Raw genomic sequence first — 72,089 nt, 5'->3', positions numbered from 1 at the left:
GGTACTTTCAGAAAAACATCTTATAAGCTCCCTAACAGCTTATTTTTTGAAAAAAAAATGATCTTTTATAATTTTATTACCAAACACCTTTTAACAGCTTATAAGTTCTTAAACATCCTTGTAAGATATTTTTAGAAGCTTATAAGTTAGCAAAACATGCTCTAATATTTGAACTTGGGCATTGACTCGTTGACTTTATTCTCTTGACTCAATGCCCCATGTTGACCGTAAATGGGCTCAATTAGCTTCTATGGATATATATATATATATGGGGAAATATGCAATACCCCCCTCAAATGGAAAATATTTTGAACTAAACCCAATTGACTATTAGAGACTTTTGCCTACACCCAAGTTTCATTCTTAATTAGTGAGACCCCCCTAATCAAATATGATAAGACTAAAGTGCCCTTATGTGATTAGGTTTTTAACGTGATTTAATTTATTTCAGTCTTTCATTCTTCACTCTCTCTTTCTCTCTCTCTCTCCCTCTCGTTCTCAATCTATCGTCTTTTTTTTTTTTTTTCTTTTCCCGTCTTTTCTGCAGATCTGTATGCCACCGCCACCGTAGCCACGTCTCCACTCTCTCTGTCATTCACCGTCGTTGTCGTCGCCTCCCCCTCCCTCATCTTCGTTATTTTTGATTTTTTCTTTTTTTTTTTTTCTCTCAAAATCTGAAACAGCAGCATCAACGTGACTACTCTGGTTTGAATATGACTATTGTTGATTCACTCGATTAGTGATTTATTATTTTCTCGTGTTCGTTGTTTCTCTCGATTTCTCTCTATTTACATCGCCATCGTCTCCACATAGATTTATACACAACCGTTACCGTCATCGCTCGTTGCCGCTGTCTCCTCCTTCGTTTCCACTTAAGACTCGCTTTCTCTTCTTTTCGTTATCTATCTCATTTTTTTATTTTTTTTCCAGATTTGTCCATCACCACCACCACCGTCGCCGCCTCTCTCACTCTCTTTCCTTCACCGCCGCCAGCATCGCAGTTGTCGTCGACTCCCCATGAATCTCCTTCATTATTTTTATATTTATGTATTTTTCGATTTTTTTTCCAGGTCTGAACAACAGCAGTAACAGGACTATAGTCATGTTCGAATATGACTATAGTCATATTTATGTATTTTTGCGTTACCTAATATGTTTCGATGTGTTTGTTGTAGTTTCAATGTGTTTAATGTGTTTGTTGTGGTTGAATTGAATTCACATAATATTATGTGATTTGTATTTACAGAGTAGTGCAGATTTATTCATCAGAAGTAGTCACATAGTAGTCACATTCTCATTTTTTGTGTGTAGTGTTGCACATCATGTCGTCAACCTTGATGATTGTGTTGAAGTATGGAGGCTCGTGTGGAGTGAAGATATGTCAGGGTGATTTTGTGTATGAAGACCTCGTTGGCTTTGTCGCTGATAGGTGGTGCAGCTTGACTTCGAATATGACTATAGCCATATTTATGTATTTTTTCGAATATGACTGTACTCATATTCGAATATGACTATTGTTGAATATAATCTATATTCTCGTTTTCAAGTTGACTTCTAGTAAGTAGATTCAAATTGATTTTTTTGTGTGGATATTGATTGAATTGTTTTCGTAAACAATAGGTAATCTTCGTTATTTTATATGATTCGGTAAACATGACTATGCCATAAAATCGGAATTTTTAAGTTCAAAATATAAAAAACAACATAAAGAAAAAATATGACTACAATTAATATAGTTACATATAGTCATATTCAAGTATAGTCATATTCGGCGTTGCAAACCTGTGGAGAGAAATTTTTCAATTTTTTGTTTAAAAAAAATAAAAAATAAAAAAATAAATTATTTTTATTAAAAAATATTAAAATAAAAATACATAAAAAATGGCTAAATAAAGTCCGAAAATAATATAAACAAAAAAAAGTCCGAAAATACTTTTGTTTTTTATTTGACAGCAATTTTTTAGGAATTTGGAAGCCGATTTTTAGGAATTAAATTGTTATTATGGAAAGAGAGAAAAAAGAAATAATTGAGATAAATTATACTAATTAATCCTAATTATCGGGATTTAGGTCCTCATTAATAGGAATTTTGTAAATAGTAGATAATTATTAAAAAAACGTGGGATTTAGTTGCCTTATTAATAGGAATTTTGTTAATACTAGATAATTATTAAAAAAAAATGTGAGGTAGTATAAGGGTAAGATTGGAAATAAATATTTTAGGGGGTTTTCACAAAGGAAGAATTATGGCATGGACATATCACTATTTTTTATCTATAGGAGGAGTGTATTGCTAATGACCCATATATATATATATATATATATATATATATATATATATATATATATATATATATATATATATATATATATATATATATATATATATATATATATATATATATATATATATATATATATATATGCAGTCTACTAAAATCAACAAATCTAAACTTAAAGAACCAATATGTTTTATTTTATTTTATTTTATTTTACGAATAAGAAACAAGAGCTTAGAAAAGAAAAAAAAAAAAAAAAAAAAAAACAAAAAAAAACAAACAAAGAAATCAAGAGCTTATATTACATTACAACATTCATCTCGTAATTAAGCACAAAGCCCAAAGATCAACGGACGCAATTCATTTTGTTCGTACTAAACATTTATATGGGCTATGATGTTCGTTAGGCCCGATATTAATGAATATTTCCTTCGGGCCCATGTTTGAGTTATGTCACTGAAACATGGTCGATTATATTTATTTTGATGATTGATATATCTCTTAAATTATATTTATTGATACTTTTTTTTTTTTCAATTATGTGTTATGCGCAGTGGTGGGTTTGGTAGGACAACCGTACCAAGCCCCTCAAATCACTACCATTATCGAAATTTCGGTATTATAAAATTCATTATCATTGCCCTACCAAAAACTTCGGTATACCAAATGTTCGGTACGGTAGAGCATGGTATTGGTAATTACCAATTTATGTTATCTACTATTTAAGTCCAAATTGAATATCGTTTTTTTCAAAGTAATTCAAGGTACATACATATTTAAAATGTTGAAACTAGTATTTAAAATATAAGTATTCTAAATATATGTTCTTAATTTACCTAATATAAAATATGTTTTAAATAAAACTATAATATAAAAACTTTCAACATCAATTATATCATCATTAATGAAAGCAATTTAAAAGATTTTTACATACCTAAGGTGTATAATTAATTAATTTTAACTAATAGTAGTTAGTTAGGATATTATGTTCACTTTTTTATATAATAAGTTAATTATAAAATTTTTATTTTATTTATTATTATTTATTAATAATATTTCGGTAGGGTAGGGTAATACCATTTTTATAATATTGAGTGTTGTTGCCCTACCAAAACATTTCGGTACAGTACGGTAATAATTCGGTAGAAAATCGGGAGGATTCGGTAGGGGACGGGTTGGTAGGACAATGTGATAAAAAAAAAAAAAAAAAAAAAAAACCACCCCCAGTTATGCATACGACAATTTAGTCTTAAAGGGTTCCCGTGCATTGCACGGGTGGAAAACTAGTTGAATGAAAAAGCAATTCCATAAAAGAAAGAGAAACTAATAGAACCTAGTTACATGAGCAATAAGGACATTTATTTTTAGCAACAAGGACATACTTATTCCAGGTTTCAATTAAGGGAAAAATTAGTGAAAGTCCCGGGATTTTGAAATTGCACTGAAATAGATCTAATCTTTTGAGGGAATTATTGATAACTCTCCGTATTGTTTTCGCGAACTTCTAGGTTAAACTGTACGTAAATCAAATATGTTGTTGCGTTAATCGACTATCAGAATAGTATAGTTCACTAAAATATTAAACCTATTATTGGACCTTAGACGAAACAGTAAACCGAATATTAATTTATTAGTCGACTATCTGGATCATGTAGTTGACTATGTAAAATCATCATATAACAATACTTAAATCAATGGAGGGAAAATGGTGGTGATTCTGGAGAAGACGACTTCAGCAGAGGCGCGTGGGGGCCTCTATTTATTCTAAAAAAATCCGAGGCCCGAGGCAATCGTCAGACTTGAGCAATTTTGTATTGGGTAAGGTAGGCTGATAACTATAGGCATATAGGGTGAAGGGAAGTGTAGTATTAGAACAACTCAAATAGTATATAGTAGAATTTTTGTCTAATGAAAAAAATGTAATTGGAGTTTTTGGTGTTATTAAAATGTTTCGAGGGGCTATATCTAAGAGTCCGTTCGATTAAAGCCGCTCCCACCGCCCAAATTTGTATTGCAGGTTAATTGTGTGAGGTAATTTTGGCACCACCGTACCACCACGACAAAAGAATCTGTGAACCCCATTCCCCAAAATCTCGAGGCTTTGATTTCTTTTGTTGGGATTCATTCATTCATTCATCACCAAATGATAACAATAGTCGCATTCGCGAATCATTTAAAAGCGTGCTTGTCTCCATGCATATACAAAAAACCCCGTCTCTCTCTCTCTCTTGATTTATATACATACATACATACATGTTTAATTTAAAATAATTTGTTTTATTTTGTTTGTCCTGCTATATATATTAATAGTATACATCATGAATATTTTAATGGAGTGAAAAAAGATTTTATATATAATGCAAATTTTTGGAGCGTATGTAAAAGCGCTTTTGCAGAAGGAACGGATGGTGAAAAAAGCGTGGTATCGAAATGCGGGGACAGACATTCTTGTTTTCATTCATGTGAATTAATGATAAGTTGTCAAATCTGCTTTTGTTCTTTTCTGTTTTCACGACAAAAAATTAATTGGACACTGCATTTTCTTTTTTACCATCTAAAAAATTGTCGAAATTGTGACAAGACCATGGTAGTTAATCTCGCGATATACCGCGATATATATCGCGATACGGTATGGTTCCAATCAAAACGATACAACTCGGGTTATGTATCGTCGATTGATAAATACCGTTAAATATCGCGAGATATCGTATCGTATCGCTGTATCACGATACGATACGATATTGACGATATTAGTCAACCTTTAAAAAAATGAAAAAAACGAAGAAAAAAAGAAGAAGAAATGCAGTCAACTACTCTGAAAAACGTTTTAGAACAGATTTCTTCAATATCCCAACCCTAATTCACATTTTTCTCTTCAATTTCTTCACCAACCCTCACAATATTACAACCATAATTCCATTTCTATAGATTCTTGCGATTCAAGACCAATTCGAGGCGTTTTTTTGCTGGATTTTGCGATTGATGATGATGAATGCAATCGTTTAAAATTGGTAGATGATGACGAATTAAGTGACATTGATCTTCAAAATTATGAGATATCGAATATTTTAGAAATTAGGTATTCGGATTTGAACTAAGAGACAATTTGGTTAAGCTTATTTTACACAGTTGATAAACTCTTACATCTGATAAGTTGTTTTAAGAGCTGATAAGTTGTTACGTCTTACTTTTAAAATTATTTTTTTCAAGTGTTTGGATAGTGATCTTACAAGCTATTTTACTCATTATGTGACCTTAAATAAATAGGTGGGTAAAAGTATTTTAAAAAAAAAATCTTATTTGCTCTCCAGTAGCCTATAATACTTTGACTTTTTAAGATCTTTTAAAAAAATTACCTAATACACTAGAATAACTCTTAAACATCTTATAAGCTCGATTTAACGTCTTATATTCCTAGCCAAACACCCTCTTAGATGATGTTATTTGATGAACATATATGATTTTTGTCATATTTTATAATATGATGTTGAAACTTGAATTTATACCTATTTTGAAATAAGTAGTTATATTAAATTTTACAGATTTATATAATATTTTTATAATTTAGATATATATTTTTTACTAATTTAATAGTTGGTTAAATATCTTACGATACGGTACGATAACGATACGATACGAGACATGGAGAAAAACGATACGAGATATTTTTACGATCCGATAACCATCACAAGACCACCATTTTGACCGTAGCACTTCTCTCTTTCATTACTCCCATATTTTTTTTCTTTCATCGTATGCATTAATTAATGGGTAAATCAATTATTGGCTTACCTGTTACTTCTCTCATTGCATTGGCTTGTATTTTTTATCCTTTTTTATTTATTTTTTTTAATGATTTATTTGTATTTAATATACTTTTTACATTTCGTTTGAATTTTTTTAAGTGAACTAGGTTGCGGGTACAAGCCATCAACCGACCCAATCTGGAATGAAATATTCGGTTGTCAACTATCAAATGACCCACAAAGGTTGGCTCGTGGCATAAATATGCTATGGTGCTACGTGGCATAAATATGTCCCGTGAATAGTGCAAACATTATGTGGCAAATAATTTGGGTGATTATGCCCAACTTTAAGGGCAATTATGTCCTTCAGCTAGCTTTGAAGGCTGAAGCAACATATATGTGATTAACTTGCCACCGAGTTTATAGGTGTATTGGGTATATTTTCATGGTGAAGCCATAATTTTAAATCACACAAGAAATGCAAGCTCGATCTAGAAAATATTGGCAAGAAATTTTGAAATTTGGGTGATTGCCTCTGTACTTTTTTATTCTACCGACTAAATCATATTTGCAGAAGAAAAAAAAATTGAGGTATTTGTGAGATATCATACGACAACAAGGTTAACTCAATATACTTAAAAGTTAGCGGTATTCATCGGTTCGATAAACCAACTGACCCGTGCCGAGTCAAAAAATTGACATGTACCCAATACCAAACCGGTTATTTAATTTGGGGATATTCGGTTTTGTGATTTATATTTTTTGGTAATTTGGTTTTACCAAATATGGAAATATTATTTTTTATATATTTTATTTATTTATTTATTTACTTATTATTATTTTATATATATTTATATTTTATATATTATTATCATCATAATATATATTATGTATATGTAAATTACTATTTATATATATTTTACACTAAAAAATAAATATTATAAAAATAAATAAAAATTAGAAGTTTAATTATCTTTTAAATTAATGTTCTAATAAAGTTTTCGGTAATTCGGTAAATCGGTAAACTATCGAACCGAATCGTATACTTAGATCCAGTAAACATTACAAAATTTTGGCTTCACGAATTTTCAGTTTACCAAAATTTCTTCTCGCTACTGTTTTACCGAATGAACTCCCCTACTTCGAATGACTCTAGATTGAGAAAAAGAAAGAAAAAACACACACACACACACACATAAATGAAAGTATACAAAAATATTTTATAAAATAAAAAAAAAAAATGCACAAGTCGATGGTATCCTATGTTGTATGTAGTCTTGTAAATGCACACACACTAGGGTCCGAAAATGAAGGCAGACAAAAATCCGACCAATTCACCAGCACGTGCGGAATAGACCATCGATCCATCGCCCATGCATGCATAACCCCCATATATATACCATGACGGTGCACTATATTTGCATGAGTCATGACTATGACATATTTACTAATTTACATTTAACTTTTGTCCTTTGATAATTAATTAATTAATTAATTATCATTTTTGTCTTCAATTGAAAAATATTTATGAAGAGATGCATATAAATTAGGGTAAATTACATCCACACCCTTGAAGTATGCTTAAATCTCTTTGTTGTCTCCACTACTTTCTGAAACTAATAATCCGTTAGAATTCTATCGGAATAACGTATACAATGTATTGTCCTATTAAAGTTTCTAACTATGTTTCAGGGGGTGAGTGTAATTATAGATAGCACAGGGACCTTAAAGTTATTTTAGCATACATCAGGGGTGTGGGTGTAATTTACCCTATAATTATAATTGTCTTAGAGCAACTCCAATGCTAGGCAAAAAAATTGAGTCATCAAATTCTTATTTGATATTTGAGATATTATTTTAATATTAATTTAATATTCATCTACTCCAACCATGGTTATCAAATTAATTATCAATTGAAAGTTTATGAGTGGTTTTATAGTAATTGGCACATGACAACTTCTGATTGGATGTTTAGGAGGTTATAACTCAATTTCCAGCAATTATATTTACGTCTCATGAGGTGAATTATCAAAATAGAATCCTCCATTGGAGTTAAAAATTTCTATTTTTTAATATGTGAATAGTGGTTAAATGTTTAAATACTCTATTTAATAACTCCATTAAAGTTGCTTATAGGTTGTTCTTATCGGAGGCCGCCAACATGGCCATATATGGTACACAGTGAAATGTGGGGTTTGTTAATGTTTTTTATTTTCATAATTATCCCGCAATTTCAGTACCTAAAAGTAGGGGGTACGAGCCGAGATCGGTTGTCTTGGCAGGCTCGAGTTCATTTTGTCGAGCTCATCCAATATATATTTTTTTTTTGCTCTAGCACTAAAAAATAAATAGGTGTTATATATAGTTTTGTCTGCTCTACACTACCCTTGTGATTATTCCATTTAACAAGTGTGGAAGCTACGAATTTTTGGGGTCAATGCAATTATATTATATATTATTGCAAATTGATGAAGAGCCGTGTCCATACCGTTGAAAAAATAAATTTAATTTGTATAGTTTTGTCACAAAATTTGTCTGTTTCATTGAGAAGAAAAAAACAAATGAAATGTTGTCTGAATATTCATATGTTAGTTGTTTTTATTACACATTTCGGCAAATAGTATGAGCTCATAATGTTCGATTGACAAGATTTATTGGGACTCGGATATGGAAGAAAAATGGAGTCTAAAATAAAATATATTGCTCAATAGAATTACTACAAGAGAACTAAAAAAAATTATCGATTTCATTATTGTTAATCTAATATCATTTGGCTCGGATTCAAACAACTTATTAATACTTCTGAACGGAGCTCGTCGTATATAATTAGCGCAGTGCCTACATAATATAATAATTAATACTCGTAACATTTATACAAAAATAAAAAACATATTACCCAAAAAATATTTTCTTTTATATGAAATAATTATATAACGGTTGTACATTTTTTCTAGATAGGGTCCCATAAAGGTTTGGGCAGGCCCCGAATTAAAGCGGTTTAAATTTTTCATATGGTTTGCGAACTATTGCATCAAGACAAAGTTTGTCCATTGATTATACTTGTAGTGGTTGGGGTTCTCGTATCAATAAAAAGAATGTAATATGCATGTTATCAGCAAGGGTACGTGGTTCATTTGGTGGAGTAAGAAAAGTGCAAGAACGTAGGGCATTTCAAATAGTCAAAGGGTATAGATGATTTAAATCTAATCTAAATCAATATCGAAAATATGGTTTTCGGAAGATTTAAGCAATATATAGATGCGATATTGATGAAGATAGGTAATTGTAGAGATTCTCGAGTTGAAGACTTGACCATGTATGTCGTTGTATTGATAATTCGCATCTTACATATTATTAAGGAGTAATTAAGAACCAAATTTAGGGTGTTTGACTAAGCTTATAAGATAAAAGAGTTTATAAGATGCTTAAGAGTTTATAAGCTCTTCCAAAGTGTTTGGTAATTTAAAAAAAAAATTATTTTTTTTTAAAAATAAGTTGTTTGAGAGCAAATTTTTTTTTTTTAATAAGTACATCTACCCGAACTTTTTATTTAAGATCTTTTAATGAATAAAAATAGCAAATAAACTCACTATCCAAACACTTTAACATTAATTCAAAAAATAAGATGTAACAATTTATCAGCTCTTAAAACATCTTATCTGACGTAAGAGTTTATCAGTTGTTTAAAATAAATTTAGCTAGACGGGTCAGTAATTATTTCTTTATCTTAAAGTACTATAATTAAGGAGTAATTCGTTAATTAGCAAAGCATCCAGAAAATGTATTTTATTGATGATTAGCACCCAATTACTCGAAGTGTAATTAAACTTTTGTTTTTACTTGGGGAAAAAGCAAAATTTCGGACAATTGTTCATTTGTTTGATTCATCAAAACAGAAATGTATTAATTGTTGTACTGTTCGAAATCTGTGAACAACAATAAATTAAAAGGGGACCTTGTCCTTCAGCATTGGATCCTCTGAGAGAGAGAGAGAGAGAGAGAGAGAGAGAGAGAGAGAGAGAGAGAGAGAGAGATTTATGGTTGACTGTTTGTACAATTATTATAATAGTATATTAAATATGTGACTGAAATATTTGTGTATTGATTAATAGACCTTAGATTAAGTATCTAATTAAACATTGATGAAATTTCCTAGAAGACTATTAGCTGCAAACAAACGTTGTCAGAGAAAATAAATAAATAATTAATAGGGTCAAAATTCTGTATTCTTTTTTTCTTAATTAGTAAAGGATTCCATCCTTTAAAGTTTAAATAGTTGTTTCCACTCTTTTTTAACCAAACTCTAGCGATGTTTGCAATTGATTTTTTTATAGCACCTAGACGGAAACGGCGATATGGGAAATGAAAAAATGGATACTGGAAAATGGCATGTCTCAAAAATGAGAATACGGGAACTTGAGGAAAACATGTAATATTTAAAATATAGGGATGTATATTTATACATAGGGTAAATTACAACCACCTCCTCAGGTATGGTCAATTTACGAAAAAAAACCCATCTTATTTGGATAATTACATCTACCCCTTAATTATAATTTTTTCTTACACCTCCACCCTTATGGTTTCAAATTCAACATAATCATATAGATTTCGTGGAATGTGCTCTAGTTTGTACTCGTTTTGTGTAAAAATACAGTTTATGATGCACCACAATCTGATATATACAAGCCAAAAAAACACATATTATGATCATCTTGCTTCAAAATGTGGAGTTCGAATGGGATAAAGCGGGTACAAAAGTGATAATATTCCATATAATCTCGAAGATTCCACTAAATTTGAAATCGCAAGGGTGAACGTGTAAAAAGATTTATAGTTGAGGGGGTAATTGCAAAAACATTAAAAAGTCGAAGTTTTCATACTACATAGGTTGGTATGCTTGCAAATATCATGAAGAATCAACTTGTAACTTTAATTTTCAACTTAATTTTGTATGGGTAATAATATACGCAGGCCAAATTAAACATTCATGCACTTTTTTACCATGATTTTTTACTTTTTTACCATAACTATTTACCTTTTGTACTATTCCTACCCAATTAAAAAAAAAATTAAATTGTTGTGCTCGTGCAAAAACATACGAGCATTTCAACAGTGCTCGTCTGATTTCACACGAGCACTGTTGAAATGCTCGCATGTTTTTGCACGAGCATCTTATAATTCAAAAAATAAATTATAAAAAAAAAAAAAAATTAAAAATGCTCGTGTAAAAACACGCGAGCGGTTGAAACGCGTTCGTGTGAAATCACACTAGCCCTTTGCAACCGCTCGTGTGTTTTTACACAAGCAATTAAAAAAAATAAAAAATTAACAAGGCCTGCTCGTGTGGATTTACACGAGCGCAGTGGATGCGCTCGTGTAAAATCACACGAGCAGGCCAAAGTCCGATTTTTTTCGTTTTTTTTTTCGGATTCGTAATCTACATAACAAGAAGATCGTAAAAACGTAAAAATTACCTCCGATCTGTTGACGATTTGCACGGGCTTTGCGAAAGAAAATCGAAAGGTTGAGAGAGTTTTTGAGTTTTTTCACTTTTTGTTTTTTGAAAAATGGTAAAAAATGTGTCTGACTGTTTAATATGTGCCTGCACAAATCATTTCAGATTTTGTATACATCTTTGCTAAAATTGGCAAACATCACTTTATTTTAACACTGAAAATAATTTTATAATAACCTAATCACTAGTTAATCATTGACCACATATAAATTATAGTCCAATAAATTTTGTGAGAAGTACTAAAAAAACTCTGAGCATTCAAACTTGAAATTCTGTTATACAAGCTGTCTTTGAGCTCATTCTATCTGTAGTGTCTGTCATTTAACTAATTCTGGTAATATTTTGTCTGTTGTTTTAGCAGATCTTCTAAGGACAGTGGTACATGCAAAATATAGTCTTAATTCTATATGCCCAATTGATTAATTTAAATACCAAAATTAACGCCACAATAAAGTTATGGGATAATTAATGTAAATTAAATAATGTGTGTGTATGGATGTAAATATATAAATTATAATCAAACCAAAAATGGATTCAGCATAATATGATTATTTATTGATATGGTCATTTCTTTCTAGGGCGAGACTGACTGTGTTCTAAACTTATATGAGATATGTATTAATCACCATTAATTTTCTAAGATTAAATCTGGACCCTAGAAAAAAAACATGGCCTATGTTCTAAAAATTAAGTACTTTACCAAATTATCCTTCGATTATTTTTTTATTAAATTAATATAAAATTGATTAACATTGAATTGTCTAGTTTACCCCCTACTATATTTTAATTAAATAATTAATTTAAATTCATTGTGACCGAGTTTTATTTGATAAATAGTCGAAAAAATGCATTAATTAGGGATAGAACTCGTGACATCTTAATACATTCAAAACTCCTAACCATCCAAGCACATTAACTTATTATGATATTTTTAACCATAATTGTATAAATACTGTTAATTAGAATATTAATTGCAACATTCATTATTATTAAATGATATTAAATAAATTATTAACAAGTTTAATATAATAAAGTTTGAAAAATATAAAGAATTGCAGTTCAATAGGCCAAACATCTATCATTAATTATATAATATTAGAATAATTAATAAACTCCACCATTTAAAAATGTAAAGAATGTTCAATTAAATATAAAAAAATGCATAACTTAATTCAAACTCACTTATGATATTAAATCGATAGTGTGACAAATCCAAATAAAAAATAAAATAATATGTTTATTTAGAAGAATAAAAACTTATAACTCATTCCAATTAGTATTTTTCTCACTTTAAAATAAAATTATATACTACAAATACTATATTGTGAATTTTCTTTTAATATTTAATTTAATCAAATAGTAAAATTTGAATCCATTAAGTTCAAATCCTTTAAATTAGTAAACATTATTCAAATATTTGAATCGGTTGCTTAACTATTGACATAACGTGCTACATAATTGATTTAACTATTTATAAGTAATGTCTAATATCTTTTTAATTTAATTTTGTCATAAAAATAATAAATTTAATTCCTAACACATGTACTAACCTAATCGTAAATCGTAATATTTTATCAAAGCGTAATATTTGAACCAATTAAGCTCAAGTCCTTTCAATTTGTAAACATTACTCAAATATTTGAATCGATTAATTAGCGCGCTCAACTATTGACAAGAACGTCTTAATCAAATTAACTATTATCAATTAAAGTGTAATACATTTTTAATTCAATTTTATAATAAAAAAATAATTCCTGAGTTACGTAAGAATCAAATCATAAGATTAATTAAAGCGTATGATTTGATCAATTAAGCGCAAATCCTTTTAATTTGTAAATATTATTCAAAAATTTGAAACGATTAAGTTCAACCACTGACAAGAACGTATTAATCGAGTTAACTATTTATAATTAAAGTCTACTATCCTTTTAATTCAATTTAACAAAAAAAATAATAATTTAATTCGTAAAATCGTAAGAATCAAATCATAAATCGTAAGATTTAATCTAACCATGAACCAATTAAATCTTACGATTTTTACGAATTAAATTTTATTATTTTTATGATAAAATTCAATAAAAAAAGATACTAAACTTTAACTATGCATAGTTTGATTAATACGCCATTGTAAATTATTGAGTTTAACCGATTCAAATATTTGAATATTCATGTCTACGAATTGAAATGAGTTGAGCTTAATCGATCAAATCTTTGAATATTGTTTTTGAATTGAAAACACATGAGTTTAATTGATTCAAATATTACGATTTAATTAAATCTTACAATTTACGATTCAATTCAAACTTCAAATTCTTTTGAAATTCATTTTTAAATTACACGAGTTGATCAGCATTTCCTTAGATTTTTAAAATATATTATATAAAGATTTGTTAGTATGGGATAATAATAATAATTATATGAGAATTAATAATTTATTTAACATTATTTGTATAAGTTTTATAACCATTATAAATTGTAGCTTTGTGATATATATCCGTAATGTTATTTTGTTGTCAATTATGTGTTGTGTCTTAATGGTAAGTAATTCTTGTATGTTTTAAGATGGTCACAAGTTCGAATTCAGGTTGATGCAATTTTGAATGAGTGGTTTAATGATTTTTATGAATAATGATATAATTGACTTTATAAATTTTAATTCAGCAATAAATATATATTTAAAATTGCATTAAAATAGAAAGGGTTAAATTGACATTTCATTAATAACTTATAATTGCTGATTTTTTTTAAAATAATTATTGTACAAAGGGTATTTGCGACAATACATACATGAGGAAAAAATAGGTTTTTTTGTTGGGACACGTGTCGCAATTTGAAGGGGTATCTCATATAAGTTTAGAACACAGAATCTCATGGTAGAAACACCCCATTCAATTAATGACCATTGCTAAGAATATGGGTGAAAATCGAAAGGATGTGATTGAAATTATACTGGTACTTTTGATGATGATAATAATAATAATAATAATAATAATAATAATAATAATAATAATAATAATAATAATAATAATAATAATAATAATAATAATAATAATAATAATAATAATAATAATAATAATAATAATAATAATAATAATAATAATAATAATATGTTTTAAATTTGGAATTTCAAATATTGGAATGAAAAAGCTTGTTCCACAACTAAAAGACAAATTAGATCGAAATCAGCGGACATCAAAATTCCATTCTTTTATTTGTCTATAATATTGTAAAACATATAATAATACTAATTTATAAGTAATTGTTTTGAAACAAAAATATGGATTATTTTGAAATTAAAATCAAATAAAAAAAAAATCGGAAATTTTTGGATTGGAAGAGGCAAAAGTCTGTAAATTTCATTCCAATTTGCACTTTGTAATTAAAAGAAAAAAAGACATATACTAACAAATAACAATAACAAATTCACGGGACAAAGAAAATGCTAGTCAAGCTCAGCATGCAGTTTGCCTCATTTGATCATAAACAATTAAGTTTTCAAAATTCTAATATATATATATATATATATATTGATGATGCTAAAATGTAGATCATCTGGGGTAGTGTAGAAAACAAACTGGGAGAGCAAAGCAGATCAGTAGCTTGACAACTTGATGATCCTGAGGTACCTGCGATCATAGAACACACGTGAACTACGCCGGGGGTTGATCCGGCGGAAACCCCTCCGACGCTCAAGTCAGACGTGCTGATAGTAGAAATTAGTCCAGAGAATACAATTGTAGTATTGCTCAGTTAATAGGACGTACCTTAATAAAATGAGTAAAACCTCTATTTATATGTCGTTTATTGGGTTGAGTTTGCTTTGTTGGGCCCAAGCCTTACTTGAAGGTGTTTGGGCCTCGGCGATATTGGTCTTCGATATTGGGCTCGTAGCCCAGTAGGTAAAGAAATTGTAGGTCCATTGGGCTGGCCCAATTAGGCATATCATTAAGCCCCCCACTCTCGAGTCGATGTGGGGGCCATGTTGTGATGGGTCTCGGATCGTGTCGAGAGTAAAAATTGTAGAAGTCGATCGTTGGCGTATGGCCTAATGGTATGCGAAAACGCGTTGGAGCGTGTCCCGGAGGGGTGTGAATGCGCGTTGGCGCATAGCGCGACAAAGTTACCGCGATATAAGTTAATTGAGTCGTCGGTTTTGTCCCGCGACGATGTAGTAGCGAATTATCTCCTCGTGGGAGTTCTCTTGTCGCGGGGTAATAGTGTTGATCGAGTTATCTCCTCGTGGGAGTTGTCTCGCGATAATGTAGTAGCACGGATCAAGTAATCTCCTCGTGGGAGTTGTCTCTGGGGTAATCGAGTTACGTCCTCGTGGAAGTTGTCTCACGATAATGTAGTAGCACGGAGCTAGTATTCTCCTCATGGGAGTTGTTATTTTTCGACATTTTCAATGTTTTGACGCGTTGCTTGTATGTGTTTACATATAGCCTTCTGCGTGATGTACTTGAGGAGGGGATCAGACTCTCAAGATTTTTATATGGGGATCGTGCCCTTTGTTAGACCTCGTGGGTCGTAAGTATGTTTGGACCGTGGCCACGTTTTAATGAAGGACCCATCGAAAACAAGTAGATAAATTTGAGTAATCAAGCTGGCCAGGCTATATAGATTCCCATAATATTTCCAAGTGTTTCTAGGGTCGTAATCGTGCTATCTTGAGCTTGCGATTATATATTGAATTTCGGGCGAGTTGTCTCCTCATGGGAGTTGTCTCGCAACGAAGTTGTAGAAGCATTGAATAACGCGCGACTGAGGAGCGTGCGTATCGAGGTCGCTCTGAGCGAGTTGTCTCCTCGTGGGAGTTATCTCGTTGTGGTTTCGTAGACCCGAGGGAGTTGGCTTCTCATGGGAGTTGCCTCGCAACGGGTTATAGGACGGAGCGAGTGGTCTCCTCGTGGGAGTTGTCTCGCTGTGGTGTTGAGATCCGAGGGAGTTGGCTCCTCGTGGGAGTTGCCTCGCAACGGGTTGTAGGATTGAGCGAGTGGACTCCTCGTGGGAGTTATCTCGCTGTAGTTTTGAAACTAGAGGGGTTAACTCCTCGTGGGAGTTGTCCCAACGGGCTATAGGACGGAGCGAATGGTCTCCTCGTGGGAGTTATCTCGCTGTGGTTTTGTGACCCGAGGGGGTTGGCTCCTCGTGGGAGTTTCCTTGTAAGAAGTTGTAGGACCGAGCGAGCTGTCTCCTCGTGGGAGTTGTCTCGCTGCGGGTTGTATTACTGCGCGAGTTGGCTCCTCGTGGGAGTTGTCTCGCAAGCCCCCCACTCTCGAGAGGATGTGGGAGCCACGTTGAAAAGGGTACCGGATCTTGTCGAGAGTAGATCGGTGTTGTAGTCTTGCGTTAATCGTTGGCATGGTGTGGAGAATTTTTTTTTTTTTATTTTTTTATTTGATAGCGAACGCAATTTGGTAGGTGCGTTAAAGAGCTCGCGCAATTTGGTGGAACGCGTTGAAATTCTCGCGCGATTTAGTAAAGTGCGTCAAAATCTTCACGTGATTTGAGGTAGAATTTTGGGAGTTGCGCACGACCTCAGATATGCGCGCACTACGAGGTAGGAGAGGCGGCACGCGTTGTAGGACGCTGATGTGCCTTAGTTCGCGCGCACTTGGAGTCCGTGCGCGCATAAGCCCACATGGGGGGAGGCACGCGCGCATCTAGTGCACGGAGAGAGGGAGTGTGGAGCTGTTAAGAATTTTATGAGGAGCTGATAGGGACTTCCTCGAGAGTGACGCAGCATGTTGCTTTATTCACTTTTTCCCTCTTTTTTTTTTGTCTTAGGAAGTGTGCCGGATGCGCGCCTCGGGAATCGTGCCCAAGTTTTTTTTTTTTTTTTTTTTTTTTTTTTTGGCTCGGGAAGCGTGAAGTGCGCGCGCCTCAGGAGTCGTAATCGTGCCTTTTTTTTTTATTTGCCTCGGGAATCGTGGTCGTTTTTTTTTTTTTTTTTTTGGAATCGTGCCCGTTTTTTTTTTTGCCTCGGGAAGCGTGTCGGATGCAAGCCTCTAGAAGCGTGTCGTGCGCGCCTCGGGAATCGTGCCCGTTTGCTTTTTTTTTTTTTTTGCATCGAGAAGCGTGTCGGATGCGCGCCTCGGGAATCGTGCCCGAGAGTTTTTTTTTTTTTTTTTTTTTTTTTTTGGTGGAGAGCGAACTCTATTGGGTTGGACGCGTTAAGAATCCTTGCGCAATTTGGTAGAGCGCGTTGAAATTCTCGCACAATTTGATGAAGCGAGGTGAAATCGGCAGGCTATTTGGTGGAGAGGAGTAAAATTTGCACGCGATTAGATGAGTAGAGGGGAGGCGCGATTTGAGATGTAGGAGAGCGCGATTTGATGGGTGGCATTGGGAGCCGCGCGCGTATAGAGCCGCACGGCTTAAGCCGCGCATTCTGCTGTGACTGGGGCAGCCGGCACGGAGCCCGAGAGGGTGAGAGAGGGGAGAAATTGACTGCGCGATGTGATGTTGAAGAGAGGTGATGGGAGGTGGGTTGGTGACCTCCACGTGCTATGCTGCTGCCTCTTTCTTCTTTTTTTATTTTTATTTTTTATTTTTTTATTTTTGGCAGCCAACTAATGTTGGAGAAGAGAATTCGTGGGGAAGCGCGCGCAGTCACGAGGAGAGAGAAGTGCCTCTTCTCTTCACTTTTGTATTTTTATATATATATTTTTTATTTTTTATTTTTTTTTGTGAAGCGCGCGCCCGACCAGGCGGTAGCGCGACTGGCGCGTGTAGGCCACGCGTTTTTCACCTGTTTTTTTTTTTTTTTTTTCTGATGCGCGCGCTATCCGAATACACGGTTGCCCTCTCGCATGCAGTGCACGCGCTAGCCGCTTTTGTACTTTTTTTTTTTTTCTTTTTTTTTTTGTTTTCTTTCTTTCCCAGCGCGCGCGATTGGCGGGTGCTGTGCACGCGCGCGTGCTCTCTCCGAGCATTTTTTTTTCTTCATCTTTTTCTTGTTTCTTCATTTTCTTCCTATGTTTTTTCATCTTCTTCTTTTTTCTTCTTCTTCTTGTTTTTTCTTTCTTTCTTCTTCTCTTTTTTCATTATCTTCTTTTTTCTTCTATTTTTTCATCTTCATCTTTTTTCTTTTCATTTTTTATTTGGTTGATATTCATCTCCTTGTGGATGTTCTATTTTTTGAATAGGGAGATTATCCTCGTTCCTTGAGATGAGATGTGCACCCTCTTGGGGATGTTCTATTTGTTGAGTAGGGAGATTATCCTCGTTCCTTGAGATGGGATGTGCGCCCCCTTGGGGATGTTCTATTTTTTGAGTAGGGAGATTATCCTCGTTCCTTGAGATGGGATGTGCACCCCCTTGGGATGTTCTATTTTTTGAGTAGGGAGATTATCCTCGTTCCTTGAGATGGGATGTGCACCCCCTTGGGGATGTTCTATTTTTTGAGTATGGAGTATACTCGTCTCTTGAGATGTGTTGTGAACCCACTTAGGGTTGAAAGGTAAGAGTGATGCCCAACCTTAGGATGGGGATAACTGCCCACTGTAGGATGAGGCGCTCGAGACCTATGGTTTGAGGTGGATGCGCACGGTTGTGCCATTGGTTCGCGCGTGCGCGTCAGACCCTTTTTTTTCTGTTTTTGAAGTAGGGACGTGAAACACTTGATGGGATGTGAAACCCCTTGGGGTTGAAAGGTAAGTGGATGTACCACCCTTGAGATGAGATGCCCAACTTTAGGATGGGATAGCCCCCCATTTAGGATGAGGCGATCACGAACCACCGGGGTGAGATTCCCAACCTTGGCAATATATGGTGCCACTGATTCAGTGGCAGCACGAGTTGAATCTTCCGTGATCATACGCTGAAGGTCTTCTTCGGTTATCTGAACCGTTCGAGAAGTAAGTAGAAATTGATCATGTTGAGGACCCAGTGGGGCCTCAACGAGGAGGAGCGTTGGCTCCTGCTATGACGAACGAAATATTTTGGGGGCAGATGTAAGCCCCCAGGGAGTCGATAACCCTTGGCGAACGAAATATTTTGAGGGCGATGTAAGCCCCCAGGGAGTCGATAACCCTTGGCGAGCGAAATATTTTGGGGGCATATGTAAGCCCCCAGGAAGTCGATAACCCTTGGCGAGCGAAATATTTTGGGGGCGATGTAAGCCCCCAGGGAGTCGATGGCGGTGGTGCCATAGGTGGCTCCACATGTGGAGCAGGTGCTGGAATCGCGTTGGGAGCATCTGTACCCATCGTGGCGATATATGGTGCCACTGATTCAGTGGCAGCCCGAGTTGAAGCTTCTGTTATCATGCGTTGAAGCGCATCCTCGGTTATTTGAACCATTCGAGGAGCAGTGAGTTGTGGATCGGCGAGTGGTGGGTCCCGATGGGGGATCACCTGAACCTCGCGAGGCGGATCCATGGGATGTGGAGGAGGTGGCAAGCCAGAGCCTCCACGAGGTGGGAGATCGTTAGCTGTGTTTTCTCTCCGAGCAGACGCCTCATGAGGATCTTGTTGGCTACGTGATCTGGTTTGCACCGTTCCCACAGACGGCGCCAAAATGATGATGCTAAAATGTAGATCATCTGGGGTAGTGTAGAAAACAAACTGGGAGAGCAAAGCAGATCAGTAGCTTGACAACTTGATGATCCTGAGGTACCTGCGATCATAGAACACACGTGAACTACGCCGGGGGTTGATCCGGCGGAAACCCCTCCGACGCTCAAGTCAGACGTGCTGATAGTAGAAATTAGTCCAGAGAATACAATTGTAGTATTGCTCAGTTAATAGGACGTACCTTAATAAAATGAGTAAAACCTCTATTTATATGTCGTTTATTGGGTTGAGTTTGCTTTGTTGGGCCCAAGCCTTACTTGAAGGTGTTTGGGCCTCGGTGATATTGGTCTTCGATATTGGGCTCGTAGCCCAGTAGGTAAAGAAATTGTAGGTCCATTGGGCTGGCCCAATTAGGCATATCATATATATATATATATATATATATATATATATATATATATATATATATATATATATATATATGAAAATTGAAATTGTAGGTGACTCCAAAAACTTGAGGGCCCTAGGCATGCTCCTAAAATGCGTATCTGTAATGTCGGGCCTGAACCGCGAGTTCATCGACAATTCCGACTCAATTTCTAATCAGTTAATTTTGAATATGTGGAATTATAAAACTTTGGAGAAATTAAAATTTTTCTATGTAAAGATGAATAAAAAGTGATCTCGAATCAAATCAACGTATTTCAAATTCATCCCTAGTTTAGATATGTGGACCCATCATTTGGTCACTAAGGGTTTAATTGACCACGATTCGGTAATGGTTGATTTGTAGCGAGCAATATTTGTTTTGATTGTGTATTATTCGCATCAATGATGCAAGTGCGTACTTTAAGTCGGATAGAACGCTAAAGGTTGTTTGTGTTCGTATAACTTCATCACTGAATCATGGCCAATTATTCAACGTCTAAAATTGTTTTATCCCCATTGTGTTAGATTATGTGTCACAATATGACAATTTAATCTCGACAATATTCACCGTGCATCGCCCGGGTGTCGTACTAATTATTTCGAGAGAACTTATGCTTTTTTAATGATATATATATATATATATATATGCACTAGTTGTATTCTTTTTATTTATATATATATATATATATATATATATATATATATAATTGTGTAATAAAATATGAAAATTAAATTACCACTGTATTTCACTGTATGCAGTATTTGAAAAAACTCAGAATTGATGTAAATGAATTGAATAATATAATAATAATGAATGAATTAAAGAATGAGAAGAGCGGGTGTTTTGAACGCAAATGGTGGGTCAGCTCACCACTTATTTCAAGTGATACGACTCAAATTACGATTTGTTCGATGCTACACTCGGTGAAAAACACCGGGTGGGTCTTCTGCTGCCACGTGTCTCTTTTTTGTATTTTATAATAGATTCCCCGCTAGGGTTTACCATTAGGGGTTTTAGAAAAATAAAAAAAAGAACACGTGGCAGCAGAAGACCCACCCGGTGTTTTTCACCGGGTGTAGCATCGAAGGAACCCTCAAATTACAAAGATTTTGTCACCTCATCAATAAATATATACATATTTTTAGATTAAATAAAAAAAAATATAAAAGTAGGAAAAAATATTTGAATTAAAGTGAAGAAAATGAAGTGGACTGGACAGAAGAAAGGTACGACCCATATGCGATTACAGAGATACCCCTTTTCACGCATGCATGCATTTTTTTCCCCTACTGCTCGTCAATCTGCAAATAAGAGACAAATTCAATTCTCTATTTATTACCCAATTTCTACTCCCTCTTTTTTCTTTTTTTTTTTTTTAATAAAATAGTTGTTTTCTAATATTTATTTACAATTTTTTTTTGGGAATTTTTATAATTAATATATAATTCAAAATGGTTGATAACTGAATGAATGATAATCAAATCTGTTTATAGCTGAATCGAACCCAGGGTCAAACCAACCATGGGCCACATGTCTGACACACACAAAAGAAATCAAATCAATTTTATTTATTTATTATGATATTAATTAAATTAATTAGGACAAGAGAAAAATAAATCAAATTAAATTAAAATTGCAAAACAAAGGGGGCGAAGGCAAGAGAGTAATGCATGGGGCGCGTGTCATCATTGACATTCTCAAAAGTTCGTTACTTTTTACAGGAAACATGGAAACATTATTAATATAATTAAATTAAAATCAATCAATAATTATTTGAGAAATATTAAATAAATAAATATATATATACATATTGTTTTTCACGATTTGAAACAGTGACTAAGTTTTCGTACCCAGAATCTAAGAGTTATTCAAGTGAGAGATTCTCTGAGACCAACTTAGCTAGAAACAGTTTGTATCTACTATCTACACTACCCTATGCCCTATTATATATTAACCAGTCTACATTAATTTTTCTTATTTACTTTTATTTTTAGGAATTCCATATATCTTCCAATGTATAAGGGCATCTCCAATAGAGTCTTCAAATTGGGTCTCCAAATTTTGTTTTGGAGACCCAAATAGAGACCCGGTAAAATTTTGGGGTCTCTAAAAAACAAAATTCCACAATGGGAGGGCTCTATAATTTCGAGTCTCTAAATCATGTTACGGATTATTTTATGTAGTAATTTGTTTATGGCTCAAATTTTATTCATATACGAGATTGTAGACAGTTAAATTTTATTTGAACAATCTTAAATATTTTTAATACACATTTTGATCCAAAAAATGAAAATTTCTGAAAAGATATGAAATATTGAACTAGAACCGTTGAATATTATTTCAATTGATCACGTCCATTAAATTATTATCTAATTATCTTATTCACATCTCCTCCATGAAAAATTCTGAAATTATCTGAAATATTGAACTACAACCATTGAATATGATTTCAATTGATCTCGACCGTTAAATTTTTATCTAATCATCTTATTCACATCTTCATAATTAAATAGTAAGTGATTAAACTAAATATAAAAGAATTAAATTTATTAAACCTAAATACAAAATAAACTAATTACTAAAAAAAGACTAATTAAATAGTTTTGAATAACTAATTAAATACTAATTAAATACTAATTAAATGCTTAACAATTAAGAGATTTATAAATCTCCACTATGTAAACCGCCTTTGACCTCCAATACGCGTATTTTCCTTTTTTTTTTCTTTTTTTTTTCTTTTTTTTTTCTTTTCTCTTTTCTAAACCTAACCCCTCGCCTCTTCTTCCCCAATTTTCACTCTGTTCACGCACCGTAACAGAGAGAAAGAAAAAAAAAATTTGCTCCTAATTATTTCAAGAATTCAAGTAAAACCCAACCCCCTACTTCTAATTTCTCCATTCTCTGAGCCATAAACTCAACCAAATTTCCAATTTCTACAAGTATTGAAGAGAGAAAAAAAAAAAGAAAAAAAACTCACAATCAGAATATTTAGAAGTGATGAAGAAGATGAAGAAGATGAAGAAGTTGAAGAACAATTAGAGGTATTTATGCTTTTTTCAATATTTTTTCTTACCGTTGAAAACCAACGGTCATATTTGCAAATCATTCAAATTTTAATTTTAATTTAAAAAAAATTAAATTCAAAATTTAAATTCAAGAAATTTTGTTTTGTTTGAAGATGGGTCCCATAAAATCAGAGTCTCCAAACCAGTACCTAAATTTAGAACCAAGTTTGCATATTTTGCAAAAATCTGAAAATTTAGAGCCCCTTAAATTTTCTTGTTGGTGTTGGATTTTGATGCACAATTTCTATATTATGCAGCCAAATGGAGTTTAGAGACTCCATTGGAGATGCCCTAAATGATGTCAAATTGAGGTCAAATTGATTATCCAATGTATAAATGAGGTCAAATTACGACACCTCTTGAGTTATGGACAAATTATGAAAAAAAACTCATCTTGTTTAGATAATCACAGCTAACTCCACATTTTAAATATTTTTACATAAAATTTAGGGTAAATTACAACCACCACTGAGATATGATCAAATTACAAAAACCCATCTCTTGTTTGGATAATTACAACCACCCCTCAACTCCTCAAATTTAGTGGAATCTTCGAGATTATATGGAATATTATCACTTTTGTACCCGCTTTATCCCATTCGAACTCCACATTTTGAAGCAAGATGATCGTAATATGTGTTTTTTTGGCTTGTATATATCAGATTGTGGTGCATCAGAAACTGTATTTTTACACAAAACGAGTACAAACTAGAGCACATTCCACGAAATCTAGATGATTATGTTGAATTTGACATCATAAGGGTGGAGGTGTAAGAAAAAAAACATAGTTGAGGGGTAGATGTAACTATCCAAACAAGAGGATTTTTTGTAAATTAACCATACCTCAGGGGGTGTTTGTAATTTACCCTAAAATTTATTTGATTTGTTTATTTACCGAACCAAAACGTATATTTAGTTCGGTAAACAGTTTGAAGTGTTGGCGTACCTAAATTTACATCTTAAGAAGTATTTTCATAAAATAATACATAGTTGAGGGGTTATTATAATTACGCAAACATACAGGGAATTTTTGTAATATGATCATACTCCAGGGAGTAACCCACCGTAATTTGCCCTATAAACAATCATTTTCTCATAACTCAAAAAAAAAAAATTGGCGTACCGTGACAAACTGTATCATTTATAAACCTATTACACAGGATTAATCATTTTCGCAATAATTGTGAATAAAACACAATTTTGGTCCAATTTCTTTATATAAATCTTTTTACAATTTTGGTCCAATTTTACGAATAAAGCTATTAACTACATAGGATTAATGTTATTTTTCTCTCCAATAATTACATTTAAAATATAAAGGTGATGTGTCTAATCATAATTAGGCCCATTAACCCAATTAAGATTAGGCCCAAATTGTCTAATTAATCTAATTGTATGCCAAAACTCAATTAGATTACCTTTTCACCTTTACAAATGACAACACATTGTCCCACATCGGATTTTTACAAAAGTCCTACCTATTCATCCACCTATAAATACATGCGTCATTTCACATAAGAAGGTACACTCTAATTTGGCAATTAATAATTATTATTTGCCAAATTAGAGTGTACCTTCTTATGTGAAATGACGCATGTATTTATAGGTGGATGAATAGGTAGGACTTTTGTAAAAATCCGATGTGGGACAATGTGTTGTCATTTGTAAAGGTGAAAAGGTAATCTAATTGAGTTTTGGCACACAATTAGATTAATTAGACAATTTGGGCCTAACCCGGCGTGTCATCTAGTGTTTCTATTGTTTTGTCGGTTAACGAGCGGAGCAATCCCTTCGACTATCTCGGACACGTGGCAGTGACTCACGGCATTCTCTATCTTTGTGGGCTCAAGGACACTTGGGTTGCCCAATTGGCATTTGAGCAGCATCAAAAGGATATCTACTATTTTATATATAGATGAAAAAACACAATTTTTGTCCAATTCTTTTGGGAAGATATTGTGAATTAGTTTTTTCTTTTGACAAAAAATGGAATATTTATTTTCCGAAAGTAATAATTTCGATCGAATCAGAACCATTTCGAGCCTCATCCAATCCATGTAAGCTAATCAAAAGAACACATACAAAAAAAAAAAAAAAAGAAAAAAATAGAAATAAGAAATTAAAAGGTGTGGTTGAAAAGTATAGTAAAGGTCCCATAAAGTCAGCCTCCTAATCCTCGTGCTCTTTTTGTGATAATATTGTTCAATTAAAACCTTATGGATGAATTAATAAATGAATACTTATAAAGCAACTTTCATTTATTTATATACCAAAAAAGGTATGCGGTTATATCTTAGTATTATCCACCAAAAACAAATACGGTCAATTACGATCACTCCCTGCGGTAATATTAAATTACGAAAAAACCCCTTTTGTTTGGGTATTATAAATTAGGTCTTAACTATAAATCTTCTTACATGTCCACACTCATGGTCATGGGTGTCAAATTCAACAGAATCTTCTAGATTCCGTAGAATATGTTCTCTAGTTTGTACTCGTTTATGCAAAAATGCAGTTTCTAATGCACCACAATATGAGTTTACAAGTCAAGTGACACATTTTATGATCATCTTGTTTTAAAATGTAGAACCTCGAACGGAGTAAAACAGTTAAAAACTGAAGAATATTCCGCATAATCTAGAAATTTCCACTAAATTTGACATTGAAAAAATAAATATGTAACAAGACTAATAGTTGAGGGTGGTGGTTACAATTGCCTTAACATCGGGAAGTTTTTCGTAATTTACCCACAAAATATTACGGAAATGTCAAAACATAAGAGCGAGACAAAACAAAGAGTGAAAACCCCGTTTCCTCCTCTCCACTATCCCCAAACTCCCAGACAAGAATCAAAAATATACCGCCGCTGCTTTTTATGTACAAATACCCATTTCAACACATTTTTTTTCAATTTAATATCTTACGAAAATTTAACACAGACAAATTAAACTGTATTGTTATTGTAAGTTGTAACTAGTAATTATTAGTACTCCCACTGTTTTCTTTAATAGTATTAATAATTAGATTATTAATATTACCACCTTGCCTCGATCTTGTAACCCCGGATTTGAATCAGCATCACATCTCTCTCTCTCTCTTCTTTCTCACTTTAGGTTTCTCTCTCTTCGCCAATCGCCATTATTATTTGTATCAAACTTCCGAAATTCTCCTTTTGCAAAAAAGAAACAACCTCTGCAAACCCCTCTCTCTCTCTCTCTCTCTCTACATATTATTCGAAACCTCTCCTTTTCAAACCCTTTTCCACCATCATTTCATTTCATTCAACCTTTTCATAATTCTTATATATTTCTTACATATATAAATTATTGTTTTAATTTTCTTTATTATTACAAAATTCTTATGGCGCAAAAGAAGCAGCTACTGCATGAGCTGCTGCAAGAAGATCAGGAGCCGTTTCATCTCAACACCTACATTTCCGACCTCCGATCCCGCTTCATCACGCCGCCGCCGCCGACGACCACCACCACCACCCTTCAGGTCATCAACAAACGACGGCAGCCAGCCGCCGCCGTCGCCTCCACCAGCCGGAGCAATCTCTGCAGGCACGCTTGTTTTTTCTCCTTCCACCAGAACTCGCCGGACGTACTTAAATCCCCGTTTTTCGATTTTCCGTCGCCAGCGAAGAGCCCCTGCAAGTCCTCCCCCGGCGGCGGGGGCGTGTTCCTCCACATTCCGTCGAGAACCGCCGCCGTCCTGGTGGAGGCGGCGATGAGGATCCAGAAACAGCAGCAGTCGAAGGCGGCGGCCAAAGCCGCCGCCGCCCGGACTGCTAAAACCGCGGGGCTCGGGTTGTTCGGTTCGTTTCTGAAAAGGCTCAAAGACCGGAGCAAGAGCAAAAAGCGCGCTCTCCAGAACATCGAACTCAATTTTCCGGCAGAAAAAGAAGTAGATGAAAACGTTAGAATGTCGTGTTCTTGTAGTAATCGGAGACCGAGCAGCGCCGATTGGACGGAGAACAACGAAGAAGCCGATTTTGAGGCCTCCACCAACAGCAGTTGCGGCTCCGATTACTGCTCGGAGGAGATAATAATCAATAGCGATTTTGATTTAGTGGAAACACGCTTTTGCTTAAGCCCTTTCAGATTCTCTCTTCTCCAGACCCCTTCCTCGTCCGGCCGCCGCACCCCTGACTTCTGTTCTCCGGCGGCTTCTCCTAGTCGCCGCGTAAATCAGGTTTGTCTTTTTCTTTTCTTTTTATTATTATTATTTTTTTATTTTATTATTCCCCTGTCTCTTTGAGAAATGTGGCACATTACATTTTAATTTTAGGCCAACTCGATGAACGAGTTGAGTCGACTCGTTTTCAGTCATCAATTTGGTAAATAACTAATATGGCTAAATAACGAAAATCCCTCTCTGATTATCTGTTTATCGAGTTTTTTAACAGAAAATGTGTACAGTCTATTATACTTTATGTTAAATAGGTGAGAAATAAAAGAAAATATATAAAATTGTGTAAAGTGTATTTTCTCTAGTAAAAAAAAATCCGTTAAAAAGTCACATTGTAAGGGGTTGGCGTTAGACGGAAACGAACCTCAAGGTTTTTTGGCAATTACAAATAGGTGGTGGTATTTTTCGTTATTTAATCTAAATTTAGGAGGTTTTCGTAATTTAGCCTATTTAATATCTTTTTAGGACAATTGTATATGGTAAATGCCATAATTTCTGTATTATCACCTTCAATCATTGATACAGACATACAGTAATAATATAAGAAAATTGCGTGAAGCTGAGTGAGTGACCGAGTGAACTCGTGACTCGGATGGAAATCGGTAAATATACATTGACTTGGTTTGTAGTTTGTACTGTCGGTGAACAATCAATAATCCTGTTGGTCTGATTCCGTGGCCGGGTTGTCGTGTTCAAATGTCGAAAATGCCCTCGAACACTTGCAAATAAAAATTATGAATACATGCACTAATTATTTAAATGGCCACCAATATTTTGTTTGCTAGTTCGAATTCTGTACTTTTTCCCATCACGCCTATTCCACATAAATTATTATTTTAATCATTGGTTAATCTCCCCATGTAATCTCCCCGGACAAATCTTGATTAACTCTAATTAATTAACCATTGCTTAATTTCACCGTTTTTAATTAATTAACGTACGTGGAAGATTGGTCAGCAGTCAAACACACCTCACTTTCACCAATGAGATTGCAATCTTGATAATCAAATAATCAAGCATTGTTTTTGTAAATTTAAATAATTTTTTTTGTTTTTATAGGAAAACGAAAATTACGAAGCAAGAAATGTAGATAAAGAAGAAGAGGAAGAAGAGAAGAAACAATGTAGTCCCGTTTCAATATTGGAGCCTCCGTTCGAAGACGATTTACGCGAAACCGAAGATGCAGAAGAATTAGAAGAAGACGATTATGACCTCGATTGTGGCTACGAAAATGTAGAAAGTAAGTTTTTTTTTTTAATCATTTTTTTTATTTGTTTTCGACCACTAGTAGTTTTTTTAATGTTAGGTGACTAATCAAGTGCAAATGATCTTTTTATTGGCCGATCGATCCCTTTCAACCCTTTTCGATTGTTAGATTTATTACGTTAATGTCGGATTGTTATGATGCGGATCGAAGCGTACCATGTGGCCATAGCTTTCTTAGTACTATTGTTTTAACTTGCATATTAATTAATTTTCTGTTTCAAGTGTGACATCGTTTTTTGTCCTTGCAAAATCACGAAATAAAGATTTCGATAACTTTCTCTACCACACACAATTAATTTAGGTGGTGGGGTTTATATATCTTGAAGGCCAGAGTAAATTTTTGCAATTATTGAATTCAAGAAAATGGTCAGTTTATGTATTTTTAATAATGCCGGTGGACCATTTCCTGTGCCTCCTGCTTTTGATATCTTCGCGGGCCCGTTGCGTTTGGATCGAATGATTTGATTCGATAACCGCTATTTTTTTTTGAAATTCATCGTAGTTTTTTGATTCCTATAGATTTGTACCGAAAATTGTGATTTTGACTAGTGTTTGGCCCTTAAAATATGCAGGAGCCAAACAACAGCTCTTGCACAGGCTCCGTAGATTCGAAAAGCTCGCGGAATTGGACCCGATCGAACTCGAGAGGAAGTTGCTCGAAGCATCGGACGAAGAAACCGAGGGATATTATTCCGAGGATGACGTGGCGGCGCTATCGCTGTACAAAAAGCAGAGCGTGGAAACATTTGTGGGATCGAAGAACATGTCCACCGATATGAAGAGGCTCGTCTCGGATTTAATCGTGGAGGAAAAGAGCGAAGTAATTTGGTCGGTAAATAGCAATGAAGTGGTGATGGGAAGAATTAGCAACAAATTGGATTCTTGGAAAGAAGTGGAGTTCGACACTATCGATATGATGATCGGATTGGATTTCAAGAAAGAGTTCGATCTGTGGACGAATTTCCGCGAGCAAGTGGAGGAGACATCCGCAGAAATCGAGGTCGCGGTTTTTAGGGTTTTGATCGAGGAATTATCCGACGAAATTTTCGATTTGCGGACACAATTTAATTAGTAGGTAATTAAGATTAATCCTCAACTAATTATAATTTCTGATTATGTTAGAAGAGAGAACATTAAAAGTACAATTGGTGGTCACAGGTTTTGTAATGATGTTTTCTATTTTCCAGGAGAGAATTTCAACTTGTAAGAGAAACACTGCAAAAGACACTAATTCTCTATGGGGGACCAAATAGATACATTCAAATTTCTCTAGGGATACTATAATATTTAAAAAAAAAAAAAAAAAAAAAAATTCTTTAAAAAAGTTGGTGAATAAGAAAGAGTTGTTGGAAATGAAAATATGAAATAAATGATGCAATTTAATGGTAAAAACATTTTGATATTTTTTTCAGATATATGATTTATGCAAATTGAAAATTCAATTGCATAAAGTACGAGTTTTGCAACCTGGCCTGATATAGCACATGGAAGAAAACATTCTTCTTGCCAAGTTCTAACTTTTGAGCTCTTCTCTCAATCTATAATTAATTCCATAAATTTTTTTTTATAAAATTTTGAAATTATAATTATTTTTTGGGTGCAAATTTAGACCGGATGACCTATTTTAATAGAAAAATCGGATGCCATAGGATGATTGACACGTGTATATTTTAAATAAAAATATAGTTATGATTCTAATAATTGGAAAAAAAAGGAAAAAAAAAACCAGCAGAACCCGTAACCCCTCAAACCCTAATTATAATTAGCGTAATTTATTAAGAGTTAAGACTGAAGAGTGCCATATCAAAAAATTAGTGGAATCCGATTTATATTAAATATCGGCTGATCCGCTCAAAATTTAATCTCTTATTTTTTTCCTAAAAAAGTTATAGAAAAGCAGAAAGTCATGACAAAATGAAAGAAACTACTCTTATATTTGGATGATGATTGAAATGTTCATATATATATATATATATCGCCCATACTGATATTGCCCGCACATGTACATGCAATGAATTGCACATAAAGTCTAAGAAGGGCGGCCCAAAACTAGAATTCCAGTCCAGTTAAATAAGCATATGAAACCATACCAGGACAAAATGTCATTCGCACCTTACGTCGTAGGATGACACGAGGTTGGGCCATAAGGTGTTATGTTGAGACCTTGGGTCGGCGTCTTATGGGAGCCGAAACTTATTTAACTTAAAACCCCATTAAATTTGAGGGAAACCAAATAATTACGGAGGAAACTAAGTTAAAAGCTCTAATGAAAACTGCATCTCAAGACACGAAATATTTATAAATAGGGAGTTCACTAAACCTTTTACTCTCTAAACATTTTTTTATTGAATTACATAATACACAGATAAACGTTTACTGACTTGATCGTCGGATCTTCTATACTGGAAAACCCTTTTTCTAGTGTTGTAGTAACGACGGCAGTCGATCGAGATTCAAGCTAAGTTACAAGCTAAAGTAAAAGAACCAAGCTGACATCACGCTCACATCATCACAACGGCGAGCATTATCGATAACCACTACTTCAATATAGTTGAGGATTTGGTAATTAAGTACTTTGTAGTAGTTTAGAATACAATTTTATTAGTCTTTAGATACTAAGTGGTGGTTAAATAAATTAAATTAATCAATTGCAAAAGAAGGTTGCACTTGGCAAACTTGCAAAGCAACGGGACCACGTCCACTAGAAAAAAAAAGGTTAGCTATTACAGGATTTATTTAGAGGAGCTAAAGATGAATTATTATTATTATTATTATTATTATTATTATTATTATTATTATTATTATTATTATTATTATTATTATTATTATTATTATTATTATTATTATTATTATTATTATTATTATTATTATTATTATTATTATTATTATTATTATTATTATTATTATTATTATTATTATTATTATTATTATTATTATTATTATTATTATTATTATTATTATTATTATTATTATTATTATTATTATTATTATTATTATTATTATTATTATTATTATTATTATTATTATTATTATTATTATTATTATTATTATTATTATTATTATTATTATTATTATTATTATTATTATTATTATTATTATTATTATTATTATTATTATTATTATTATTATTATTATTATTATTATTATTATTATTATTATTATTATTATTATTATTATTATTATTATTATTATTATTATTATTATTATTATTATTATTATTATTATTATTATTATTATTATTATTATTATTATTATTATTATTATTATTATTATTATTATTATTATTATTATTATTATTATTATTATTATTATTATTATTATTATTATTATTATTATTATTATTATTATTATTATTATTATTATTATTATTATTATTATTATTATTATTATTATTATTATTATTATTATTATTATTATTATTATTATTATTATTATTATTATTATTATTATTATTATTATTATTATTATTATTATTATTATTATTATTATTATTATTATTATTATTATTATTATTATTATTATTATTATTATTATTATTATTATTATTATTATTATTATTATTATTATTATTATTATTATTATTATTATTATTATTATTATTATTATTATTATTATTATTATTATTATTATTATTATTATTATTATTATTATTATTGTTTTTTACTTTTTATTTTTGTGTGGTTTAAATGCAAAAAAGGTGACCTCCATTATTGGGTACATTTAAAAAAATTATCCTTAAATAAAGTTTCCCTATAAGTAGATTAGACTTTGGTATCGACTCTTTCAAAACTTTTAAGAGGGAAACGAATAATTTATAAAAAAGAAAATCATTATAATTTTGCCAATGGAATGAATAAACATTCAGACTAGGGGTGGGTTTGGTAGGGCAGCCGTACCAAATCCCTCGAATCACTACCATTACCGAAATTTCGGTATTATGAAATTCATTACCATTGCCCTACCAAAGACTTTGGTATACCGATTTCGGCATACCAAAATTTCGGTACGGTAGGGTATGGTAATGGTAATTACCAATCTATATTATCTACTATTTAAATCTAAATTCAATATCATTTTTTTCAAAACCATTCAAGGTATATACATGTTTAAAATATTCAAACTAGTATTTATGATATAAGTATTCTATATATATGTTCTTAATTTACCTAATATGAAATATTTCGTAAATACAATTATAAAATAAATTTTTTTAACATCAATTATATCATTATTAATGAAAGCAATTTAAAATATTTTTGAAATACATAAAGAGTATAATTAATTTTAACTCATGGTAGTTGGTTAGGATACTATATTAACTTTTTATATATAATAGATTAATTATTAAAATAAAATTTTATTTATTAAAATAAAATTTTATTTATTAATAATATTTCGGTACGGTAGGGCAATACCATTGTAATAATATTGAGTGCCGTTGCCCTACCAAAATATTTCGGTAGGGTACGGTAGGGTACGGTAATAATTCGGTAGAAATATTTCGGTAGGGCTCGGTAGGGCAACGGGTTGGTAGGGCAATTTGGTAAAAAAAACCCACCCCTAATTCAGACAACGTTTTTATCATCTTTCAAATTTAATTTACAGTAGATTAAAGTTTCTATACATTTTTTCCCATGATAAACTATTCCTTGATTAATAATTAGGGTAAATTCCACTTTTCTCCCTTGTATTTTGGTTCGATATTACTTTATCCCCTTCTACTTTAACTGCATCGATTTGTCTTCCTGTACTTGAAAAATTGTCTCAATGTGGCCCTCACCGGTAGTTTTCAGATCTTTGACATTAACACATATGTCTGAAAATTGCAAAAAAATCACCCCTCACAGTTTAAATAATTTAAAAATAAAATAAAAAATAGAATAAGTCAATTTTGGCTGGCTTCGTGAACTATTTTTTCTCGTTGTCTTGAACTTTTTTTTTTAATATTTTTTTGTTTTTTTAATAATTATTTAAACTGGGAGAGGTGACGTTTGTGTAATTTCAGAGCTCAGATCAAACGGTGTTAATGTCAGATGTCTGACAACTAATAGCGGTGGCCACATTGAGATAAAATTTCAAGTGAAGAGGGGCAAATCGATACAATCAAGAGTATAAGGAGGTTAAGTAATACCGAAACAAAATACAATGGAAAAGTGGAATTTACCCTTATAATTATTGCATGGTTTCAACATGAGACCAACTTATAATAGCTACTACTAAATCAAGTTTTCCAATTTTAAATTTTAGAAAGCTTAACTTAATATTTTAATATTTTAAGGTATTTTTAATTAATAATTATAAATAAACTCGTATATTAAAAATATGTCATTTCACATTTATATAAAATTCAGAATACTACACGATCCCCTTATTGCTTAAGGCCTCGTTTGGTCGGGGATTTGCCGTAAAGAGGAGTAAGACGAGTTATCTCCCATCCGAAAGAGGAGTGCGATCGTTATCGGTCGCATTGGAGTAAGACGAGGTATCTCGCATCCGAAAGAGGAGTACGATCGGTATCGGTCGCACTGGAGTAAGATGAGGTATTTCGCATCCGAAAGAGGAGTAAGACGAGGTATCTCGCATCTGAAAGAGGAGTGCGATCGGTATCGGTCGCACTGGAGTAAGACGAGGTATCTCGCATCCGAAAGAGGAGTACGATCGGTATCGGTCGCACTGGAGTAAGACGAGGTATTTCGCATCCAAAAGAGCAGTAAGACGAGGTATCTCACATCCGAAAGAGGAGTGCGATCGGTATCGGTCGCACTGGAGTAAGACGAGGTATCTCACATCCGAAAGAGGAGTACGATCGGTATCGATCTTACTGGAGTAAGACGAGGTATCTCGCATCCGAAAAAGGAGTACGATCGGTATCTGTCGCACTTGAGTAAGACGAGGTATCTCACATTCGAAAGAGGAGTGCGGTCGGTATTGGTCACACTGGAGTAAGACGAGAGGTATCTCGCATCCGAAAGAGGAGTACGATCGGTATCGATCGTACTGGAGTAAGACGAGGTATCTCGCATCCGAAATCGATCGTACTTAATCTTGCACTTAATATCATGAGTTTTAGATTAAAATAACTTATCAGACGTAGGAGCTTATCAAATATTTAATATAGGGGTGATTACAAATAAGCCCATCAATGGGTACTTATTCATAAAGAGATCCAGACAAAAATCTCATTTACCAATAAGTCCACACATGGTCCAGATTTTTGTAAATGACTAAAACAACCCTTCATACTTTAATATGCTCCAATTTCATCATTAACTTAATTTAACCTTAATTTGACCCTAAATTTTACAAATTATTCAATTTTGACCCAAATTTTTTTTTCAAAAAAAAAAATTTCAAAATTTTTTTTCCCGCCGGATTCCGGCGTTGACTTTTCAATTTTTTTTCTTCCGGATTTTGTCGCCGGTTTCCGGCGTTGACTTTTTCGATTTTTTTTTTCATTTGAACAACAATATTGCTGTGATTGACAGTAATATTAACTATATTACTGTTAAACACAGTAAAATTAACTAAATTACAGTTTAACACAGTAATATTGCTATATTAATCTCTAACACAGTAATATTAACACAACAAAACTCATTAGTATTGTGTAATTGAGTAATATTACTATGTTGACCGTTCAACAAATGTAAACATAATAAAAAGCCAAAAGAATTAATATTAATGTGAGTGACAGTAATATTACTATAACAACAGTAATATTACCGTCAACCACAGTAATATTACAATAATAGACAGTAATATTATTACGTTACTCCGTGAATAACTCAAACAAACAAAAAAATCCAAACAAAATAATAATATTGATGTGGTTGCCAGCAATATTACTATAACAAAAGTAATATTACCGTCAACCACAGTAATATTATTGTGTTTACAGTAATATTACAATAATAGAAAGTAATATTATTACGTTACTCCGTGAATAACTCAAACAAAACAAAAAACCCTAAAAAATAATAATATTGATGTTGTTGACAGTAATATTTTTGTGTTTACAGTTATTTTACTGTCAACGACAGTAATATAATTACGTTGACTTGTCAACAAATCAAACAAAATAAAACAAATAACCAAAAAATAAAAAAATAATAATATTACGTTAATTTACTGTCAACGGCAGAACAATTACATAAATGTATTGTCAACGGCAGTACAATTACGTTAATTAACAGTCATTGACAGTATAATTACGTTAATTTACTGTCAGTGACAGCACAATTACGGTCAACGTTTAGCGGCGGACGTAAAAAAAAACTTAAAAAAACGCTAAAAAAAATCAATGCCGGAGGCCGCCGGTCAACGCCGGAAACCGGCGAAAAAATTCGAAATAAAGAAAAAAAAAAAATGAAAAGTCAACGCCGGAATCCGGCGGCAAAAATTTGTTTTTGAAATTTTTTTTGGGTCAAAATTGAATAATTTGTGAAATTTGGGGTCAAATTGAGAATAAACTAAGTTAAGGATGAAATTGGAGCATATTAAAGTATCCTAAAAAAAAAAAGTCAAAATTGAATTTTTGTGGTCAAAATTTGATTTTTTTGGACAAAATTGATTAAATTGGGGTTACAATTAAGAATTGGGTATAAATGGTTGATGGTAATATTGAGATATATACATGAATGTTTCCTTTATTTATAATAAATTTTAAAGGGATGAGCTTATTGTTAAAAGAGACATAGCCCCTAAATCTATAATAATAAAGATGCTTGGTTGGCGACTTATGCACAAAAATGCCTTTAATATGAGCATAGCCAAACGATAATATATTTAGCAAAATAAATTTTCGGATAACTTTGCAATTTAACAAGTATGATATAAATCATTAGTAGAAGAAAGGTTACGAGGGCCAACCGTTATTGGACCAAAGATTATTATATATGGTCCAATAATAAACCCAAATGAAATTTACAGTGAGAAATATGTACCTCGGCCCATAGAATTAAGTGAATTAATCACTATTGGAGTACAATTTTTGCTAATTGATTAAAATTTTAAACATAACTTAGAGATTCATATTGACTTAATTGCATCTTTCACCTTTGAAATGTAGTATTTTGGCTCTTTGCTCCCTTGAAAACAATTAATAGCAAGAAAAAACAACAAATCATTCACAATGCACACTGAATAGAATATGTAAAACTTAATGCGAGTAAGTTCAATATGTATTGGTTTTTGATTTCCATGTTACTAAATTGTTATAATCTTCTTACACCCACAACATAAATTCGAAGAGCGTAAAAAAATAAAATAAAAAATCACAAAGAGTTACAGAAAAAAATACTTAATTTCTTATTAAAAGAAATATTTCTCAGTAAATTATTCGATTGATGGATCTTTTATTGTAATTAATGAAAATACTAATGATGGTAATTTTAATTTTAATCTATATTTTTGTTTTATTTCCAGGGTGCTAAATTGTTATTTTCTTCTATCTCCAGCATAAATTCGAAGAGCGTAACAAAATAAAATAAAAAATCACAATGAATTACTGCAAAAAAAAAAAATCTCAGCAAATTATTCGATTGATGGAATCTTTGAAAGATAATATAATTTTTAAATAAATTGATAACAAAATAGATGAAGGATTTGAAATATTTTTTGGTGTGATTTTCTTTTTAATATATTGATGAGATGTATTTTAATTTTTGCACTTTGTAGTTTCAAAAGGATTGACGAATATAATTTCTCTTTGACATTTGGCTTCCTAAAAAAATACCACTAAAAATATTAAATCTTTATTAGCTTTAAAAATTCATTCGATGTGTATTTTCCATAATTTATTATGTTTCAAAACTGCAAAGTGTTATTAATTTTTTTTGAGAAAATGCCAAATATATATATATATATATATATATATATATATATATATATATATATATATATATATATATATATATATATATATATATATATATATATATATATATATATATATATATATTTATATTCGAAGGGTGCAAAGTTAAATTAAACCAATTAATATTTGTTCGCCACCTTAGACTTACAAATTGGTCAACATACAATTAGGTTACTTGCAGGATTATGAAATTATTTGTTGCAATCTGATATATTAATTCAGTCTGAAAGCAAAGCTCGGAGAACAAGTCTTATTTGACTATATTAATATTATATAGTACAGTAACTTTTGACTTATAAACCAAATATGTTAATAGGGCTTTTTTTTTTTTTTTTTTTTTTTAACTTCATTTCATTTCATTAGATAAATTCTATCACATATAAAAATCATTGTAATTGAAGTTCTTTTATAATATAATTTTTAATCAATAAAGTGACTAATTTCAAACCCTAATACATTGGAAACTATTGCATTATGTAGTTAGTGTAATTTCAAACAACCATGTTCGGTTTCGTTCTATTTCGAACGATCGTTAAATTAACAAATCGTTAAGAGAACAAAGTAATTATATTTGTCGGGGGGACCATTGGTGAATTGTTGCGTTCGACTATTTTTGGAGGAGCATATAATAAACATTATAAACTAGCATTTTCTTTCGTAATTTGCTGTTCCTACTTCCGACAGAGAACAATACTCGAATCTATTTCTAATAAGGTCGTTTGACATTCGAATTCGATTTTGATCACATGCATTTTCACTCGTGATACAAGTTATAATTAATTACCCAGTTGCCGTGAAAATGTTTAGATGCGCTGTACTATAGTCTATACATACATGATATTTGTTTTTACCACCCGTTGGCCCTCCTCTTTCGATGAATATACCGCGGTTCACAAATAATTAATTTTAATTTGTTTTTTCGACGAATAATTGATAATTTTGACTCGACGCAAAATAAATGGAATTAACTACGTTCAAAAAACCCAGCACACGTCCTTGTCAATTTCAAATATTGAGATGAGTTGTGCATATTAGAATTAACAGCCGCCATTCGTCATTTATATTATATAATCTCAAGCATGTTTTTAATAATTATGTCATGTGGGGTGCAAAATTACCTAATCCCTTGCAAAAGTAATATATATATATATATATATATATATATATATATATATATATATACATATATATATATATATGAGACTACCAGTCACACAATATTAAATGATATTTAAAATATATAAATAGTTCAACAATTTGAATTATCATGACTATATTATTTTACCTAGTTTAAATATTTGTTGGAAATTTATACACTTAATCTTGCATTTAATATCGTGAGTCTTAGATTAATTATACTTATTTAAATATTATGTTCTTCTATAAAATTTTTACCTATTCAATAAACAAAAAATATCCAGCAATTTTTGCAATTTTTAATAATATACATTACCTATCTCTAACTTCACAGAGTTTCCGCAAGTTAAAATATACTATATTTTATTTTATTATATTTAAGTTACATATATTCAATTGTTCAATAATATTTCTATGATCATTTTGAATAAAACTTCCCCTCCTCCAAACTTTTAATTTACCTTAACGTCGTTAATAATTTAATCATATTTCTCTAAAATTCTCAATTGCTAATCAAAAAATTCTTGCCCAATCATGCTCGTTAGGATGAATTAATTACACATAATATACGGTACAAACATAGATCTATTTTTCAAATTCTTAAAACTCGTCTGGGACCCGAATTTCTCACCCTAAAATAATAGTTCAAGGAATTGTCAAGAAAAAGTCAATAAAATCAAAAGTTTTCTAAAGTCAAAAAACTGTGAAGTAAAATAACACACGTGTCGACGAAGTCAAACGATTCGAATCCGCAGCCTCAAAATTACGTGTATATATATATGGAGAGAAGAGACTTGTATTTCATATAATCCAATTCATTTAATTTATTTCATCTCTTTCAAATAACTTAGCCACCAAAAATCCTTTAATTTAATTTCCGACAACAAATTGATTATGTTGAGGCAGACAAATTCTTTTTGTCGCAGATTTAATTATCAACAAGAGTTCATGAACAGCATGGATCAGTACTCAGAGTTTCCACAACACCCTATCAACTGTTACCAAATGAACAACCCAGAGTTCTGTGCCTACGATCAAAATGGATCCGGGTTTTCGGATCCGGGCTTTCGGGCCGGAGGTGACGGAAAAGCAAGATTCCAGGAGATTACAGAAGAATCGGAAGCTGTTGACGAATTGGTTCAGATAATGGTGGAGTGCTTGAAGAAAGCGGATGTGAAAACACGAGAAGTTCTGCTGAGGAAATGTTTCTTCGAGATCGAGAAGGAGATTCCCCTCGAAAGATTCCTTGTTGACAGAATGAAGCACACGAGAGCCAAGCTACTGTCGGATTCGTTGCAGAAGATGCAGTGGGGTGACGGATTTAGCGACGAAAAGAATACGGAAACTAACTGCGTATTTGCGACGAGGGAAGTTAAAATATCCGCAGGGGAGAAACTGGAGAGATTTAAAGTTAAAACTGTGGTGATTGGAGAGATTGTAAAAGAGGAGGCCAGATGAGTAATTAATTATATGGTTTTGCTTAAAGGAGAGGGAGATTATTATGTATATAGCATTATATTCTTTTATTCATCAATATTCTTTAATTCATTAATATTTGTTGTAGTGTAGATATGCTTTGTGAAATGATACAATTTTAATATTTATTATTTTATAAAATCTATAATAATTTAGCCTATCAATATTTAGCCCGGTTAATACAAAGATCATATTTGGAATGAGTAATTTCAAGTCTCAATAAGTAGCTCAAATGACCAAGATCTTTCATTTTAAACCGTTGATTGATCAAATTCTTCAGTTCTTGAATTCCGTTAGGATCATCAGCAGTTATGATTAAATCATCCGATCCACATATAGAATATGTAAGACGTTACTGATAGAAGGAGAATAATTGGAGAGAAGAGAGAATAATATCTCTTACGTATATTGAGAATATATATAGTTACATGTAGGAAACCCTAACCTACTACACAAGGTAATCTAATATACAAGGTAACCTAATGTATAAGGTAACTATAATAAATAATAATAATAATAATAATATACGCTAATACACCCCCGCAGTCGAAACGGGAAAGGAGAGAACGTGGAGACTGGAAACAAACTGTTGGAACAGTTGAGTGGGGAGACCTTTCGTGAAGATATCAGCAAATTGGTAGGCGGATGGGACGTGAAGAACTCGAACGTGTCCCAAAGCAACTTTGTCTCGGACAAAGTGTATATCGATCTCCACATGTTTCGTACGAGAGTGTTGAATGGGATTGCTGGATAGGTAGACGGCACTAACGTTGTCACAGTAGACAATGGTGGCTTTCGGAAGTGGGCAGAGCAACTCGGAAAGTAGGTTGCGTAACCAAGTCGTTTCGGCAACGGCATTTGCGACAGCTCGGTATTCGGCCTCCGCACTCGATCGAGAAGTAGTGACCTGTCGTTTGGAGGACCAAGAGATGAGGTTGTTGCCGAGGAAAACACAATAGCCCGATGTCGAACGACGAGTGTCAGGGCAGCCACCCCAATCGGCGTCGGAGTAGGCGATAAGTGAGAGGTCCGGATTGGGGGAGAGCTGAAGGCCGTGATCGAGAGTCCCACGGATGTAGCGAAGGATACGCTTGAGAGCAGCCATATGAGGTTCCCTCGGATCATGCATGAATAGGCATATTTGTTGCACAGCATAGCAGATGTCAGGACGAGTAAACGTGAGGTATTGCAGTGCACCGGCAAGGCTGCGATAAAGAGTGGGGTCAGCAACGGGGGGTCCAGTGGTTGAGGACAACTTGCTCTTTGTGTCAGCTGGCGTAAGACAAGGGTTGCAGGAGGCCATGTGTGCACGCTCTAGTATCTCGTCAGCGTACTTGCGTTGAGAGAGAAACAACCCATTCGACGAGCGAGTGACTGAGATGCCGAGAAAGTAGTGAAGATCGCCAAGATCCTTCATTGCGAACTCTTGAGTAAGGGCAGCGGTGATAGAACGTAGCAATTCAGGTGTGGAGGCCGTGAGTACAATGTCATCGACATACAGCAGAAGGTAGGCGCATGAACTGTTGCGACAGTCGCGTGAACTGTTGCGACAGTCGCGGGAACTGTTGCGGCAGTACACAAAGAGTGAAGTGTCGGACTTGCATTCTCTGAACCCCATGCTAGTAATGTGAGATGCAAAACGCTTGTACCAAGCACGTGGTGCCTGCTTGAGGCCGTAGAGTGCTTTGTTGAGACGGCACACGTGAGTGGGGCGAGATGGATCGACGAATCCGGGAGGTTGCTCGCAGTAGACAGTTTCAGAGAGATTGCCATGTAAGAAGGCATTTTTCACGTCAAGTTGGTGGATAGGCCATGATCGCGAGAGAGCAAGACTGAGAACTGTTCGAACAGTTGCTGGTTTGACCACCGGACTGAATGTTTCATCGAAATCTATGCCAGGGCGTTGATCAAAACCGCGAACAACCCATCGTGCTTTATACCGTTCCAATGAACCATCAGCCTTCAATTTCTGCTTATATAACCACTTGCCACTGATAACATTAGTAGAAGGGGGGCGGGGCACAATATCCCATGTGTTATTTTTAATCAAAGCAGTATATTCCTCAAGCATGGCCATACGCCAGTTTGGATCAAGGAGGGCATGGCGATATGTAGTGGGAGTTTGGGATGCGGTAGACACGGTAAGAGAAAAGGGGATTTTGGGCTTGTGAATACCGGCCTTGCTGCGTGTCAACATAGGATGGTTGGGTGGGGGTGAGGAAGTGGGAGTGGGAGGCTGTGGTTCTGCTGGTTGTGGAGATGCAGTCGGGTGGAGGGGCATGGGTGTAGTTGAGGGAGGACTGTCGGACGAACTGTTGGGACAGTTGGTTGTAACCGTAGGTGGTTGTGTATTGTTGTTGGACGAACTATTGGGACAGTTTTGTGAGACATGTGGTTGGACTTGTGTAGGCTGAGGAAGGAAGAGAAGTGGGTGCAGGGGTTCGGTCATATTAGAGGTGGGGGAGTTGTGGGGTGAGTCGGTGGATTCAGCGAATGGAAAACGGCTTTCATCAAAGATCACATGGCGGGAGATAATGATTCGACCGGTTGACCGATCGAGGCAACGATAGCCTTTGTGCGATGAGGGGTGACCAAGGTAGACACAAGGAGTAGAGCGAGGGGCGAGTTTGTGAGGGGTGGTGGCGGTTAAATTGGGATAACAGAGACAACCGAAGACACGAAGGTGAGAGTATGTGGGTTTTGATTTGTATAGGGATTCATGTGGTGTGCGATTTTGTGTGGATTTGGTAGGAAGGATGTTGATGAGATGTGTAGCCATATGAAGGGCTTCGACCCAATAGGTGGGGGGAAGGGAAGCTTGAAAGAGAAGTGAGCGGATCATGTTTGTGATGGTGCGGATCATGCGTTCGGCATGTCCGTTTTGAGGGGAAGAGTGGGGACATGAGAAACGGTGTAAGATACCGTGTTTGGCAAAATATGTTTGAAAATCTGTATTTTTGAATTCACGTCCATTATCGCATTGTAAAGCTTTAATGGGGTGCTGAAATTGTGTTTGTATAAGTTTGTGAAACTGTTGGAACAGTGAGAAAACATCGGATTTATAGTGTATGGGGAAAGTCCATGTATAGTGGGTGAAATCATCTATTAGCACGAGGTAATATTTGAAACCAGAAATACTAGAAATAGGAGAGGTCCATAGATCAGCATGAATAATTTCAAAAGGTGCAACGGTAATAGAATGACTAGTAAAGAAAGGTAAACGAGAATGTTTGCCTAATTGACAAGCATTACAAAGAGACTCCCGTGGGTCTTTGGTACTAGAAATTAAATTGGAAGAAAAAAGACGAGACATGACAGGGTTTCCCGGGTGACCGAGACGACGATGCCATGTAGTAGAGGAGACAGACGTGGTGTGAGCAAGGAGGGCGGTTGCGGATGGGCTGGGAGAAGGGGCGCCAATAGGGTATAAATCACCGGAGCTATTGCACCTGAGGATGACTGCTCTGGTCCGAAGGTCCTTCACAGAAAAGCCATAAGGGTCAAATTCAACTGAACAAGAGTTATCTCTAGTGAATTTTCGGACAGACACAAGGTTCTTAATGATGTGAGGAGTAACATAGACATTGGTTAGACGAAATGGGGTAGAGGGTAGGATGGTGTGGCCAATTTTATGGATAGGAAACGGTGGATCCATTACCAACGATGACATGCTTGGGAAAATTATTACTAGGATTAAAAATAAAATGGAAATTACCTGAGTGAGGTGCCATGTGAGATGAGGCGCCCGTGTCCATAAACCACTGAGGTTCGCTCGATGATTGAAGGGTCAACGTGTTGAGATGAGTGGCAAGATCTGTTGGCTGTAGGGGACCACTGTTCGACGAACTGTTGGAACAGTTCACGTGCTGTTGGGGATCTTGCTGTCCAACGAAATAAGCATGAGCTGTAGGAGCATGATAAGGACCAGGAGAGCTTGGGGGGGGTCCAAGAATCGATGAAGGTGTCTGAGGCGTATAAGGGGCCCGCCAAGGTTGCGATTGGTGGTGAAATTGATTGAAACCGTAGTGTTGCATCGGATGTCGTGACTGACCACGACCGCCACGACGATTCGTGCGACCACCACCTCGCTGATTGCGCCAAGAACCACCACCTCGAGAATTGCTGGGAGTGTTGGGCCAACTGTTGGAACTGTTCGGCCAACTGTTGCCACTGTTCGGCCAACTGTTGGAACTGTTGGGGCGAGATGCGTAGAGAACAGTAGGGGTCTGCTCCGGTTCAGCGATGCGCTGTTCTTCCATCTGGAGTAGTGAACGTGTTTGGAGAAAAGAAGGTAATGGAGTTTGGAAGGAGATTAGGTTGACAATGGTCCCGTAATGTTTTGGTAGACCGTGGAGGGTTTGGAGGACGAGTTGCTTGTCTGACACGGGGTTGCCGACGTCTGCCAAGTTGTCGGCAGTGGTTTTGAGAAGTTGACAATAGTCATGGATCGAAAGAGATCCTTTCTTGAGGGACTTGAACTGTTCTTCGAGTTGGATGGCCCGATAGTCTTCGTTGTCTGTAAAGAGAGAAGCGAGGGCCTTCCACAGATCAGGAGCCTTTGCGGTTTTGGAGAGGACCATGCTTGAGAGGTCCTCGGTGATGGTGCCATAGATCCAAGATTGGAGGAGGTAATCCGCGCGTTGCCATTCGTCGGCGGAGATGTTGGTGGGCTTTGCGTTTCCGAGAAGCAGATCGGTGAGGCAGAAACGGCCTGCGGTGATGATGAAGAAATGACTCCACTTTTGATAGTTCGGATTTTTAATATCCAGGGTAACAGGAATAAGAGCTTTGATGTTGGATATGGCATGAGCAAGATGAAAAGGGTTGGAAATCATGGTCGGTGTTGGTGTTTCGTCGGCCATGGTGGATATAGAACAGATGAGAGAACGAGAAGAAGGAAAAAAATTGAAGAAGAACGAGAAAAAAATTGAAGAAGGGGAGAAACGGCGGCCTTAGGGTTTTTGGCTTGATACCATGATAGAAGGAGAATAATTGGAGAGAAGAGAGAATAATATCTCTTACGTATATTGAGAATATATATAGTTACATGTAGGAAACCCTAACCTACTACACAAGGTAATCTAATATACAAGGTAACCTAATGTATAAGGTAACTATAATAAATAATAATAATAATAATAATATACGCTAATAGTTACCTTTAATTTGTCGATACGACGGAGAAATAAAACAGAATCATAAGAACTGGTGTAGTAAACCAATCGAGACATAGTGGAGTTGAACTTCACAAACCAGGCTCGTGGAGCTTGCTTTTGAGACCATAAAGAGCACAACGAAGATGACAAACCTTGTCAGGATCAATAGATAGTACTCCAGGCGGAAGTTGCATATAAACATCTTCGGACACAGTATATTATTCACTCTATTCTATAATAACTGTATCTTTTTAGAAATATTTAGTTACATATTATCTGTCACTTTTAAATTTTCAATACTGCATTAATTACTTTTTTTTTTTTTTTTTTTTATTCTTTTTAATTAATTACTTAATTAATTTCTAGTTTATACGCTTATTAACTATTTTTAATACTCTTTTTTAATTCATTTATCTTTCTTATTCATTATAAGATAAGGTCATTTTAGTCTAAAAGCATACATTTTTCATAAAATCAAGACACATTTAATGAAATCATTAATCCGTGTGCAAAGCTAAAAACGACTATTAAAAGGGAACATAGAGAGTATCTTCTTTCACTAATTTATCCATTTTCCGTGTTAATACATGAATTAGACGTATTTAAATTAATTTATATATTAAAATTTACTAATACTTATTAAAAAAAATTAGAGAACATTGTATCTTATGTTTTATACTTGATTTTGTCAAGATACTGAACAGTTTTCCAGTGTGTATACACAAATGAGCATTTAAATATTCTTAATTAATTGGAATATTAAATCCAGTTGTACATATTAGAATTAGCAGCCTTAAGATAGTCTTGTAATATTGTTTGTTTCTTGGTAATATATGTTTGTCATATTATTACCAAATCTCAAGCAATTTTCTAAATAATTATCTCTAGTAATGACATAATTGGTGCGTACAAATGAGGCAAAAATTTAATGAACATTGCTAAGTGCATAATTGATATAATTTAATATCAATAATAATAATTATTTTCACTTTCCAATATAGTATTACCCATACTTGTACCATCATTAGGTAATTTATATATATTTTTATTTTCATATTTAAAATAATTCTCATAAATTTAATAAAATTATCTGATAAAATCTAAGACCTGAACCAGAACCCAACTCATCAAATATTAGTTTCTGAACTAAGAAAATAATATTAATAAAAAGTTACATATTTTAGTATGCATATTTTAATTATACGTAAAATACATTTATTAATAATATATAAATAACTTTATTTGTTTGATCTTACATTAGTATTATAATGAACTGATTATATAACTTTTTAAATCAATTCTTGTAAGTTTAATAACATTATTTAACAAAATTGGCAAAATTCGGTCCATTAAAAAAACACACTAGGGTTCAAAGTCATGAATCACCAAGAATTACTTTAAAAAAATATCAAAAATATGTTATTAATAATAAAACATAATTTCACAAAAAGTGGACCAACTACATATGTAATATGTGGGGTTAAAGTTATACCTAATCCTTTGCAAATAACATTACCAACTATAGTAATAATTGTCCAAGTCAAATATATCTCATGTTTTCAACTGTCAGAAAACCTGTGAAAAATAAAAGAACATTTATCATGACTAATTAAGAGCTCAAAAACATATTCTCTTCTGTCTATATATATATATATATATATATATATATATATATATATATATATATATATATATATATATATATATATATATATATATATATATATATATATATATATATATATATATATATATATATATAGTTGGCTGTGGCTTTTTATATTTCATTTATATTCATCTCTCATGCACGTCGAATTTTTTAATCAGACAAAAAATCCTTCCTAAAAAAACTATTATATTATATCAAATGGATCAACAATATTTAGGGTTTGAGGGAAAAACAATAATCCAGGAAATGACGGAAGAATCGGAAGCTGTGGATGAACTGATTCAGATTCTAGTGGAATGCTTGAACGAAGTAGATATAAGAACACGCGAAGTTTTGCTGAGGAAATGCTTCTTCGAGATAGAGAAGGAGATTCCCCTGGAAAGATTCCTTGTTGACAGAATCAAGCAATCCAGGGTGAAATTGTTGTCGGATTTGATGGAGAAAATCCAATGGCGCGACAGAATATTCTCCGACGACGACGATGGGGATGTGTGTAAGATTAATAATGAAAGTGATCGTGCATTTGCGACGAGGGAATTGGTCGAGTTATCTTCGAATTCGGAAAAAATGGAGAGGTTTAAAGTTAGAACTGTAAAGATTGGAGAAGTTGTCAAGGAGGAGCCCAGATCATCATGAGTACTATATACTGCTTAAAGGAAGGGTGCATTATTATATATTATGCAATCTTTATTTTATTAATTCATTCTTTGATTAATTTATTAATTAATTTCTATTTGTTATAGTGTTATCAATGATCGTATGTATACTATTATTAAATTTTTTTTTTTGAGAAAATGATGGAATTTTATTAGGCAACATGTGCCAAATTTGAGGGAAGGTCATAACCTTCAATACTAGAATCAAAATACAATTTTGCAATAGCATGTGCGAGAGCGTTCTCGTCCCGTTTAACAAACTCAAAAGAAATGTTATCAAATCTAGAAGCTAGGAATAAACAATCTTCAATAAGAGCACCATGAGATACCAAAGTCGGAGAGCCCGCTCGCAGGGCTTCAATAACCTGGAGATTATCACCTTCAAAAATCATCGAGGGCCATCCCGCGTCCAATGATTTTGTAATAGGATGAAGAGCTGCTCGGGCTTCTCCCTCATCCGGCCTTGGTCTTCCGTCGATTTGTTTAGCACACCACTAGATACAGTTCCCGCACCAGTCACGAACCACTACTGAAATAGTAAACCAGGCCACTGTGAATTTTTAGAAAAGGCTGCATCGAAATTCGCTTTGAAAGTTCACGAAGGGGGTTTCCATTTCGCGGGGTGATCTGCCGGTTTGATAGGCTGGTCCCGCAAGTGTGTTTGAGAAAAGGCCACCAAGAAGGATGTTCCCCACGCAAGAATGTCGGCATTCGCCATAATTTCTTCACCATAAACATCTTTATTTATATTATCTTAGGCTTTCCATATAGTCACTATAGCTAGATGCAGAGTATCGTGAGGGCTGGTTTAGGTTCCTTGGGCCAAGCTCCAAAATTCTGGTTGTTTCCATTATTCTGCATCTCGTACAAAGTTCGGCTCTCAAAGGAAGGTGATGATTTTGGGTGGGACAGGGAGGGCCCATAGCTTCTTCCAGTTAATCTTAGCGGTGCCACTAGTTGCACCGGTACAAGAATCCCTGTGGCCAATTCCGAGCTGCGATGTTTCAAGAATATTGCTATAGCAAGATTTCACAGTGAAACGACCATCGGGTGAAATAATAAGTGCAAGTTGTATATATTGAATTTAACAAAGAGTAATCAGAATTTGATAGATATTATACTAGGATCAATTTTACTTTCCTTGTCCTGATTGGAAAACAATTTCTTTTCTTTTTTTCTTAACAAATCTATTTATATATTTTGTGGAGCCAATTGTTGTATTTAAAGCCCAAATAACAAATAAGGCCCAAATACAAAACAAAGGGGGCCCGCATCTTTTATCTTCAATATAATCCCACATCGCATAAATATGCTGTTATGCACACCTATATATACAATTTTCTAGCAACTATAGTTTCTCCCTTCGGGGACATCCGATAAAATTGGAACGATACAGAGAAGATTAGCATGGCCCCTGCGCAAGGATGACACGCATAAATCGAGAAATGGTCCAAATTTTTTTTTCGTTTCCCCCGATTTTACATTCTCCATACCCTAGTTCTTTTTGTTTTCTGTGTAAAAGATTCTCAATTTTGTACATTTTTTGTGACTTTATTTAAGAATTTAAAAATCAGTGGAACAATGGTTTAGATGAACAATTTATTGACTGCATAAAGCTAAACATCTTCTATACATATATTTGAGCGGGGAAAATGTATAAAAGAGATTTGAAATTTTCTACAATTCTTTGCAAAAATCGTGTGCTATATAGTATACAATATTTTTTTTTTGCTTGAATATTCAGAAATCAGTGAAGCAATTTTACATAAACTATTTCTTGACTACTCATAAATAAACACAGATTTGAATGTAAAAAAAAATATATTAATTCTTCTTTCCACATTTCAACGATTTTCATAAAAAAAAAACGTGTGCTCGTATGCAAATTTTCGTGATTTTGCTTCTAAATTACTCTATACAAAGACAGCATCAAAATCAAAATATTGCACATATTTGCATTTAAACCGAAACCCGAAACCGAACACGCAACATGTTTAAACACCCAAATTCTATGCATGTTTCTACATTTTAATTGTCTTGTCAGCCTCACACTTAATAAGCCTTGAACCAGCCTAATCAAAGGCCAAAGAATAAATACCAGCTTCGCAATACAACAAACCTGGATGAACAACTGTTTTCGCTTCCTGCAAATCGCGACCACTCTCCCAATCCCAAAACCACAAGCTCTCGTTATCGGCACCTGTCGCCCAATTGCCATCACACCCTCATCATTACCCGCCGTCGCGCTAATTGCCATCACACCCCCAATTGCCATCACACCCCCAAATCGATTTCTAGATATTCATATCTACTTCCGCAAATCAACGGTGGAATCAAGCTCTCAATTCAAAAACAAGCTTCGGCCCTTGGATTATATATAGGAGAAGAATCAGAGGAATCAACAAAGATTGTAACCCATTTTCGCTTTGATTAAAATATATTTATTTGTTCCTATTTTTTTCTTGTCTTGTAATTTATTTTGCAGACATTTAAATTTGAGGTTAACAAATTGGCACGCCCGGTGGAACAACTTTGCCTCTCATCTCCTCTCCTACATCGAAGCCATATCCTCGTGTTCAACGATCCAATGGCTCCAAAGAAGAACCAAAACTCTTTGATTCAAAAGGCTACCGAGATTGCCACCGTTGTTGGTTTATCATCCACCGGGGGCAAGATCGATAATACAACTATGACAAATGGCTCAAGCTCTTCGGGCTCGGAAGAGATCGACTCCAAATCTCAAGCCTTTACCACATTGCCGGTTATGGTGGTTGATGCCACTTCGGTGGATGAGCAATTGGCGCACTTGACCCAAACAGTGGCTAATCTTCAAAAAATAGTTGAAGACAAAGACATGAAAATCGCTCAATTAATGGATAAGTTGGAACAGTCAGAGGTTGGGGAGTTTAGCCCGAAACACGAATCTTACCCGCTTCGCGACGAGAAGGCAAAGCAAGTGGAAGAAGCACAGCCCAAGCCGGACTTCGTGCAAGGTGCCACCCATTCTTCGATGTCGGTTGCCACGCTATCTGTTCAACAATTGCAAGAGATGATTGCCAATACCATCAAAGCGCAATATGGCGGACCATCTCAAGTCTCACCCATGTACTCAAAGCCGTACACTAAGCGGATCGATGCATTGAGGATGCCAGCGGGATACCAACCCCCAAAACTTCAACAATTCGACGGAAAGGGGAACCCCAAGCAACATATTGCTCATTTCATCGAAACTTGCAACAATGCAGGGACTAACGGCGATCTCTTGGTGAAACAATTCGTAAGATCACTCAAGGGAAATGCTTTCGATTGGTATGTCGATTTGGAACCCGAGTCCATCAACAGTTGGGAAGAGATGGAACATGAATTCTTGAATCGCTTCTAGAGCACGCGTCGTACTGTGAGTATGATCGAGCTTACTAATGCGAAACAGTGGAAGGATGAACCGGTCGTGGATTACATTAACCGTTGGCGTGCGCTAAGTCTAAATTGCAAGGATAAGCTATCCGAAGTGTCAGCAATTGAGATGTGTATCCAAGGGATGCATTGGGGACTTCTCTATATTCTTCAAGGCATTAAGCCCCGAAATTTTGAAGAATTAGCTAGTCGTGCCCACGATATGGAATTGAGCATCGCTAACCATAAAAGCAATTTTACCGTGGACAATCAAATGATGGAAAACAAAGACTCAAGGAGAAGCGATAAATTCACTAGGATTGCTGAGGAGTCTATGGCCATCAAGGCAAATAGTGTGAAGATCCAATCGAAGAAGAGAGAAGAAGGAGAGGAAAATCAACGTACGTTCAATGATAGACGTCAACCTACGTTGAAAGAAATGCAAGAAAAGGAATACCCGTTCCCGGACTCTGACGTCTCGCAAATCTTTGATACGTTGTTGGAAAAGAAATTGATAGAGTTGCCTGAACCAAAACGCCCCGAGGAGGCCGAAAAGGTAAATGACCTTAAATACTGCAAGTATCATAGAGTTATCGGCCATCCTATAGAAAAATGCTTTGTGGTGAAGGAAAAGATCCTTAGATTGGCCCGAGAAGGAAAAATAATCATAGATACCGAAGATGTGGTCAGCACAAATGTTGCTAGCATCACTCATACCCGGAGTGCTCGTCAAGTTCTATCCTCTAGAATCAAAGAATCATGGAAATTTCAATTCGGTAGCCTTGAGCCAACCTTTGTCAAATCTCTGCTTCTTGAGAGAGAAATCATATGCAAAGAAGATTCCACACATGTAGTTGATGATGATGGTGAATGGACCCTTGTGACGCATCGACAAAAACAAAGGCGACGTGTCGAAAAGCTTCACTCGTTGAAGGCAATAAAGCTAGCTAAACCCACTCGCTATGAAAGTGGGATTGAGGATGCGAAAGCACATGGCACCGTACCTAGAAGTTCATTCAAAGGTTCCCGTCGTAATCAAGTAACTTTGGAAGAATTCTTTCCGCAATACCTTCTTCAAGCAAAAGCCGAGAGGTTACCGGCCATTGCACGTGAAGAAAAGAGTCAAAAACTTGCTACATGTTGCACAACTATGACTTTCACGGATGAGGATTTGTTGCTAGGATCAAAGCCTCATAATCGGCCGCTTTTTGTCTCCGGGTTATTGAATGAGAAAAAGATCGACCGCATGCTTATAGATGGAGGGTCAGCAGTCAATATCATGCCAAAGTCTACTTTGAAACAAGTGGGGATCACAGTTGAAGACCTGACTCGTAGTCGATTGACTATTCAAGGCTTTAATCAAGAGGGTCAACGAGCAATTGGAATGGTTCGATTAGATCTCACGATTGGAGAACTAACCGCCAGTACACTATTCTATGTGATCGATGCAAGGACCTCTTATCACTTGTTATTGGGAAGGCCATGGCTTCACGAAAATGGAGTTGTTCCATCTACCCTTCATCAATGCTTCAAATACTTGAGGAATGGAGAGTTAGTGAAAGTCGATGTTAATACAAAACCATTCACTGATGCGGAATCACATTTTGCCGATGCTAAACTTTATGCGGACTTAGACTCGGTGCATGAAAATTTGGTAGTAGAGGACACACCTATGGATGATAGTGGCACGAAGTTCGAGAAGTTAGCCACTATAATTGAAGCCCCGGCGTGCAAAATCAACAAGCCCATAGAGAAATTTGATTCGCCGGTATTCCCATATGTTCCTCCGTCATGCCAAAAAGAAGGACAAGTTTTGTTCAATGATTGCACTTCATTGCCATCTAATGTACAACCACATAAAGTGGAATCGAGTCATTGTCGAATCATCAAGAGGGATTTGATTATGCCCATCATCTGCTTAAGCCCGTTAGCCCGTGAAAAAACGCCATCCGCGCTCGTTCAGCAACAAAGAGTTCAAGGAGAGTTCAATCCAAAAGCATATAGTCTCCTAGCCAAGTATGGATACAACTTCTCTAGCTCGTCAGGATTAGGTGAACTAAAACCCGAGTTAGCGGGAGACAAGATCAACGGACTCAATAAAGCACAAAGGGCATTGAGAAGACAAGGCTTTCATGTTGATCAACCTAAAGTTGGTTTGGGATTCACTCCGATTGAACCATTTAGAATACGAGTGTCAAGGAAAGAAGGATGCGCCAACGTCCAACATATCACCGTAAATGATGGTGAAAAGCAAAATAAAAGCACCGACCGTGTTTCCGTTTTTGATCGACTTGGTGCCCCTATTGCTCGAGCTTCTGTCTTTGAGAGGCTTGAACCTTCTAATTATGTCTCCAATGTCCATAATAGGCTGTCTACAAGTGGTAGATCTGTTTTCACACGTCTTGGCGGCCGTAAAGGGCAACAACAAAAGAAAAGGGACCGTGATGAGAAAGAAGACGAATTGGAATTGAGAAGTGAAGCTCAAAGTCCTCTGTCACTTCGACCAAATCGAAAAGATTCATCGATCCTGCTTATTGCCATAAATGGAGCGGTGAAGGTGAAGCAACGCGTCATCAAACATCATGTTCATCTATGCGAAGATGCTCAAAATGAGGATGGAGTGCAGGTTAACGTTAGCTCATGTTATGCAAGCGTAGTTGATGATCTGAATTCAAAGCTCACATTATCCTTGAAGAAACATCTCATTTTGGAGAAGAAAACGTGATAAATTAAAGTAAAATGTTCGCTTGAACTACGTTATGACTTGATCCCTTTGAGGAGGGTACGTAGGCAGCTTAGACCCATATTCTAAGTTCAGTCAAAACAAATAAAAAAATTGTTCTAAGTTGTTCGTTTGAACTACGTTATGACTTGATCCCTTTAAGGAGGGTACGTAGGCAGCTTAGACCCATATTCTAAGTTTAGTCAAAACAAAAAAAAAAAAATTTGTTCTCAGTTGTTCGCTTGAACTACGTTATGACTTGATCCCTTTGAGGAGAGTACGTAGGCAGCTTAGACCCATATTCTAAGTTCAGTCAAAACAAATAAAAAAATTGTTCTAAGTTGTTCGCTTGAACTACGTTATGACTTGATCCCTTTAAAGAGGGTACGTAGGCAGCTTAGACCCATATTCTAAGTTCAGACAAACCAAAAAAAAAAAAAAAAAATATTGTTCTAAGTTGTTCGCTTGAACTACGTTATGACTTGATCCCTTTGAGGAGGGTACGTAGGCAGCTTAGACCCATATTCTAAGTTCAGTCAAACCAAAAAAAAAAAAAAAAAAAAAAAAAAAAAAAAAAAAAAAAAAAAGGGTTCGCTTGGGGGCAAAGTAAGCAAGAAGAGGAAGAATATTTGCGTAGAAAAAAAAAGGGTGCATAGTCCCTATGTAAAAAGCCTGAAACCAATGAAGAAAAATGGGAGGAGGAGCAACAGTATCGCCGTAGACTAAGCTGAGGTGAATCCCGAAGTCCATTCCGTCTTCAGCAACCAATGGTAATTCCACCAAGAATCAAGAGCAGCTGGAAAGTAGAAGCCTATTGGAGGAGCTCAGTAGGTGACATCATGCAAGCGGCAACACACCTTCCCTCTATAGGTCTGCCCGTAACAAGACGTTGTCGCAATTGTGGAAATATTGCCCCGACTTCATGATAAATCTGAAAATCCTATTCGCCCCCACACCATCAGGTCCATCCCTTTGCGCATGTTCAAAACCCATCCTTGACGTCTCAATTTCGGTGATGCTTGGGGTGTCTATGTTTGTAATCTCAATCTCCGGCGATAGAACCACGACACACACTCCATATTTGCCCCTCAAGGCGTCATCATGCGCCGTCGTCTTTGAAATTGTTCCACTTCCATATGTCGTCGCCGGCTGCCACTCGATAAGCAAGGAAAACTTCACCGTCACCGTAATACTCCTCCATCCATTGAGGTCGCACGTCTCTAATTGCCACCGCCAGCTCTGCAGGAAATGGATCTGAGGCCCCAAGCTCGCATGTTGTTTTGAGCCGCCTATTTCTGCCGAAGAAATCAATGTGCTGATGCATCCCGTCCTTTCTGACTGGCTCATCATCATCTATGTAGATGGAGTGAATCATCTTCGTCGTCGTGCATCACGATAAAAATAAAAAATAAAAAATAAAAAAAAAAAAGTAAAAAAAAAAAACTCCAAGTACACGAAGTAGCTGTCCTTGTCGAGTTCATCGGAATTGTGGATTCTACGGTCGATCAAGCCATGACGATGACGACGGTTAGCTGTTGTTGTTCAATGGACTTACGAGAATTGTGAAGATAGACGAAGAATTGAAGACGTACTGCCATTGCCAACCTCTGCAGGTGCTGGTGATGGTTTCGACTTTTGAGAAGTAGCCGAAAATTGTCTCTTAAAATCCCTTGACGGCTGTTATCTGCAGAAAAGATATGTGGTGATCAACACAAAAAAAAAAAAAAAAAAAAAAAACAAAAATTAATAATAATAAATAAATAAAATTTCTTTTCGGTTGATTCGTCGAACGTCTTGGGGGCAGAATTGTATGGTTGATGGCGTGAGATATAACTTCAAAGTGGCAACCTATGATCAAGCAAAGCACTATATGAGAAGAGGATCAATTGCCACAATTGTTGTTGCCGTGTGAATAAAACATAAAAGGTGTTTTTATGCTCCTTTTATTACATTGGAGTGATGTTCTAGATATGGAGTTTTCAATTCTCTTTCAACTTGGTGTACGATAAAATAGAGGAATTTGGATTCAAAAAAAAAGGAAAATATCTTCCGGGGCCAATATTTGAGATTTGGATTAAGAAGGGATTTCCTAATTTCTTTTGTCGAAATCAAGAAGAAAATATGTTAATTCCAAAAAGAAAAGATTTGTGTATGATTCTACTCTACTGGTCCGCCGCTCGATTTGGGAAGATGACTTGAGGATTGTTTCATGTAGTTGGTCTTCATAGACCATAAATTTGGGTCCCACGTTTTTTATTAAAAAAAAGGGGAAAAAGAAAAAAAAGAAAAAAGAAAAAGAGGACATTTCGTTGGATTGCTGGCTAATGTGATTTCAAGCTCTCTATTATACAAGTAGTGGAGCCCATAGGCCATAAAAAATTCGCAAAAAAAAAAAAAAGAAAAAAAAAAAAAAAAGGAGAAGGCGTTATACTGTCCACGACGGAGGGGTGGAAATTTGGGTCGAGTCCTCGTTCGCTGCCTCAAGCCATGATGGGCCCTTCGCGTTTACACGTGAACGGGGCTTTACAAATTTGGAGATAATTTCATAAATATATATCCAAATACTTCAAGTCTCGTCTTCCGCCAATACTCGACATGTTCTTCGCCGAGTCTTGAAGTGGGGGCATTTGTTGACATCAAAATTGAGATTAAATTACGAATTAATGGCCTAAATAAATTGGTTATTAATTCGGATCTCGGTTAAAAGTCCATAATAAATTTGGGCTTATATCCATTTTTTTTAGATTAAATTACAAATTAGTAATCGAAATAAATCGGTTATTAATTTGAATCTCAAATCAAAGCCCGTGAAGAGTTTGGGCTTTATATCGAAGTCCATACTAAATTTGGGTTCCGCAAATGTGCGATGTGAGTTAACTCAAAATAAGTACTAAATTCTTATTCATTTGGGTTAGCTATTTGAGTTTATAAAATCTAGCCCACGTGAAGTGGCAAGTGGTCAAGCCCACCGGTCCAAGTTTCAAGTCAAGAAACCCTAAAACCGAGTCTATAAAAGTAGGTCTCAAACATATACGGGGAGACGAGGACACAAAGTACACAAGCATCAAGCAAGGCGTACATCAAGCACTCAAAAGCTCTCAAGTCTCGAGCTCTTGCCACGACGAAGAACAACAACCGCGGAGGTTCTACATCTTGATCAAGGCACCAAATCCACAAGACCTAGAAATCCCCAAATCGATTTCTAGATATTCATATCTACTTCCGCAAATCAACGGTGGAATCAAGCTCTCAATTCAAAAACAAGCTTCGGCCCTTGGATTATATCTAGGAGAAGAATCAGAGGAATCAACAAAGATTGTAACCCATTTTCGCTTTGATTAAAATATATTTATTTGTTCCTATTTTTTTCTTGTCTTGTAATTTATTTTGCAGACATTTAAATTTGAGGTTAACAACATGCTATCAAGATGAGACTTGATGTCAAAAGCATGCAAGTGAGACTCATATTTTCTCGCAAGCGCGGGCTCCATAGATGCTATCATGTAGCACCTAACATGAGTGTCGTCCTTCTTCCATGCTTCACAATTCTCTTTTTCAGCATCAGTCGCAGTGTCAGGTATAGAGGCGGGAGGTTTATCATCGAGCACATAGAGACGACCCTCAACAACGAGCACAAGTTTTAGACTACGTAACCAATCAAGGTAGTTTGGGCCATTGAGTTTTTGGTCGAGAATATATGATTCTCAGACATGATTATCCGAGAGGTTTAAAGAAGAGGATTATTAGAGATTCGTATTAAATGATTTACAATTAAATATTTGGACTTTTATTATTTAATTGTTCTCCCACTAATTTTACCGAGTTCCACAACCCTCTAGTAGACAAACGAGAAAACCAAATTTTCTTTTGTGGGTTGTAGGTCCAATAGACAAATATAACCCACAGTTAATATAACCCAATTATATTTGCCCAAAGGTAGATCACAATCGATTATATGATTTATATGATCCTAAAGTATTTTTCTTCACACTTGATAATGACCTAAGTTAGTCTCGCAAATTCAAAAATTTCTTGTGTCAAGTCTAACCTACCAATCAAAGATGCTCATAGAACTAATTATACAAAACTAATACAGTTCCTAGTTAATCTAGCCGACCACGTTAATCTAGGATAACCGTTTCGATGACTACCTACATCATTATGTCAATTGAATTACAATTTACCCTACAATAGCACTCCCCGCTAACACGGTTTACTGCACTATTGCAAATGGCTACACATAATTCAACCGTTGGCAGAAGGAAAGAAAAATTCAACATGTTGGTTTTTATTTATAACTTGAAATAATTCTTCATAAAATCAAGAATAAGGGATTTTATAAAAAAGTTTTATCTCATCAGAAGGTTTGGAATGGTCGATGTGATTCATACATCTATGTTCTCTAAATATAGAAACACATATTGATCTAAGAGGAACATATAACCTAATTATATAATTAATTACATTAATTAATTATGAGGTTTTCAAAATAGTTATAGGACCTTAATTATCATAAATAAATCAAATATTATTGAGGTACTAATAATTCAGTTGAAGTATAATCAACATTATACATGTATTCTATTACCTATTTACTAAAATAGTTGATTGTTGAATCAATTATCTAACTGGTTTATTTGAAAATAATTTTCAAAAAGTTAAAATCAATATGTTTTAAGTTTAATTTTAGAAATCTGAAATATTATTTTTTATTTTACTGAACTGGTCCAGTCCGACCGGACTGACCGGTTCGGACCAAACCTGTCTGGTTTAGTCCGGCCAAACTGGCCGAATCAGTGGGTCGGGTCAGTCACGTCGATTCGGTCAGTTGGATCGAAAAGAACCATCAAACCGGCCGGTCCGGCCAGGATAAAACAAAAACAACAGTTTTAATTTTATTTCAGATCCGATTTTCCAATTTAAAACAATTTTAAAGCTGGAGAAATTTTAAACAATATTTCAAAAATATTTTAAACTTTCGAAAAACACCCAATTAAATAATACAACAATTACAATTTTAATAAATTCAAGCATGCATTAAAATAAGCAATATATTAACGCAATTAATTGCGCAACGAGCTCTGATACCACTGTTGGGAATCGGGCACCTGTGCGCAGCGGAAAATAATTTTTTTATATGAAAAACGAATTTAATCATATAAGCGCGTGCTCAATTATAGCAATTAATTGCGTACCTTAATGCTTCCAGCACAAATTATAAACAAACATGCATATAATTAATTTGCTAGGAAAATCACGTAGCATGCTCGCAGTAAATCACAAATCATACATAAACAATTTCACGAAATTATTCAAGTAAAATCATACTGCATATATAAACATATTATTAAATCGTATTAAACTAATACATGTTAATTAAGATCGGTTCCGAAAATACCTCTTGAAGCGTGAGGCGAACTTTCGGAATCGACGTAAACTGCCACGGAAACCAATCCGTGCAGTCGGAGAAGCGGTGACGGACACGCGGAGCAGCGGCGACGCCTGCGGTTCACGCGCTCGCTGTCTTCGGGCGGTGCGTGAGGGCACGTGTGACAGCGGTTCGGCGACGGGGTCTCGGCAGTTTGACTCCTTTGTCTTCCTCCTCTTGGATTTCACCTCGTATACCGAATTCAACTGATATGTGCATGGCACTAGACACTCAAAAGTCATTATAAACGGAACAATAAAGCAAGGATTAGAACTATCGAAGATTCAGGGGCGCGTCGACACCGATTTACGGCGACGGCGGAGTAGCGGAGGTGGCAACGGACGTAGATGAACGGCTAGGGTTTTCTCGTTGTGTGCAAGACCTATAAATCTTGTATTTATAGTGTCTTATATACAAGCCCTAACATGCTTAAGTGTGACCGGGTTCAACAACTTAAGCCCGTTAGTCTTTCTTTGCTCTTTTCTCATAAACCAATGATCAGAAAATTATAACAATTATATTTTCGGAATCATTGAATCGTCCTCGTCGATACGAATGCCAATTCTCGATTTTCAATTTCTAAAAATGGAAACCTAATTTAGTAGACCCGCTAAATTTGGGAACTTCCCAATTTAGAAAGTTCACTAAGATAATCGCCTAGTTCTTTCCTTTTATTATTCTCATTCAGAGTTCCCAATTATGAATGTTGGACTCAATCGTATTGACTTCCCATCATGCAAAGATTAAACATTTTTATCTTTGACCGTTTATTCAATGAATTTGAGTACACAAGCAGTGTGACCCTCGATGGTTCAGGTGTAAGCTAGCCGTGGGCCCACAACTCTTTGTGGTTTAAACTCGTCCCTATAGTTATAATTAAGATGAAGCTCGTTTCAACTTAATCACCCAACGAATCAAGATTGACGTCTAGCAACTACGCATCATGATTCTTTAGATACAAATGAAGTGCATGCAAGAACCGTGTGATATAGTTAACATAAAGTACGATCCCTTCGATACATATGTCTCGATTGAACTAGAGGCATTGGTTCATCGAAACCTCCTCTATAGGTCAATAACCGTGCGATCGTTCTAAGTGTTGCAATCGTTTCGTGCATGACAAAGAGAATCACATTCCCTAATCATCACTTAGTCAGCTCTGGCCAGAGACTTAAAGATTACAAACTATGAGAACACACAGGACATCCAAGACTATTCTAGTGATCGAATCCCGACTACAATGCACAAACCTCCCACTAGATTTCGGACTGCACGAACACTGGCCCATGGGGCGGTCCTCCGTGGAACTCAGGGACAGGTCCTCGGTGAAGTCACGGTGATGTCTAGGTCTTAAGGACTAATGGTGTACAACTATATCATAGAGATCTCTACTCGATTATTGAGAACCACTTATAGATTTCTAGATGAGGGAGTTCAGTGAACTCGTCAACTTATGAGCACCCACTTATGTATGCCGATATCATAATACTATTTACTGAAGAGACGCAGTACACATAAACTAAGTGCTAGTCTCTAATGGGAAAGGCCGATATCCTCATTGGTGGCGTAACCCGTCGACTAGGAACATGGTTTAACAGTTATAATACTTAAGTAAATATCTCATGATCCTACTAGATTAAATATAAGTAATTATAATAACTGTAAGGACTATATCTACGCTTATGCAAGGGACAAAGATACAGAATGCCAAAAGGTGTTTTATCATTAATACGAAAAAAAGATTATTTATTACAAGAATAAATGAAAGACCACAACCACAAGTTGGCATGTTGGTCACCTACTCTAACAATTTTGAATTTCACAGGTGATCAAGAACTCTGTCTAGACAAAACATGTTTCATAGAGGATTTAATCATGTTTCATGATAGTTAGGTTCTTTTGAAAACTAAACATAATATGGCGAGTAAAAATGAAGTCCTTGATAAGATCCACTATGTGTAGGAGATTTTTGGGTGGTGGAATCATCTCGCTCTTGACAATAGATTGTGTAGTCTTCTTTCTTTTATGAACCCAAGAATTCCATATGAGGTGGCGACAATTCCATATCATTTATGGACTTGTTTCGTTCATGAATTCATTTAAGGAGGTCTCTAGTGACGCTTAGTCTGAATTGCTCTAATTTGTTGATCTTTAAGACTCCCCAACATTATCTATTTTTGTCCCGCCCAATCATATTAAAATTCAAACGAGCTGAACCCTCTGTTCAATCTCCGAAATCATGGTTCTCCATTGCCCGGGCTCCCAAACCTAATTATTGCATCTGATCTCAGCGATGGTGATGCCTATAGCTCTAATGATTTATCAACTTTTATTGCATGCAATGCTTTCAAATTTTTAGCTTGATACAAAATGAGTGTTAACACTCCTGTTTATATCAAGAGACCTCCCTAATCAGTGGTTAGGATTATTTTAATCTAATGGCTATAGTCTATCTATTAAAATTATCCATAAAATGTTTAGATATTTCCCCAAGAGAATTGTCGACTAAGTTTGCAGAATATGTGTCTGATCAACAACTTTCTAGAATATGGTAGATGATACGCTTAATTGGGCCAACCCAATATGCTTAGAATTTATTTACCAGTGGGCCACGAGCCCAATATTGAAAATCACTACTACCGAGATCCAATCACTTTCAAATAAGGTTTTGACCCGTTAATCTCAACTAATTAAATTCCAGCACAATCAATGAAGTATAAATAAATGTTTGAATCCATTCCTTAAGGTACGTCATATTCTCTGAGCAATACTACAACATGTATTCTCTGGACTATTTTTATTATCCGCACGTCTGATTTAAGCGTCGGAGGGGTTTTCGTTGGATCAAACCCCGGCTTAGTTTAAGTGTTCTATGATTACAGGTATCTCAAGGTCATCAAACTCGTGAGCCAGTGATCCACTCTTCTCTTCCAGCTCATCCTACTTCAAAATTTTAAAGTAATCTAACTTTAACATCATCAGTATGATAACAGTACATATATTATAAATAAAATAAATAAGATTTCTAAATAAGATAATATTTAAATAAAGATAATGACTAATTGTAAACTGCGTTATCGCTAATGCTTCTATGTTGAGGCGAGGTTACAATTATTATGTTTTATAATAGAAATTCTATACAGTAGCAAACGGACATTTGTATGTTGGTATATTCAAATTTTAATAAGCAATTCGTATGCATGAAAAATATATATACCTTTTGTTCACATATTTAATTTTGAAATTCAATGAGCTCGGTTTAGTTGAAAACATATATTTTTTTTCGCATAAATTAATTGTAAAACATTATTAATTGGTAATACTCATTTGTTCATTTAAAAATAAAATTTGTTGTTTTTATCCATAAATATGAAGAATTACATCGAATCCTGGCAGCCGCAGTGTGGGAATTTCAACTCCAATGAGATTGGTTCCTTGTGGGCATCAGGTCCGGGTCCGCTACCTTAACGGGTCGTTGACTTACCATGATTTACATTCCTCCATCAATCCTTGTCGGGCCAAGGGATGGGGGCCCTGGGGGCGAGGGATTTCGCCTTTTTGGTGCAAGAATTACATCATAACACCGCAGTCGATGAAAAATAACAAACATGAGAAAATTTAAAATAAGTGAATCGTTGATCTAATGAATCTAGTTACTTGGAACGAATTGAGTACGAATAGGCATTGGATTTTTTTTTTTATTTTTTTATTTTTGACGGAAATGTGCATCTATCTAGCTTCAAACTGTCACAAGGAGGGGCAACACCGTCATTAATGTCAGATTCTTCATATTCGATCTCTTCCACCTCCTCTTCGCTCCGGGTTTTATATGGGGATTGTTTCTAGAAAAAAGCTATTGTGAGACCTAGAAAACAATTGAGCAACTATTCATTGATGCTGATGAGATCCATTTGGACCTCATCATCGTATTTCGAGTATTTGTGTGTATTTTTGTGTGTATGTGTATACAGTGTTGTGTGTGTTTCTTCTTGCCTTCTATTTCCTTTTTTTTCTCTGTGGTTGTTGAGAGTTCTCTTTTTAGAGTGGCTTCTTCTGCCCTCCTTATCTCCTCCTCTCCTTGGTTTGTGTGCCATCTAGAGAGTGAAACCGAGAGAGAGAAAAGCGGGGGCTAGTGAGCTTTATTACATATGGGCCTGGTTGGTAAAGATTGGGCTGGGGAGAGAGGTGGGCTTTTGGGCCCATTTGAGACATTATTTAGACTTGGGCAAATCAGTCTAGATCATCTACTCCCCCCAGTTCGTCATGAAAAGTGCGGAGTAACTAGTCGTGGCGAACTACTCTCTCGAAATGCTTTGACGAGGTGAAGAAATCGAACCAATTCACTCCCCCCAATTCGTCGGAAAAGGCGCGAAGTAACTAGTCACCTTGAGTTTGGTTTTTCTCTCCCCCCCCCCCCCCTTTTTTTTGGAACGAGATGTCGTTCTTCGCTCTATGAACAAATTACCAGTTACTTTAGTTTTTTCCGAATGCCATGTTTTTCCTTTTCGTTTCTCGCATACGACGTACGTTCTTCATCATGACTTCATTTTTCCCTGCCTTTAAAACGAGTGCGACCGCTACCGATCGTACTCCAGTGTCGGATGCGAGATACCCCGTCTTACTCTTCTTTCGGATGCGAAATACTTCGTCTTACTCTAGTGCGACCGATATCGATTGTACTCCAGTGTCGGATGCGAGATACCCCGTCTTACTCTTCTTTCGGATGCGAAATACTTCATCTTACTCTAGTGCGACCGATATCGATTGTACTCCAGTGTCGGATGCGAGATACCCCGTCTTACTCTTCTTTCGGATGCGAAATACTTCGTCTTACTCTAGTGCGACCGATATCGATCGTACTCCTATCTCGAATGCGAGATACCTCGTCTTACTCATCTTTCGGATGCGAGATAACTCGTCTTATTCCAGTGCGACCGATACTGATCGCACTCTTATTTCGAATGCGAGATACCTCGTCTTACTCCAATGGGATCGATCCCGATCGCACTCCTCTTTCGGATGCGAGATACCTCGTCTTACTCCAGTGCGACCGATACCGATCGCACTCCTATTTCGAATGCGAGATACCTCGTCTTACTCATCTTTCGGATGCGAGATAACTCGTCTTACTCCTCTTTCGGATGCGAGATACCTCGTCTTACTCCAGCGCGATCGATCCCGATCGCACTCCTCTTTCGGATGCGAGATACCTCGTCTTGCTCCAGTGCGACCGATACTGATCGCACTCTTATTTCGAATGCGAGATACCTCTTCTTACTCCTCTTTCGGATGCGAGATACCTCGTCTTACTCCTCTTTCGGATGCGAGATACCTCGTCTTACTCCAGTGTGATCGATCCCGATCGCACTCTTATTTCGAATGCGAGATACCTCGTCTTACTCATCTTTCGGATGCGAGATAACTCGTCTTACTCATCTTTCGGATGCGAGATACCTCGTCTTACTCCTCTTCCGGATGCGAGATACCTCGTCTTACTCCAGTGCGACCGATACCGATCGCACTACTCTTTCGAATGCGAGATACCTCGTCTTACTCCAGTGCGATCGATACCGATCGCACTCTTCTTTCTTTTCGATAACGTGACCGATTACTCATAACCACAAGCTCATTTGAGCAATCCAGTAGCATCCGACTCTCTTTTTATTATGAAATAAATCTATTCATAAATACACTTAATATCTATTCCGCATCCTCATCATTCAGAATTATAAGACTCCACCAAAAGCAATTTCACTCTAGCAAAACTCTACAGAGGTGGTGGGTCTCACTCTTCAACTAAGGGTGATTTCATTTTCATTTTTTTTTATAGCTCAGTAGATTACAAACCCTATCAAGAAAACACACCACAACCGAGTTAACTCTCCATGAGCCCATCTCATTTTCAACATCAAATAACCACCATTCTCCTACACCATATGGTCCATATACCCATTCCCATCGGCAAACAACACCAATCAGCATAATAGCTTGCCTGCAAGCATTCGAAACCCCAATGAACCGGTTCAAACCCGGTCAAATCAAACCGGGTTCTCCACTGAACCAGTATTTCATGTCTCTCGACCCAGTCCGCATATCTGCCTTTCCAATAATAATGTAGAGACTCGATTGTCGGCTCCAATTCACGGACAACTTGCATAATCTTCTCGACGTCTTCGAGGTGGGCTTTTGGGCCCATTTGAGACATTATTTAGACTTGGGCAAATCAGTCCGGATCAGATGCCTTTAGTTCGTATAAAATAATGTCATTTTTTGGTGTTCGAACAAAAGCATTCGATCTGATTTCACTTTGGGAATCCAAATTTGTTTCATGATTTAAGACTTGTTCTTCGACGATGGTTGTGCTTGCTCTACACGATTCTCCAGTGATCGACAATATAATCAGCCTCTTCGATCACAAGGAAATATCTGCATTCCTTGCCTCCATCATGTATATTTTTACACAAAGTCGAGCATTACTAATACAATTAGATTGATTTAATTAAGGTGGAAGGATCGACATGTATTAATTGGCCTACCAATTGACTTTTCAATTTGGAAAAAGAGCCACATTCTCAAACAAATGTATTGGAAGTTCAGTAATTCGAATCTACACCGGATCGAAGCTAATGATAACTCACTGCGAGGAGTTAACAACGGATCGGAGACCAGTCAAACCTTCAAAGCGCTATAGTAATTTAAGGTAGAATTTGCTGAAATCGAGATCCGTTTCTAATGGAATCAAAATAGTGTGGCCATCTATCTTCTTCACCTTAAAACCTCCGGAATTTTTTTTTACCAACAAGAAAAATATAAACCACATCATAGTTTGGAATTCCATAACAAAACTTCCTCACAGTTTAGCAATTTTAGACTTACTCTTTCAATAATGGAGCCAATAGTTTGCTGGTGACCTTTAAAAAATGGAGAAGACGATGTACATTTGATGGTGTTTTTCGGAGTCGTAACTTTATTTTTAGCAATTTAAATTGAACGGTGTACTCACCGTTGGATTCTTCGTATCAAGGATTTTCTTTTGGTGGTCATTCGTATGGTTTGGATAATTGAATCTATCTATGTGTTATTTTACTGTGTGCTCACAACCTTTTTTCGTCATCTGGAATTTGACAAGTTATTCACCATTGAATTCCTCTCGTTGTTGTTGTTATATGGTATGCTACCAATTTTTTTGGTGTACTAATATTCATACCAAAAATGTAATAATGATAGTTGTTGATGAATTTTGGTAGGGTAGCTTATACACAATATTTTTCAATTTTTGGAGCAATCATCATTCATCATATTTTAGTGGAAGAAAAAAAAATCATAGAAGTTAGAGTTTTTATAAGAAATATAATTAAACAAAAACAGAAGAAAGCAAGACTCTTTTTTCCGTGTGGACATACTTTCAGTTGATTTATTTTTGCCATGTATCTAATAAACTTCACCTTCTAATATTTAAATACACTGTATCTATCCAATTATTCAAGTTTCCCTATTTGATTATATTTAAATTTAGGGTGATATGTTTTATTTTTTTAATTAATTAATTTAGGGTGATATATATGTTAACTGTAGATGATCGAGGTTAAATAACAACCCACTAATCACACATACACATGGGCGTGTGTCTCTACGGTTAATATTCAGTACCCGGTGTTAATAATCGGGTGTAGCATAGAATTTAACAGAATACACATACTCTTTGCAGTTGGTCAAACTATATATCAACTCTAAAACATGCAGTTTAAAACACATGCCCCTATCTAACTTTTATGTATGTGGGGTTAAAAATTGACCTAATCCCTTTGCCAATAGTAGTAACTAGCTAGTATTATATTGACCATAAAACTGAATTAGGTGTATTAGAAAATTCCAAGAAACTTAAAAAGTCAGTAAAGACAGAAGTTTTCAACGGTCAAAAAAACTGTAATAAAATAAAATAATTCAATAAGTTAGGTCAAAGGAGCAGCCCTAGCTGTCATAACTCAAACTTAATCATATATATGAAAACATAGAAGATTTCAAATTACATTCATTCATATATCTCAATATAATTCTTTTATTTTTAATTTCTACTAAGACACAATATATATTCTTTCAGACTTTGAGAAAAACTGCGAATAATAATGTTCGGCCGGATAAATTCTTGTGCTCGTAGATTTTTTTACAATCAGCAGTTCATGAGTAATAATAACATGGAGGCGCAATTCTCAGACGACAGCGGGAGATTCTCAGAAAGGGATTTTAAGGATGACGAAAGAGTTGCTAATTACGATAGTAATAATGTATCGGTCGCACGAGAAGTCGATTTATTCTCCGGGGAAGAGAAATCGGAAAAATTAGAAAGATTTAAAGTTAAAACCGTAGTGATTGGGCAGATTGTAAAGGAGGAAGCTAGATAATTAAAAGGAGGAAGAAGCAAGATAATTAATGGAGGGAGGAAGCATTCTTTGATTCAATTTTTGTTGTACTTCAGGAATTAATAGTCTTCTGGTTATCAATGATTTTACGCATTGAGTTTTTACAGTGGTAATTTTTGTATACAAAAATGGAGCCTGCTTTTTTACTTGAGGCTTTTTGCATATAAAATTCCAAAAAAGTTGTAGTTTCAAGTTGGGGATAATTACAGTTTTGGTCATCCAAGTTTGCACGTTTTTCACTTTTGGTCCCCCATTTACCGCCGTCAACAAAATACACACTAATGTTGTCACATTTTAACACATTTGGTCCCTCCGTCTGTTTGACCGTCAAGAAGTAACGGTCAACTGTTGAATTAGGGCTGAATTTGGGATTTTTCATAGATAAAAATTGCACTCAGACCCCTGCATTCTTTTAAAATATTCTAAAAACCCCTAAAATTTTATTCAACCATAATTTAACCTCAATTTCATCATTTATTCAATTTTGACAAACGACCCCGATTTTTACCAGCATTTCCGCTGACCGTTGACCGACGTTTTTTTTTTTTTTTTACTTTTTTTTTCGGCATTGACTTTTTTATTTAATATAATTTTGACGCCGTTCACCGACATTATATTCTAGGTTAACAATGTTGACTTTTTTTAGTTTTCTTGATTTTTTATGAACTTTTTTCTTGCGACATTTTTTTTCCTAATCAACACAATTACCGTAGAACACAATAATAATACTATATTAATATCTAGTATCATAATATTAAAATTACAAACTTCAAATAAAGTTTTTATCTAAAATTCTAGGGCCTAACTACGATTTAAAAAATTTCTAAAATCCATAATTTGCTCCCCTCAATTTATTCTTCGTGGAACCGCCAGTGCATCCCAAATTTCTTCCCAAAAAAATATGAAGAAGATGAATTAGGCATGTGCGGAGTAATTTGGAATGAGATAACCACTCTAGTAAACGGTTTTTGGGGCTAACACCGGCCGTTAATTTTTATCTTTTTTTTGTCTTAAAATTTTTCCGTTATTGAGATGCGTTGACTTTTTCCTTTTTTCTTTATTTTGACTTTTTTTTATGATATTTTTTTTCTTGCCGGTTATCAGCTTTGAATTTTTTTTAAATTATATTTTTCCATTACTCAACAATTTAAATAAAAATAAAATAAAATCTAGAGAATAATATCAACGATGTTAACCCGACATTCAACATCGGTCAACAGCGGCAAAAAAAGATCAATCGAAAAAAGAGACAACCGAGTTAAAAAGAAAGTCAAGGTCGGATCACCCAATTTTGAAGAATCGGGGTCATTGGTTAAAATTGGTTAATTGATGAAATTGGTGTTAAATTATGGTTGAATAAAATTTTAGAGAATTTTATAATATTTTGAAACAATACAGGGGTCTTATTGCAATTTTCTCAAAGAAAAATCCCAAATTCAGCCGTTGACCGTTACTTCTTAACGGTCAAATAGACGGAGGGACTAAATGTGTAAAAATGTGACAATATTAATGTGTATTTTGTTGACGACGGTAAATGGGGGACCAAAAATGAAAAACGTGCAAACTTGGGGGACCAAAACTGTAATTATCCCTTTCAAGTTGTGTATAAAGTTTAATTTGCGTTTAGAGTGGGATAGTTACAGTTTTGGTTCCTATATTATACATCTTTTCAATTTTGGTCCTTCAACTTTTTCTGGAATGAAATTGGTCCTTAAAAGTCATGTGCATCGCACGTGAATTTTCCATCCAAACTAACAGCAATTTCAAACGGTGAACGAAAATTGTAAAAAAAACTTGTTATTTGAGGACCAATTGTGTGCCAGAAAAAGTTTAAGGACTTACATTGAAATAATGTATAATATAGGGACCAAAAATTTAACTATCCCGGTTCAGTGTAGTTAAAAGTCCATTTTCATGTGGTGCTGTAAATTGAAGGTACGTGAGAGACATATGCCATTTTCCACCGAACTTAATTGAAAAGTAAACGCGGACCATTTCCATTAAAAAGTGGCATGATTAAAGACTAATATTGTAACTCCAAAATGTTTAAGGAATTTTAAAAAAATGGGTAAAATATGCTTATATTCTCTTTCCCCACACACACACACATTGCCTTTGCTGCATTTTGAGGTTACTTGTCGAAACGTGTTTGTGAATCTATCAAACAATTAGGTTTAACTGCCTGCATACATATATCTTACTTAACACACAAATTATAAATGCAAGGCAAACCCTTAAGCATGCATTAAATCCTTAATTTACAAGCAACATATTACATATATATATATATATATATATATATATATATATATATATATATATATATATATATATATATATATATATATATGTTATTACATTAGATACATCATGTAACACACTCATTCCACACACACACACACACTAATTTCTTATTTTACTGATTTATTTTTAATCAATAATTATTATCTTGATGAATTTAATTATTGATAATTCCAGAGATAATACCCTGCATCCTCCATATTATAACTTCCATGATCAACATTATTATCATGATCAGCAAATCCGTAATTAATACTTCGCGGAGGGCTAATTAGCAACCCTTCGGCCATGTTCGCAAGAACGTTCGGCAAATCAAATATCAAATCCTCGTCCACAAACCCATGATCAATAACATCAATATTATTATCCAAGCTAACCGGAACTTCAGGCGGTTGTGCCCGAAAGGCGTCCACCGCGGCACCAGCGGCCGCGGCGGCACTTGCGGCCGCGGCCTGAATGTCCCGCGGCGAGGTGGAAGCGGGGACAGGGAGAGAAGAAGCTGAGTTGGGAAAGTTGAGCTGGGCTTCACCCCCCTTGAGAGCGAGCGCCGCCACGTCGTAGGCGGCGGCCGCCATCTCCGGGGTGGGGAAAGTGCCCAGCCATATCCTGTTCGGGGTTCTGGGCTCCCGAATTTCGGAAACCCATTTCCCGCTGCTCTTTCTCCTCCTCACGCCCCGGTACACTGACGGGCTGCGACAACGGCGGCCGCCGTCGGATGCCGGAGAAACACTGCTGCTACTGCCTCCGCCGGGAGACTGAGACATGGTATATTAATTGTTTTGGTTTTCGGTTTCGGTTTCGGTTTCGGTTTCTGGTATTGCGATTGCATGATTAGGGTATCCATTTATATATATGGAAGTTAGAATTAGGTTATGTAAGTTGGAGATTTTAGTGATGAAGTTGAAACCAGTAGTGGAGTTGTGAGGATACAGCCAGATATATGTGATTATGGATTTTTCTGGGCTGGAGGGCTTAAATTCAACACTTAACACTTACCAGTGGTGAAATTCTTGATGGAGATTAATTAGTTTAATTTAATTAAAGCTTTTAAAAAATATATATATATGTATGTATACAGTTGGAGTACAACACAGAGTGATTTGATTTGGATGACCTTTGGGAGTTTTTTTTTTTTTCACTCTAGTTTTGCTCCTAATTTCATGTCAAAATCAACTGAGTTGTATTTCATCTAGCTAATTTACTATTAAAAAGAAAAAAAAAACACAAGAAATTATATATATATATATATATATATATATATATATATATATATATATATATATATGTAATCTTAAAAAATGAGAAATAAAAACCTACTTAATACAAATTACAAGGTCTTAAACAAATGGACTAGAATATATATGAAATTAAAGAGTAACTAATAGGAATCAATATCCAATTTAATGTAATTACAGTTAAACCCTTTCTACTTTAGAAAATTATGGATATATACCTTCTCTTCAAATTTGATATACTAGCTAACACTTAACGAATTTAACCGTTTGACATTTTCCATATTACATTATTGCCCTCTACTAAGTTGATAATTTTCATTCTTTAATGGATCGGAGAGGAACCAAACGGGTTCAAACAAACTTTTCGACGAGTAGAATTCGAAGCTAGTATATAACGAGAGCTACACGACTAGTTGAGTTCGAAGCGAGTATCTAGTGAGCTAAACGATTTTATCTTTTTTTATGAGAATCAATACGATTTTATTTTCACCACTATAAATCGATTAAATGAGCAAGAAAATAACGACAACCAACGACCTAGCTCATTAACACTAGTTTTACTAATTAAGCAAATGTACACCAAATCAAATTTACCCCCCATTTCAAGAAA

The 72,089-nt window shown here is 35.0% G+C and overlaps 3 protein-coding genes and 1 non-coding gene across 5 annotated transcripts; 2 read left to right on the top strand and 2 right to left on the bottom strand.

The window, feature by feature from the left end:
* The first annotated feature begins 23,022 nt into the window (after positions 1-23,022).
* On the top strand, positions 23,023-30,275 carry TRM28 (histone-lysine N-methyltransferase SETD1B-like protein). Of its 2 annotated transcripts, XM_088823982.1 has the most exons (4): positions 23,023-23,530; positions 26,927-27,748; positions 28,805-28,985; positions 29,584-30,275. In XM_088823982.1, the coding sequence occupies exons 2-4, from the start codon at positions 27,284-27,286 to the stop codon at positions 30,081-30,083; spliced, it is 1,146 nt and encodes a 381-aa protein (XP_088680108.1). In that variant the 5' UTR covers positions 23,023-23,530; positions 26,927-27,283; the 3' UTR covers positions 30,084-30,275. The 2 variants fall into 2 exon arrangements, with proteins under 2 accessions (XP_088680108.1, XP_012840119.2); XM_012984665.2 differs by lacking the exon at positions 23,023-23,530 and having other exon boundaries at positions 26,482-27,748.
* Positions 30,276-43,585: 13,310 nt separating this feature from the next.
* Positions 43,586-45,648, bottom strand: LOC148767290 (uncharacterized). The gene is made up of 2 exons (XM_088824381.1): positions 44,215-45,648; positions 43,586-43,977 (listed from the first exon to the last, which is right to left on the bottom strand). Exons 1-2 carry the CDS (start codon positions 45,359-45,361, stop codon positions 43,940-43,942), a joined length of 1,185 nt encoding a protein of 394 aa, XP_088680507.1. The 5' UTR covers positions 45,362-45,648; the 3' UTR covers positions 43,586-43,939.
* Positions 45,649-49,333: 3,685 nt separating this feature from the next.
* On the top strand, positions 49,334-49,440 carry LOC148767289 (U6 spliceosomal RNA). The gene has a single exon (XR_016034140.1). It is a non-coding gene; the product is annotated as a U6 spliceosomal RNA (small nuclear RNA).
* A 20,873-nt stretch (positions 49,441-70,313) lies between these two features.
* Positions 70,314-71,093, bottom strand: LOC105960456 (ethylene-responsive transcription factor ERF024). The gene has a single exon (XM_012984628.2). It carries the CDS (start codon positions 71,006-71,008, stop codon positions 70,406-70,408), a length of 603 nt encoding a protein of 200 aa, XP_012840082.2. The 5' UTR covers positions 71,009-71,093; the 3' UTR covers positions 70,314-70,405.
* Positions 71,094-72,089: the final 996 nt, after the last annotated feature.

Source organism: Erythranthe guttata, chromosome 10 (genome assembly GCF_056151865.1).
Source record: "Erythranthe guttata isolate IM_541 chromosome 10, IM_541, whole genome shotgun sequence".
In the NCBI taxonomy this organism is placed as follows: Eukaryota; Viridiplantae; Streptophyta; class Magnoliopsida; order Lamiales; family Phrymaceae; genus Erythranthe; species Erythranthe guttata.
This window is presented reverse-complemented; position numbering and strand designations above follow the sequence as displayed.

Coding starts and splice junctions, on each gene's coding strand:
- TRM28 (XM_012984665.2), top strand. CDS start 26,915: ATGGCGCAAAAGAAGCAGCTACTGCATGAGCTGCTGCAAGAAGATCAG. Junction 27,749..28,804: donor CTAGTCGCCGCGTAAATCAG/GTTTGTCTTTTT, acceptor TTGTTTTTATAG/GAAAACGAAAATTACGAAGC. Junction 28,986..29,583: donor TGGCTACGAAAATGTAGAAA/GTAAGTTTTTTT, acceptor TAAAATATGCAG/GAGCCAAACAACAGCTCTTG.
- LOC148767290 (XM_088824381.1), bottom strand. CDS start 45,361: ATGGCCGACGAAACACCAACACCGACCATGATTTCCAACCCTTTTCAT. Junction 43,978..44,214: donor TCACATGGCACCTCACTCAG/GTAATTTCCATT, acceptor TTTTCTGTGAAG/GACCTTCGGACCAGAGCAGT.
- LOC105960456 (XM_012984628.2), bottom strand. CDS start 71,008: ATGTCTCAGTCTCCCGGCGGAGGCAGTAGCAGCAGTGTTTCTCCGGCA.